The sequence below is a fragment of the Triticum dicoccoides genome, chromosome 3A, assembly GCF_002162155.2.
Source record: "Triticum dicoccoides isolate Atlit2015 ecotype Zavitan chromosome 3A, WEW_v2.0, whole genome shotgun sequence".
Taxonomy (NCBI): domain Eukaryota; kingdom Viridiplantae; phylum Streptophyta; class Magnoliopsida; order Poales; family Poaceae; genus Triticum; species Triticum dicoccoides.
Window position 1 is genome coordinate 713,688,472 of NC_041384.1, and position 72,089 is coordinate 713,760,560.

At 46.8% G+C, this 72,089-nt stretch overlaps 1 long non-coding RNA gene and 2 pseudogenes across 1 annotated transcript; all 3 read left to right on the forward strand.

The window, feature by feature from the left end:
* The first annotated feature begins 16,969 nt into the window (after positions 1-16,969).
* Positions 16,970-20,928, forward strand: LOC119270398 (annotated as a pseudogene).
* Positions 20,929-38,802: 17,874 nt separating this feature from the next.
* Positions 38,803-42,313, forward strand: LOC119273418 (annotated as a pseudogene).
* A 91-nt stretch (positions 42,314-42,404) lies between these two features.
* On the forward strand, positions 42,405-43,301 carry LOC119273419. Its single transcript, XR_005134852.1, has 2 exons — positions 42,405-42,463; positions 42,850-43,301. It is a non-coding gene; the product is annotated as an uncharacterized LOC119273419 (long non-coding RNA).
* The last annotated feature ends 28,788 nt before the right edge of the window (positions 43,302-72,089 follow it).

A 72,089-nucleotide genomic window follows, 5' to 3' on the forward strand; every position in this document is an offset into this window, starting at 1 on the left:
AGTAGGCTAGTGAGCTCGGGGAGGACTTGAGGCCGGTGAATCGAACGACGGCATCCGGCGGCCGTAGACCGGGAAGAAGGTCACCACGTCGTCTTGGGGTCATCCGAGCTTGTGTGGGTCAACGGAGAGGTCGAGGACGGCAGCACAGAGCTAATGGGCTTGTCGGAGAGGCGAGGGGGTGGCTCTGGTGTCGACTACGGCGAACGGCGGCGACAATGGCTCTCGGTGCGTGTGAGAGGAGAGCCAGAGGAGGGAGAGGAGCACGGGGAGAGTGAGGGAGGGACAGAGGGGGACGTGGGGGTCGGCGTGGCACCCCTAGACGCCTCCAGGGCATCGGCAGAAGCAGGAGGTGGCCGGCGTGTGGCCGCGGGTGCCGGCCACGCGCTCCTCGTCCTTCTAGCGGGAGGAGGACGACGACTGGCATAGGGAACATCTTTCATATTCTCTCTATCTTCTGCAGTGGTCGGGCATTGAGTCTTACTCAATTTCACACCTTGTAACACAGGCAAGAATCCTTTCTTTGCTTGATCCATTTTGAACTTCTTCAAAATTTTGTCAAGGTATGTTGTTTGTGAAAGTCCAATTAAGCGTCTTGATCTATCTCTATAGATCTTAATGCCTAATATGTAAGCAGCTTCACCGAGGTCTTTCATTGAAAAACTCTTATTCAAGTATCCCTTTATGCTATCCAGAAATTCTATATCATTTCCAATTAACAATATGTCATCCACATATAATATCAGAAATGCTACAGAGCTCCCACTCACTTTCTTGTAAATACAGGCTTCTCCAAAAGTCTGTATAAAACCAAATGCTTTGATCACACTATCAAAACGTTTATTCCAACTCCGAGAGGCTTGCACCAGTCCATAAATGGATCGCTGGAGCTTTCACACTTTGTTAGCTCCCTTTGGATCGAAAAAACCTTCTGGTTGCATCATATACAATTCTTCTTCCAGAAATCCATTCAGGAATGCAGTTTTAACATCCATCTGCCAGATTTCATAATCATAAAATGCGGCAATTGCTAACATGATTCGGACAGACTTAAGCATCGCTACGGGTGAGAAGGTCTCATCGTAGTCAATCCCTTGAACTTGCCGGAAACCTTTTGCGACAAGTCGAGCTTTGTAGACAGTAATATTACCGTCAGCGTCAGTCTTCTTCTTGAAGATCCATTTATTCTCAATTGCTTGCCGATCAACGGGCAAGTCAACCAAAGTCCACACTTTGTTCTCATACATGGATCCCATCTCAGATTTCATGGCTTCAAGCCACTTTGCAGAATCTGGGCTCACCATCGCTTCTTCATAGTTCGTAGGTTCACCATGATCTAGTAGCATGACTTCCAGAACGGGATTACCATACCACTCTGGTGCGGATCTTACTCTGGTTGATCTACGAGGTTCAGTAGTGTCTTGTTCTGAAGTTTCATGATCATCATCATTAGCTTCCTCACTGACTGGTGTAGGTGTCGCAGAAACAGTTTTCTGTGATGTACTACTTTCCAATAAGGGAGCAGGTATAGTTACCTCGTCAAGTTCTACTTTCCTCCCACTCACTTCTTTCGAGAGAAACTCCTTCTCCAGAAAGTTTCCGAATTTAGCAACAAAAGTCTTGCCTTCGGATCTGTGATAGAAGGTGTATCCAATAGTTTCCTTTGGATATCCTATGAAGACACATTTCTCCGATTTGGGTTCGAGCTTATCAGGTTGAAGCTTTTTCACATAAGCATCGTAGCCCCAAACTTTTAGAAACGACAACTTTGGTTTCTTGCCAAACCACAGTTCATAAGGCGTGGTCTCAACGGATTTTGATGGTGCCCTATTTAACGTGAATGCGGCCGTCTCTAGAGCGTATCCCCAAAACGATAGCGGTAAATCAATAAGAGACATCATAGATCGCACCATATCCAGTAAAGTACGATTACGACGTTCGGACACACCATTACGCTGAGGTGTTCCGGGTGGCGTGAGTTGTGAAACTATTCCACAATTTTTCAAATGCACACCAAACTCGTAACTCAAATATTCTCCTCCACGATCAGATCGTAGAAACTTTATTTTCTTGTTACGATGATTTTCAACTTCACTCTGAAATTCTTTGAACTTTTCAAATTTTTCAGACTTATGTTTCATTAAGTAGATATATCCATATCTGCTTAAATCATTTGTGAAGGTGAGAAAATAACGATATCCACCACGAGCCTCAATATTCATCGGACCACATACATCTGTATGTATGATTTCCAACAAATCTGTTGCTCTCTCCATAGTACCGGAGAACGGTGTTTTGGTCATCTTGCCTATGAGGCACGGTTCGCAAGTACCAAGTGATTCATAATCAAGTGGTTCCAAAAGTCCATCAGAATGGAGTTTCTTCATGCGCTTTACACCGATATGACCTAAATGGCAGTGCCACAAATAAGTTGCACTTTCATTATCAACTCTGCATCTTTTGGCTTCAACATTATGAATATGTGTGTTACTACTATCGAGATCCAACAAGAATAGACCACTCTTCAAGGGTGCATGACCATAAAAGATATTACTCATATAAATAGAACAACCATTATTCTCTTATTTAAATGAATAACCGTCTCACATCAAACAAGATCCAGATATAATGTTCATACTTAACGCTGGCACCAAATAACAATTATTTAGGTCTAATACTAATCCCGAAGGTAGATGTAGAGGTAGCGTGCCGACTGCGATCACATCGACTTTGGAACCGTTTCCCACGCGCATCGTCACCTCGTCCTTAACCAATCTTCGCTTGATCCGTAGTCCCTGTTTCGAGTTGCAAATATTAGCAACAGAACCAATATCAAATACCCAGGTGCTACTGCGAGCATTTGTAAGGTACACATCAATAACATGTATATCACATATACCTTTGTTCACCTTGCCATCCTTCTTATCCGCCAAATACTTGGGGCAGTTCCGCTTCCAGTGACCAGTCTGCTTGCAATAGAAGCACTCAGTTTCAGGCTTAGGTCCAGGTTTGGGTTTCTTCTCTTGAGTAGCAACTTGCTTGCCGCTCTTTTTGAAGTTCCCCTTATTCTTCCCTTTGCCCTTCTTCTTGAAACTAGTGGTCTTGTTGACCATCAACACTTGATGCTCCTTCTTGATTTCTACCTCCGCATCTTTCAGCATCGCGAAGAGCTCGGGAATAGTCTTGTTCATCCCTTGCATATTATAGTTCATCACGAAGCTCTTGTAGCTTGGTGGCAGTGATTGAAGAATTCTGTCAATGACGCTATCATCCGGAAGAATAACTCCCAGTTGAATCAAGTGATTATTATACCCAGACATTTTGAGTATATGCTCACTTACAGAACTGTTCTCCTCCATCTTGCAGTTGTAGAACTTATTGGAGACTTCATATCTCTCAATCTGGGCATTTGCTTGAAATATTAACTTCAACTCCTGAAACATCTCATATGCTCCATGACGTTCAAAATGTCGTTGAAGTCCCGATTCTAAGCCGTAAAGCATGGCACACTGAACTATCGAGTAGTCATCAGCTTTGCTCTGCCAGACGTTCATAACATCTGGCGTTGCTCCTGCAGCAGGCCTGGCACCCAGCGGTGCTTCCAGGACGTAATTCTTCTGTGCGGCAATGAGGATAATCCTCAAGTTACGGACCCAGTCCGTGTAATTGCTACCATCATCTTTCAACTTTGCTTTGTCAAGGAACGCATTAAAATTCAACAGAACAATAGCACGAGCCATCTATCTACAATCAAACATAAACAAGCAAGATACTAATCAGGTACTAAGTTTCATGATAAATTTAAGTTCAGTTAATCAAGTTAAAAAACTCCCACTTAGATGGACATCCCTCTAATCCTCAAAGTGATTACGTGATCCAAATCAACTAAACCATAACCGATCATCATATGAGATGGAGTAGTTTTCAATGGTGAACATTGTTATGTTGATCATATCTACTATATGATTCACGCTCGACCTTTCGGTCTCCGTGTTCTGAGGCCATATCTGTATATGCTTGGCTCGTCAAGTATAACCTGAGTATTCCGCGTGTGCAACTGTTTTGCACCCGTTGTATTTGAACGTAGAACCTATCACACCCGATCATCACGTGGTGTCTCAGCACGAAGAACTTTTGCAACGGTGCATACTCAGGGAGAACACTTCTTGATAATTTAGTGAGAGATCATCTTATAATGCTACCGTCAATGAAAGCAAGATAAGATGCATAAAAAGGATAAACATCACATGCAATCAATATAAGTGATATGATATGGCCATCATCATCTTGTGCTTGTGATCTCCATCTCCAAAGCACCGTCGTGATCACCATCGTCACCGGCGTGACACCTTGATCTCCATCGTAGCATCGTTGTCGTCTCGCCAAGCTTATGCTTCCACGACTATCACTACCGCTTAGTAATAAAGTAAAGCATTACATCGCGATTTCATTGCATACAATAAAGCGACAACCATATGGCTCCTGCCAGTTGCCGATAACTCGGTTACAAAAAATGATCATCTCATACAATAAAATTCAGCATCATGTCTTGACCATATCACATCACAACATGCCCTGCAAAAACAAGTTAGACGTCCTCTACTTTGTTGTTGCAAGTTTTACGTGGCTGCTACGGGCTTAAGCAAGAACCAATCTCACCTACGCATCAAAACCACAACGATAGTTTGTCAAATAGACTCCGTTTTAACCTTCGCAAGGACCGGGCGTAGCCACACTCGGTTCAACTAAAGTTGGAGAGACAGTCGCCCGCAAGCCACCTATGTGCAAAGCACGTCGGGGAAACCGGTCTCGCGTAAGCGTACGCGTAAGGTTGGTCCGGGTCGTCTCGTCCAACAATGCCGCCGAACCAAAGTATGACATGCTGGTAGGCAGTATGAGTTATCTCGCCCACACTCACTTGTGTTCTACTCGTGCATATAACATCAACATAAATAACCTAGGCTCGGATGCTACTGTTGGGTTTCGTAGTAATTTCAAAAAAATTCCTACGCACACGCAAGATCATGTGATGCATAGCAACGAGAGGGGAGAGTGTTGTCTACGTACCCAACGCAGACCGACTGCGGAAGCGATGCCACAACGTAGAGGAAGTAGTCGTACGTCTTCACGATCCAACCGATCAAGCACCGAAACTACGGCACCTCCGAGTTCGAGCACACGTTCAGCTCGATGATGATCCCCGGACTCCGATCCAGCAAAGTGTCGGGGAAGTTTTCCGTCAGCACGACGGCGTGGTGACGATCTTGATGTACTACAGCAACAGGGCTTCGCCTAAACTCCGCTACAGTATTATCGAGGACTATGGTGGCAGGGGGGCACCGCACACGGCTAAGGAATAGATCACGTGGATCAACTTGTGTGTTCTAGGGTGCCTCTGCCTCAGTATATAAAGGACTAGAGGGGGGGAGGCTGGCCGGCCATAGGAGGCGCGCCAGGAGAGTCCTACTCCCTCTGGGAGTAGGATTCCCCCCCCCCCCAATCCTAGTTGGAATAGGATTCGCGGAGGGGGAAAAGAGAGAGAGGGGGCCGGCCACCTCTCCTAGTCCTAACAGGACTAGGGGAAGGGGGTGGCGCATAGCCCATGTAGGCCTGCCTCTTCTCTTTTCCACTAAGGCCCATCATGGCCTATTTAGCTCCCGGGGGGTTCCGGTAACCTTCCCGGTACTCCGGTAAAATCCCGATTTCACCCGGAACACTTCCGATATCCAAACAGAGGCTTCCAATATATCAATCTTTATGTCTCGACCATTTTGAGACTCCTCGTCATGTCCGTGATCACATCCGGGACTCCGAACAACCTTCGGTACATCAAAATGCATAAACTCATAATATAACTGTCATCGTAACCTTAAGCGTGCGGACCCTACGGGTTCGAGAACAATGTAGACATGACCGAGACACGTCTCCGGTACATAACCAATAGCGGGACCTGGATGCCCATATTGGATCCTACATATTATACGAAGATCTTTATCGGTCAGACCGCATAACAACATGCGTTGTTCCCTTTGTCATCGGTATGTTACTTGCCCGAGATTCGATCGTCGGTATACCAATACCTGGTTCAATCTCGTTACCGGCATGTCTCTTTACTCGTTCTGTAATACATCATCCCGCAACTAACTCATTTATTTGTAATGCTTGCAAGGCTTTGATTGATGTGCATTACCGAGAGGGCCCAGAGATACCTCTCCGACAATCGGAGTGACAAAACCTAATCTCGAAATACGCCAACCCAACATCTACCTTTGGAGACACCTGTAATGCTCCTTTATAATCACCCAGTTACGTTGTGACGTTTGGTAGCACCCAAAGTGTTCCTCTGGCAAACGGGAGTTGCATAATCTCATAGTTATAGGAACATGTATAAGTCATGAAGAAAGAAATAGCAACATACTAAATGATCGGGTGCTAAGCTAATGGAATGGGTCATGTCAATCAGATCATTCAACTAATGATGTGACCTCGTTAATCAAATAACAACTCATTGTTCATGGTTAGGAAACATAACCATCTTTGATTTACGAGCTAGTCAAGTAGAGGCATACTAGTCATGAGCCAGGTCTATGCGTAGTTTCTATGCACGAGTAGAACACAAAGTAGTTGTGGGCGTTGATTTTGTCAATTTACTTGCCATTACTAGTCTTATCTTGATTTGGCGGCATCGTGGGATGAAGCGGCCCGGACCGACCTTACACGTACTCTTACGTGAGACTGGTTCCACCGACTGACATGCACTAGTTGCATAAGGTGGCTAGCGGGTGTCTGTCTCTCCCACTTTAGTCGGATCGGATTCGATGAAAAGGGTCCTTATGAAGGGTAAATAGCAATTGGCATATCACGTTGTGGTTTTTGCGTAGGTAAGAAACGTTCTTGCTAGAAACCCATAGCAGCCACGTAAAACATGCAAACAACAATTAGAGGACGTCTAACTTGTTTTTGCAGGGTATGCTATGTGATGTGATATGGCCAAAGGATGTGATGAATGATATATGTGATGTATGAGATGATCATGTTCTTGTAATAGGAATCACGACTTGCATGTCGATGAGTATGACAACCGGCAGGAGCCATAGGAGTTGTCTTAATTTATTTATGACCTACGTGTCAATATAAACGTCATGTAATTACTTTACTTTATTGCTAACCGTTAGCTGTAGTAGTAGAAGTAATAGTTGGCGAGACAACTTCATGAAGACACGATGATGGAGATCATGATGATGGAGATCATGGTGTCATGCCGGTGACGATGATGATCATGGAGCCCCGAAGATGGAGATCAAAAGGAGCAATATGATATTGGCCATATCATGTCACTATTTGATTGCATGTGATGTTTATCATGTTCATACATCTTATTTGCTTAGAACGACGGTAGTAAATAAGATGATCCCTCATTAAAATTTCAAGAAAGTGTTCCCCCTAACTGTGCACCGTTGCGGAAGTTCGTCGTTTCGAAGCACCACGTGATGATCGGGTGTGATAGATTCTTACGTTCGAATACAACGGGTGTTGACGAGCCTAGCATGTACAGACATGGCCTCGGAACACATGCAAACACTTAGGTTGACTTGACGAGCCTAGCATGTACAGACATGGCCTCGGAACACAGAAGATGAAAAGGTCGAGCATGAGTCGTATGGTAGATACGATCAACATGAAGATGTTCACCGATGTTGACTAGTCCGTCTCACGTGATGATCGGACACGGCCTAGTTGACTCGGATCATGTAATCACTTAGATGACTAGAGGGATGTCTATCTGAGTGGGAGTTCATAAGATGAACTTAATTATCCTGAACATAGTCAAAAGGTCTTCGCAAATTATGTCGTAGCTCGCACTTCAGTTCTACTGTTTAGATATGTTCCTAGAGAAAATTTAGTTGAAAGTTGATAGTAGCAATTATGCGGACTAGGTCCGTAAACTAAGGATTGTCCTCATTGCTTCATAGAAGGCTTATGTCCTTAATGCACCGCTCAGTGTGCTGAACCTCGAACGTCGTCTGTGGATGTTGCGAACACCTGACATACACATTTTGATAACTACGTGATAGTTCAGTTAAACGGTTTAGAGTTGAGGCACCGAAGACGTTTTGAAACGTCGCGAAACATATGAGATGTTTCGAGGGCTGAAATTGGGATTTCAGGCTCGTGCCAACGTCAAGAGGTATAAGACCTCCAACGATTTTCTTAGCCTGCAAACTAAGGGAGAAAAGCTCAATTGTTGAGCTTGTGCTCAGATTGTCTGAGTACAACAATCATTTGAATCAAGTGGGAGTTGATCTTCCAGATGAGATAGTGATATTTCTCCAAAGTCATTGTCACCAAGCTGCTAGCTTCGTGATGAACTATAACATATCAGGGATAGATATGATGATCCTTGAAATATTCGCGATGTTTGACACCGCGAAAGTAGAAATCGAGAAGGAGCATCAATTGTTGATGGTTGGTGAAACCACTAGTTTCAAGAAGGGCAAGGGCAAGAAGGGATACTTCATGAAACGGCAATTTAGCTGCTGCTCTAGTGAAGAAACCCAAGGTTGAACCCAAACCCGAGACTAAGTGCTTCTGTAATAAGGGGAACAGCCACTGGAGCGGAATTACCCTAGATACTTGGTAAATTAGAAGGCGGGCAAGGTCGATAGAAGTATATTGGATATACATTGTGTTGATGTGTACTTTACTAGTACTCCTAGTAGCACCAGGGTATTAGATACCGGTTCGGTTGCTAAGTGTTAGTAACTCAAAATAAAAGCTACGGAATAAACGGAAACTAGCTAAAGGTGAGCTGACGATATGTGTTGGAAGTGTTTCCAATGTTGATATGATCAAGCATCGCACGCTCCCTCTACCATCGAGATTGGTGTTAAAACTAAATAATTGTTATTTGGTGTTTGCGTTGAGCATAGACATGATTGGATTATGTCTATCGCAATACGGTTATTCATTTAAGGAGAATAATGGTTACTCTGTTTATTTGAATAATACCTTCAATGGTCTTGCATCTAAAATGAATGGTTTATTGAATCTTGATCGTAGTGATACACATGTTCATGCCAAAAGATATAAGATAGTAATGATAGTACCACGTACTTGTGGCACTGCCACGTAAGTCATATCGGTATAAAACGCATGAAGAAGCTCCATATTGATGGATCTTTGGGCTCACTCGTTTTTGAAAAGTTTGAGACATGTGAACCATGTCTATTGGTGTATATGCATGAAGAAACTCCATGCAAATGGACCATTTGGACTCACTTGATTTTGAATCACTTGAGACATGCAAATCATACCACATGGGCAAGATGACTAGAAGCCTCGTTTTCAGTAAAATGGAACTAGAAAGCAACTTGTTGGAAGTAATACATTTTGATGTCTGCAGTCCAATGAGTGCTGAGGTATGTAGTGGATATTGTTATGTTCTTGCTTCACAGATGATTTGAGTAGATGTTGAGTATATTTACTTGATGAATCATGAGTCTGAATTATTGAAAGGTTCAAGTAATTTCAGGGTGAAGTTGAAAGATCGTCGTGACAAGAGGATAAAATATCTATGATATGATCATAGAGATGAATATCTGAATTACGAGTTTGGCACAGAATTAAGACATTGTGGAAATTGTTTAACAACTAATACAGCCTGGAACACCATAGTGTGATGGTGTGTCCGAACATCATAACTGCACCCTATTGGATATGATGCATACCATGATGTCTCTTATCGAATTACCACGATAGTTTATGGGTTAGGCATTAGAGACAATCACGTTCACTTTAAATAGGGCACCACGTAATTTCGATGAGATGACACCGTATGAACTATGGTTTAGAGAAACCTAAGCTGTCATTTCTTAAAAGTTTGGGGCTGCGACGCTTATGTGAAAAAGTTTCAGGCTGATAAGCTCGAACCCAAAGCGGATAAATGCATCTTCATAGGACACCCAAAACAGTTGGGTATACCTCCTGTCTCAGATCCGAAAGCAATAAGGGATTGTTTCTAGAATCGGGTCCTTTCTCGAGGAAAAGTTTCTCTCGAAAGAATTGAGTGGGAGGATGGTGGAGACTTGATGAGGTTATTGAACCGTCTCTTCAACTAGTGTGTGGCAGGGCACAGGGAGTTGTTCCTGTGGCACCTACACCAATTGAAGTGGAAGCTTATGATAGTGATCATGAAACTTCAGATCAAGTCACTACCAAACCTCGTGGGATGACAAGGATGCGTACTACTTCAGAGTGGTACGTAATCCTGTCTTGGAAGTCATGTTGCTAGACAACAATGAACCTACGAGCTATGGAGAAGCGATGGTGGGCCCGGATTCCAAAATGGCTCGAGGCCATATAATCCGAGAGAGGATCCATATATGAAAACAAAGTGTAGACTTTGGAAGAACTACTTGATGGTCGTAAGGCTGTTAGGTACATATGGATTTTAAAAGGAAGACGGACAATGATGGTAAGTATCAACATTAAGAAAGCTCGACTTGTCGTTAAGATGTTTTCCGACAAGTTCAAGGAGTTGACTACGATGAGACTTTCTCACTCGTAGCGATGCTAAGAGTCTGTTGGAATTATATTAGCGATTACTGCATTATTTATGCAGATAGGATGTCAAAAACATTGTTTCCTCGACGATTTTCTTGAGGAAAGGTTGTATGTAATACAACCGGAAGGTTTTTTCAATCCTGAAAGATGCTAATAAGTATGCAAAGCTCCAGCGATCCTTCTAAGGACTGGAGTAAGCATCTCGGAGTTGGAATATATGCTTTGATGAGATGATCAAAGATTTTGGGTGTATACAAAGTTTATGAGAAACTTGTATTTCCAAAGAAGTGAGTGAGAGCACTATAGAATTTCTGATGAATATATGTTGTTGACATATTGTTGATCAGAAATGACGTAGAATTTCTAGAAAGCATATAGGGTTATTTGAAAAGTGTTTTTCAATAGAAAACCTGGATTAGGCTACTTGAACATTGAGCATCAAGATCTATGAGGATAGATCAAAAACGCTAAATGGTACTTTCAAATGAGCACATACCTTGACATGATCTTGAAGATGTTCAAGATGGATCAGTCAAAGAAGGAGTTCTTGCCTGAGTTGTAAGGTATGAAGTTAAGACTTAAAGCTTGACCACGGCAGAAGAAAGAGGAAGGACGAAGGTCGTCCCCTATGCTTTTGTCATAGGCTCTATACGGTATGCTATGCTGTGTACCGCACCTGAAGTGTGCCCCGCCATGAATCAGTCAAGGGGTACAAGAATGATCCAAGAATGGATCACAGGACAGCGGTCAAAGTTGTCCTTAGTAACTAGTGAACTAAGGAATTTTCTCGATCATGGAGGTCGTAAAAGAGTTCGTCGTAAAGGGTTACGCCGATGCAAACTTTGACACTAATCCAGATTATTCTGAGTAGTAAACTGGATTCGTATAGTAGAACAGTTATTTGGAATAGCTCCAAATGTAGCGTAGTAGTTGCATCTACAAGATGACATAGAAATTTGCGAAGTACATACGGATCTGAAAGATTCAGACCCGTTGACTATAACATCTCTCACAAGCATAACATGATCAAACCCAGAACTCATCGAGTGTTAATCACATGGTAATGTGAACTAGATTATTGACTCTAGTAAACTCTTTGGGTGTTAGTCACATGGGGATGTGACCTTGAGTGTTAGTCACATAGCGATGTGAACTGGATTATTGACTCTAGTGCACGTGGGAGACTGTTGGAAATATGCCCTAGAGGCAATAATAAATTGGTTATTATTATATTTCCTTGTTCATGATAATCGTTTATTATCCATGCTAGAATTGTATTGATAGGAAACTCAGATACATGTGTGGATACATAGACAACACCATGTCCCTAGTAAGCCTCTGGTTGACTAGCTCGTTGATCAATAGATGGTTACGGTTTCCTGACCATGGACATTGGATGTCGTTGATAACGGGATCACATCATCAGGAGAATGATGTGATGGACAAGACCCAATCCTAAGCCTAGCAAAAAGATCGTGTAGTTCGTATGCTAAAGCTTTTTCTAATGTCAAGTATCATTTCCTTAGACCATGAGATTGTGCAACTCCCGGATACCGTAGGAATACTTTCGGTGTGCCAAACGTCACAACGTAACTGGGTGGCTATAAAGGTACACTATAGGTATCTCCGAAAGTGTCTGTTGGGTTGGCACGAATCGAGACTGGGATTTGTCACTCCGTGTGACGGAGAGGTATCTCTGGGCCCACTCGGTAGGACATCATCATAATGTGCAAAATGTGATCAAGGAGTTGATCACGGGATGATGTGTTACGGAACGAGTAAAAGAGACTTGCCGGTAACGAGATTGAACAAGGTATCGGGATACCGACGATCGAATCTCGGGCAAGTACAATATCGCTAGACAAAGGGAATTGAATACGGGATTGATCGAATCCTCGACATCGTGGTTCATCTGATGAGATCATCGTGGAACATGTGGGAACCAACATGGGTATCCAGATCCCGCTGTTGGTTATTGACCGGAGAACGTCTCAGTCATGTCTGCATGGTTCCCGAACCCGTAGGGTCTACACACTTAAGGTTCGATGACGCTAGGGTTATAAAGGAAGTTTGTATGTGGTTACCGAATGTTGTTCGGAGTCCCGGATGAGATCCCGGATGTCATGAGGAGTTCCGTAATGGTCCGGAGGTAAAGATTTATATATGGGAAGTCCTGTTTTGGTCACCGGAAAAGTTTCGGGTTTTATCGGTAACGTACCGGGACCACCGGGAGGGTCCCGGGGTCCACCTAGTGGGGCCACCAGCTCCGGAGGGCTGCATGGGCCAGGTGTGGGAGGGGACCAGCCCCAGGTGGGCTAGTGCGCCCCCCACCAAGGCCCAAGGCTCAAGGGAGAGTGGAAGGGGGCAAACCCTAGGCTCACATGGGCCTAAGGCCCACCTAGTGGTGCGCCTCCCTCTCCCCCCCTTGGCCGCCCCCCTAGATGGGATCTAGGGCTGGCCGCCACCCCTAGGGATGGAAACCTATATGGGGGCGCAGCCCCTCCCCTCCCCCTATATATACTTGAGGTTTTGGGCTGCCAGATACAGGGATTCAATCTCCTTCTTGGCGCAGCCCTACCCCTCTCCCTCCTCGTCTCTTGCGGTGCTTGGCGAAGCCCTGCTGGAGTACCACGCTCCTCCACCACCACCACGCCGTTGTGCTGCTGCTGGATGGAGTCTTCCTCAACCTCTCCCTCTCTCCTTGCTGGATCAAGGCATGGGAGACGTCACCGGGCTGTACGTGTGTTGAACGCGGAGGTGCCGTCCGTTCGGCACTAGGATCTCCGGTGATTTGGATCACGACGAGTACGACTCCTTCAACCCCGTTCTCTTGAACGCTTCCGCATAGCGATCTACAAGGGTATGTAGATGCACTCTCCTTTCCCTCGTTGCTGGTTTCTCCATAGATAGATCTTGGTGACACATAGGAAAATTTTGAATTTCTGCTATGTTCCCCAACCAACGACGCCCATGAGGGGAGGGGCACACCCCGGAGCCGCGTGTCGGGTGCCTGCGCCTGCCACCACGCTTCCACAATCGTAGGAGGGCCCACCGCAACACCTGGCGGCATTGCTACCCCCCAGGTACCCCGTCCCGTCTCCCCTCTCCGTAACACGACGGAAGCGACGCCTGTGAGGGGGCAATCGATGGATTACATTGAGATGTGTGCATGTGTAATTAGTATTAGCACTGATGGGTCAACCATGTTAGGAAAGAATTATTGCAAATTATTGCTTCATATGGACACTTAATGCCTAGATTAAACAAGATAGAGAAAAAAACAACAATTAGTGGTCCATTAAGACCATGCATGTGTCATATGCATGCCATAATTCATGTAGTCGGGTATATATGTAGCCATATTTTATTGTGTTGACAGGAAACCTAGAACAGTTTTCTACACCTTTTCATATAGCCGGGTATATACGTGTGCAGACACATTGGGTATACTGTTTTATGTAAGTACGTTGGGTATATACTAGAAGATTTATGTGAGCATGTCGTATAAAGTATGTGGATACACTAGGAGTTTTTTTTGTTACGAAGGTATACTAGGAGTTCATTGGGTATATTTTACATAGCAGGGTATCTATGTAGCCATATTTTATGCAGCCTGGAATATACGTACCCGCGTATATACATCATCAGTAGGTACCGGATACAAGTATTAGATAGTTAGAAAATAAATTATTGGGTATATACATACCACGTATGTAAATAATTTCATTAGTAGGTATTCGATACCCATATTAGACAGTTAGGAAACAAAAATGAAATATAATAGTTCAAAAAAAATATTGAGTATATACGAGTTGGTATGTATTAGATATTTAGGAAACAAAAATACGCGTATTAGATAACCAAAGCAGTTCAAATAAAATCAAACATTAATACGATTTATTATATGGCAAGTCTTGCATGCCTAATAATTAGGAAACAAAAATAAATCGTAACTATGGAAAGTCTTGCATAAAGAATGGGTAGGAAACTAATTAAATATATCATGGTTTCCAAAACAATCAAGGTGCCCAGACACCTAGGTGCCCCATCTATTTTACCTATATATATATATATATATATATATATATATATATATATATATATATATATATATATATATGTATGTATGTATGTATGTATGTATGTATGTATATAATCGAGATATGTTTTCTGTACATAAGGCACATTTAAGTTAATCTAATTATTTTGGAAGAAAAATAAAAAGGAAAAAGAGAAAATAAATAAAAATATGAAAAAATATTAGAAATCTATGCCTACGGCTATGCCGTCGGCATAGCTACAGCCACGGAAGGGTAGAGCCATGGATCAATGACGTGGCGTATGGCGCGGATCGATGACGTGGCACCGTCCACGGGCCAAGCCTATGCCGACGGCGAGGCTGTCGGCATAGATATGCCACCCCCGGACCGGTGAGCATTTCGGATCGTTGACGTGGCGGATCACGCGGATCGATGACAGCGGCATAGCTATGCCGACGGCCACCGTTAGGCCCCGTCGGCGTAGGCTTCACGCCGTCAAAGGATGTCGCCGCCCGGGTAGTCGGGCCCACAGATATGCCGAAGACAACCTCTATGCCGACGGCCGCCGTAGGCATATTGATTGGGATGCCGACGGCCGATCTGTGCCGACGGCCCCCGTCGGCATAAGTGGATGTATGCCGACGTCTTTTCTACGCCGACGGCCTGACCTGGGCCGTCGGGATACATCCATCGATGCCGACGGGGCCATCGGCAATTGGGTAAATTCTGGTAGTGGCAGAGGAAGACCCGTTTATTAGCAACTCAATGACAAGGCACACGTCTTTGCTTCTCTTTTTACTGCATTCCACCGCAATAGCCTACTTCGGCCGAGATCAGATGAGGATGCGTTGCAAGTGCCAACCGCATAATTTTACAGTCACCATTTTGACAGAAATCTAAGTAAAGCTGATTGTTGTATTGGTGATGTTTGGTTTGCCTGCTCTCCAGCATTTTTCCTTGCATTCCTGTATTTGTAACAGCTTTATTTCAGACTCGGTGTTTATTCCAGACTCGTAGACTATAACTTCAGAGTTCAGTTTCCACTACGGTCTGAAGTTAATCTTCCATTTGTCATGTTAGACTTGGTTTGATCAAATAAATCGTGAGCTGGAACTTGAATTTACCACTGAATCACACCATGTGCCCTTGCTATCATTTTACTCTGTAGAAATATTGGCCCTGAACTGATGCATTGATTTCTGGAGGCTGGAGGCAAGAATGATTCGGTGTACTCCCTTCATCGACTGCCGTTCTATTCCTTCGGCCGAGATGCAAGAGAGATCAGATGAGGATGTTGCCAACCTTGTAATTTACAGTCACCGTTTAAGTAAAGCTGAAGCTGAAAGTCCTGAAGCCCAGCTCAACATCAAACTCAGGTAATCATTCTGTCGTTGTCGCACTCTGGGTTACTAATTCCTGGCGTTGTCTAGTTACTTTTGCCTACTCCTGAAATCAACATTTATGGTCAGGAATTCAGATTCATCACCTCACACATCAAGCTCGATGAGGTGCATGCTGGTTTACTTATAGTTTCTTCCTGTAAATCATGTGTGCGTACTACTTCTGTGCTGGCAGGCCGGTGTGTGCATCTCAGTTCTTAACTGCAAACTGTTGGTTATGCACGACAGATTTACAGTGCTAATTGGGTCCATGAGCCCATGACGCCAGATAACTAGTACACGCTTCACCTCTCTTTATGAATAAACATATATTAGATTCATCTTGATTTATTTGCCAATTAAACGGTGCAAAAACTTCATAGTACATAGGTCAGTCTAGGAAGAAATCACAGTTGTTTGTGGTTGTGGACTTCGTAGTACATAGTACGCGTTGCTGTACGTATCTACTTCTAGTTTTGAAATATATTTTCTGAAATTACCCTATTTCATGTACATCCCTCCAACCAAACAGAGAGATGAGCTAAGAAAAGAGATCAATCATCTCTCTTGAAATTGAAATTAATTTAGTTTGAAATATATTTTCTGAAATTGCATTTAGCAGCTTTGGCCGCATGCAGAAAACATGCATGCTCTTTTGAGGTGTACGTAATTATTTTGTTTGTAGGTTGGGTCCAGTACGGGCTGGACGCTCTGATCCGTTTAATCGAGCTGCAGTCTTGCCGACAGCAACGCATGATGCCACAGTTGCATTGAGCAGGGATCTCTACTTTACATATGATGACTTTACCACAGTGAAAGGCTTGGACACTGGACACTGGTGGCGTGCTCAACTTTCTTTAATCCCCATCGCATCAGTCCAGCAGCGGCCAGCCTGTGGTGAACTGCAGCCTGACCTGACGTGATTAGAAGCCCGGTCGGTTGGTGGCGAAATAAAAAGCCAGCTCTTCCTTACACAGACCAGCGATCATTAATCTGAACCCAGCTCGTCTTCTCCACAACAACGAGCAAACACACTGCGAGGAGAGGCCGTCGTAGTAGCAGCAGCAGCACGGAGACATCATCTTTCTTCCACCACCACACAACTGCAATCTCGCAAGTAGAGAGAGATCCAGCTATGGAGATCGCTATGGGGGCTATCGGCCCTCTCCTCCCCAAGCTCCGCGAGCTGCTTCATAGTGAGCTCACCATGGAGAAACAAGTAAGGAAAGGTATCGAGTCTCTCGTAACAGAGCTGAAATTAATGCATGCTGTCCTTAGCAAGGTGTCGAAAGTGCCGGCGGACCAGCTTGACGAGGGGGTCAAGATCTGGGCAGGAAATGTCAAGGAGTTGTCCTACCAAATGGAGGACATTGTTGATGCTTTCATGGTGCGTGTGGGGGATGGCGGCGAGTCCACCAACCCGAAGAACAGAGTCAAGAAGATACTCAAGAAGGTCAAAAGATTATTCAAGAACGGCAAGGATCTTCATCGGATCTCTGATGCTCTGGAAGAAGTGGTTCTTCAAGCGAAGCAGTTGGCCAAGCTGCGTCAGAGGTACGAGCAAGAGATGCGGGACACTAGTGCTAATACTAGTGTTGACCCTCGCATGATGGCCTTGTACACAGATGTTACAGAGCTCGTCGGTATTGAAGAAACACGAGACAAGTTGATCAATATGTTGACTGAAGGTGATGATTGGTCGAAGCATCCGTTGAAGACGATATCTATTGTTGGGTTTGGTGGGTTAGGCAAGACGACTCTTGCCAAAGCAGCATACGACAAGATCAAAGTGCAATTTGATTGTGGTGCTTTTGTCTCGGTTTCGCAAAACCCTGAAATGAAAAAGGTTTTGAAGGATATTCTCTATGGACTTGACAAGGTCAAGTACGAAAACATACATTGCAGCGAGGGACGAAAAGTATCTCATAGACGATATAATTGAATTCCTTAATGACAAGAGGTATGTATGTATGCTTTTTTCCTCTTATACACACCAATTTCCATTTCATCTAGTAAAATAGTGACATCGTTTAATACTAGTGCATATGCATCTTGATAGCATATTGTTAATTTATACTTTTGATGTAAATTTCTATAGTTATTGTATAAATCATATAATGTAATAATTAGTGAGTGCACATTTTTAAGGTAATTGAAAATATATATTCTAGGTCGACGATCTCAATTATGTGTGTGTGAGTGGGGGTGGGGGGGGGGGGTAATACAAGTCTCTAATTATGCAATTTGGTCGAGTTTGCTTAGAAGTAATTTATCCAAACTAATATAATAATATATTATTTTGTTATCTTCATTGTATTGATTTGTTAACTAATTATTAAATGCATTCATCAAGGTACCTCATCGTAATCGATGATATATGGAATGAAAAAGCATGGGAGTTAATTAAGTGTGCTTTCTCCAAGAAGAGCACCGGAAGCCGACTAATCACGACAACCCGAAATGTTAGTGTCTCTGAAGCATGTTGCTCTTCTGAGGATGATATTTACAGAATGGAACCCCTTTCCAATGATGTATCAAGAACACTCTTCTGTAAAAGAATATTTTCACAAGAAGAAGGCTGCCCTCAAGAATTATTGAAAGTATCCGAAGAAATTTTGAAGAAATGTGGCGGTGTACCGTTAGCTATTATTACTATAGCAAGTCTTCTAGCTAATAAGGGTCATATAAAAGCAAAGGATGAATGGTATGCTTTGCTTAGTTCCATTGGTCATGGACTCACAAAAGATCGCAGTTTGGAGCAGATGAAAAAGATATTATTATTCAGCTACTATGATCTACCTTCTTATTTGAAACCATGCTTATTATATCTAAGCATCTTCCCAGAAGATCGCGAGATTAGGAGAGCTAGACTGATATGGAGATGGATATCAGAAGGCTTTGTTTATAGTGAAAAGAAAGATATTAGCTTATATGAGCTCGGTGACAGCTACTTCAATGAGCTAGTAAATAGAAGTATGATCCAGCCCATAGGCATTGATGATGAAGGAAAGGTAAAGGCTTGCCGTGTACATGATATGGTGCTTGACCTCATATGCTCATTGTCAAGTGAAGAGAACTTTGTCACAATATTAGATGACCCCAGAAGAAAAATGCCTAACTCAGAGAGCAAGGTTCGCAGGTTGTCCATCCAAAATAGCAAGATAGATGTGGATACCACTAGGATGGATCATATGAGATCTGTTACTGTTTTCTCAGATAATGTTGTTGGGAAAGTGTTGGATATTTCAAGATTTGAAGTTCTGCGCGTGTTGGATTTAGAAGGTTGTCATGTCTCCGATGTTGGGTATGTGGGGAATCTGTTACATTTGAGGTACTTGGGGCTAAGAGATACCAATGTTGAGGACCTTCCCATGGAAATAGGGAAGCTGCAGTTTTTGCTTACCTTGGACATAAGAAGGACTAAGATAGAAGTATTGCCATCGAGTGTTTTTCAGCTAAGACGTCTAATGTGCCTGTATGTTGATTATGGTATGAAGCTGCCATCTGGGATAGGTAACCTGACATCCCTAGAAGTGCTATATAACCTGAGGTTATCTGACGTGGACCTTGATTTTGTGAAAGAATTGGGCCGTCTGACCAAGCTCAGGGTGCTCCGGCTTGACCGCGATGATTTTGATGAGAGCGTGGGTAAAGCTTTGGAGGAATCCATTAGTAATATGTACAAACTGGACAGTCTAGATGTATTTGTCAATCGTGGACTCATCAATTGCTTGAGCGAACATTGGGTGCCTCCTCCACGACTCTGTAGATTGGCTTTCCCGTCAACGGGAAGTTGGTTCGAAACATTGCCGTCATGGATAAATCATTCATCGCTTCCTCTCCTCTCCTATCTGGATATAAAGTTGTTTGAAGTGCGATCGGAGGTCATCCAACTTCTTGGGACTCTGCCTGCTCTTGTTTATCTTGAGATATGGAATTATTCTATTATGTCCGAAGAAGCGCATGAGGTGGAAGTGCCCGTTCTTTCCTCTGGAGCATTATTCCCATGTGCGACAGAGTGTCGCTTCATTGGTATTGGTGCCGTGCCGTCTATGTTTCCACAAGGAGCAGCGCCAAGGCTTAAACGCCTTGATTTCGTCTTACCAGCCAAGTGGATCTCCGGTGAAAACTTTGATTTGGGCATGCGGCATCTCCCTTCCCTCCAGCGAGTCAAGGTTCATTTTATCGAGGGGGGAGCTAGCGAGCGGGAGGTGGATGAAGCAGAGGCTGCGCTGAGGGCCGCAGCGGAGGACCACCCCAACCATCCCGCTCTTAACCTCTGGTGAAACATGGAGAAAAGGTTCGCTCTCATCTCGTGCACGGCCGGGCTTTGGTACTTCAGTCAGGTCCCGCTTTGGTTACTTATGCTGCAAAAATGCGTAGCACAAGTCTTGTTATTTATGCATGCTACAAAATTACATGTAACCTGATCAAAATTAGTACTAACTGATAACCCAACAGTAATACTGAATTACTGATACATGTGCCTTTTTCTCTGTACTTGGATGAACTCTGCTTTCTTCCTTTCTGAAACATTGAACTGAAGCATTTCAATGTGTGTTTCTTCCAAATGGCATTGCAGGTAGCATAGTAGGAGCTAGCAGATGTCGTCTCGTCGACATGGATTCGATCATGGGTGCCTCCAACAACTCCTCATGTACTCTGCTGTTTGACCTGTCTCCCCATTCGGTCTGCTTATGTTTCGAGTCTCTTCACGCTTCCCCCAACTCAAGAACCATTATGTTTGAGGGCGCCTGCCCCATGTGTTTTGCCCTCGATGAACCATTAATTATGATGTACTGCTTGGCTGGTTTGCTTGCTCTCATTCTGCATGCTACTGCTTTGTGTGGAGCAGCTCAATGTTTTGTTCCATAATCATAAACTACGATGTCCGGTTCAGTTTGATGTATTGGTTTCATGATGGAATAAACAGGCCTGTATTAAATATACATCTTTGTATTGTAGTAGCTAGAACTCGAATTTGAATATCTCTTGCATACTACGGTGTGCCTTCGCTGTCATCTAGTACTCTGTGAGATTATTGGCCCTGAACTGATGCAATGTTTTCTGGATGAAATCATGATTCAATATCCCTTCACTGACTACCTTAATTATACATGGAGCAAATCATAAGATCTCCATATCATACGATGTAATGCACATGAAGACCCGCTTATTACCAACTCAATAAGTTCATGTACTGATATCATGACAGTATCTTGTTATGTTGTCTCCATCAGACTTGCTTTTGTTTGTGTGTGTGTGGTTACTCTTGTCGCGGTCGAGCTACAAGTGTTTGTTTGTTTGTTTCTGCTAGCATTTACAGTTCATCTTCCTTCATTTTTTCCATTTCTGGTGGAGCGATTGAATCATCAAAATCCTGCATGAAGGTACTATTTTTGCAGCATCAATATGGCTGGCAAGTTTGGTGGGTCAGAAAGGGCTATGGTTTCCGCCAAGCAAATTGCAACGTGAATATAATTTCGCCCTGGTTATTTATGTATTAAGGTGCATAGTCACATATACAGCATGAATTGTTACTTTAGCCTGCCACAAGGTTACATATAACGTGCTCCAGATTAGCAAGCGGCCCGCTAGTTATATTGTTGCCCTCTTCTGCACTTGGATGTGTTGGAATAATTGGATATTCGCCCACGGATCGATCACATCAAATACGACGAACACACGCGCGCAAAAATTGATAGCCAAGGACCCTTGTCGTGCCCTTTTTTCTCTTTATTTTTTTTTGTATTTTCTCTCTCACGGTTGCTTGTGCACGGGGAAACATCTTTTCACCCGCCATATTTTTTCTTCTTCTCAATGTCGCCGATGCCACATCTTATCAAACGACACCTCATGTCCAGCAGCAACACAACTCGCCATATACGTGCAACTCATCTTCACCATATATGAACTCGCGGAACTCCATGATCATGAACGGAAACGCAAGGCACAAATTCCTTTTTCCGCCCGCTCTCGCTCGCAATTCTCCTCCGCCAGTGACGCATCTCAACTGCAGCAGAAGACTCACACATCTGAGCTCTTGGACGCACCTTGCAAGAACTCATCTGCACACTTTGATGACGGCTCGCAGCTTCGCCATCTCCATCTTGCACCATCCAACGATGATCTCGATGATTTCCTCGGTGTCGCAACTTCGGCACCTCCATAACCATCAATGATCACCAACGCCTTCCCGACGACAACCATGTCGCCCTCCTCCAGATAGTTCCGTCGAACAACGATCACCGTCACCACGTTTGTGATAGCGTCCTCGCCGCCTTCTCATTGTCGCTCCGCTGAACGACAGCCGCCTGACCCTCGACGTCGTTGCACCACCCAACGACTATATCACCCGCTCCTTGTCGCTACGCCAGTGACTGTATCACTCGCTCCTCCTCGTCGCTCCACCAACGACTTTATCGCCCGCCCCGAGGCGCTAGTCGGGTCGCCACCCCGGGGCAAGCGCAGCTTCGCTCGAACCTTGCTCTAGATACCAATTGTTGGATATTCGCCCACGGATCGATCACATCAAATACGACGAACACACACCAAAGCTAGCTTTAACCGGACTGACAAAGACCCATACTTTCCTAATTACCGATCACACTGGTCGCACTTAATACTTATCCTAACAGGACTCAAACATGACTATCTACTGGTAATCTCAAACTTACCTAATTAATACTAACTTATGTTTGGATTACCTAACAGGATGAACTCTGTTTACTTCCAACTGAGATATTCACATGTACTACTATGTCCTTCCACACAGCTGACAAATTTCGCCGACATGGACTGGATCGTGCGTGCCGTCCTGATTCCGGTCCAACCAAGACTGTCAAGACTCAACAACACTACGTCTGCGGCTCTGCTTTTGCATTGCGGTCTGATCCATCTTCCTTAAGCAACGAGATGAAGCTCTCATTCTGTCAGACTCATGTCTGAATCTTGGGCTTCTTGCTGCTGACGACTCGGACAAGAACCATTTAAGTTTATTTCTTCGATTGGACCAGGGGTTTATTCACGATGTACTGCTGGCTTGTTTGTGTACTATAACCACTCGCCGCGCTGCTTTCTTCCTAGCACCTACAGACCCCAATTTTTTTTTCGAGACTGACCAGTCTTCAATTTGTGAGATGTTTCCAATTTTCATCTTCTGATTGTATCACTTGTTTTCTCCATCTCCTTGCATTTGTTACTCATCATGCTGGTCCAGTTAAGTTTCATCGAACAAGCGAGGTAGTAGTAGTCAGTGGTGTTGTTGTGATGCACAAACAGGGAAGCCAGCCTACAATCTGTATCAGCATCTTTCTCTTTGTGTAGAACTGAACTGCGACTTGCCTTTTACATCTCTGATCTCTGTATCAGCATCTTGGTTCTGTTGAGGAGTAGCTATGACCGTTGGAGCTCGACGCTCCTGCGACGCGCTCGCACGGCGCGGCGGCGCCCCTCTGCTGCTCTCCCCCGGCGCCTCTCCCAGCACTGCTCCTATGCCACACCACCTCCCTCCTCCTACGCCCTTCCTCCCACCAGGTGTCTCTCCAACTTTTTTGGTCCCTCGTCTTCTCCGACCTCGAGTTACCCCGGTCCAAGATCTGCTGCGGCTGCTCCTTCGGTTGGCCTCCGACCGCCGGCGGGCGGGGCACCTCATCGGCTCCGGAGTGTGATCGTCGGGCACACCCCTCTCGACGAGCCGTCGCGCTGGGAGCGCGATGCCATCTGCACTTCTATGTTCGCCTGGCGCCGCGCGGTCTCGTCGCCCACCCCGGCGTCATCTACCGCTCCGGTGGGGATCCTCCGTGCCCCTTCTGCTCCAGGGGCTCCGGCGCGGCAAGGCCCGCGCAAAGCAGTGCAGTTCAACCTGCCTCCATCGACGTCCGTCAGCTCCCAGGAGGCCCACCTCCTCTCACGCCGCCAAGACGCTTCGTTTCCTCCACGCTTTTCGGCGTGCACGGACCCGGCCGCCGCTGCCTCGGAAGATGGATGGACTACAGTTATGTCCCGCCGCGCGCGACGTGAGGCCCGAAGGGTCGCGGCTCCACTCAGAGGGAGCCGCGTCGTCTCTTCTCCTCTGCCCGAGGCGTCGGACCTCCATCTCCTTCGTCTACAAAGGCTGGGGCCAAGGTTTGCTTCCGCTGCAGCTCTCCTAGCCACCTGGTCGCCTCTTGCTCCCACCCACGAAGCCGCCGCTCCCAGCGGCAACCTCCTCCAGCTAGCAGGACGCGGCTGCCGTGCGCGTCCTCTCCACCTTCGGCGACCATGTCCTTCCTCGGCCACCCTTCCACGCGCGAGGAGGAGGACACTTGCTACATCGCGACTTCATACGATCTCGACCGCGAGCGCCTGGACTGGGAGAGCACCGCCATTGTGGCGTGGGTTATCGCTGCACCGTAGGGGACGGACCGCACCGATGTCGACGACGTCTTCCGTCGCAAGTTCCGCCTGCGGGCGTCGGAGCTGATGGTGAGCTCTCACTTCCCGGAGCAGTACCTCGTGAAGTTCTCCTCCGCCGAGCTGCGCGACGAGGTCATGCGTACGGAGCGTTGCAATTTCAAGCTCGACGGCCTCGACATCCACTTCCGGCCGTGGCGCGCCGTCTCTCACGCCTACAACGCCGACCTCCACTTCCGCGTCCACATGGTCGTTGACGGCCTTCCTCCTTTCGCTTGGAGGCCGGAAGTGGTGGACCAGATCGTGGGCCGCAAGTGCGCGGTCCAAAGCCTCGACGACGGCTTCACTACCATGGAGGATACCTCCTCCTTCGGCTTTTGGGCATGGACGCCTTCTCCTCATCGCATCCCCAAGGTGTTGTGGTGCACGCTGGTGAACAAGGGTGCGGGTGGCCTCTCCTCCAAGGTCCGCATCGAGGAGGATCGCCCTGATCAATGGAAGAGAGGCGTCTCGTACCGCGTCCTGCTCCATGTCGACCGCGTCGAGGATTTCACTGAAGCTCCGGTCTTGGACGGCGGTGAGCCGCTCACCAACTTCAGGCCCGTTTCGCACTCCCTGCCGCAATGCAACCTAGGCACCATTGACGGCCGGCCCGTTGGTGAGGGCTCGGGTTCCATCCTTCCGGCCCCCATCCCAGCTTTGGGCGAACTCGGCCCAGCCTACCATCGACGCCACGACGACGAAGATCGTTTTGGGCGGGCCCCCTCTGTCGCTCGTGACGAGCACGTCAAACAGCCTCAAGCATGGCCGCGGGAGGAAGAACGACGCGCGTCTCATCGCTCCCTCTCCAGGGCCACGGAACGACGCCGTTCACGCTCTGTGGAGACGAAGGATCGTCGTCGCAGCCGCTCACGGCACGGCTCTCGCTGCGATGACAGGGTGACTCGCAAACGCCACCACCGGGAAGACGACGATGACGAGGAACGCCGGGGACCTCGCCGCGAGTCCTCACGTCGCAACTCCTCTCGCTCCTCCCGCGCCAAGTCCGTGGGCCATCACCGGGACGAAGGGAGGGGTCGCTCCTATGGCCGCAGTTCGGGTCGTTCCTCTGGCCACCATGTGGGTCACCGTCGCCACATCACCGAGCAGCGCAATCCTGCTCCTAGCAGCCTGGCCGGAGACTCCCTGGCGCGGATGAAACTCTCCTCCGTCATTGCATATGAAGCGGCTTGCACGGACTGGACGTCCGCTATCAAGGTGCTGCCGCCGGCCTTCACCATGGGCTTCTCGCGGCTCGCCTCTTCCCCACCACAAGCGCACATCGAGCCTCCCCTCCCTAGCGCTTGGCTGGAAGACGTGATGGACGACTCGGCAACGCTCCCCGCCTCGCCAATCCTACACGCGGCTTGGTCTCCGCTGCTCCCACCGGCTGTGGTGCCGGAGTCTTGGGAAGACGCCACCGGGGACGTCGCTGAGGACGAGGCCAGGCAGGTCCTTGGCGACCCCGTGGCCGAAGAGCGCGCTCCATCCCCCGACAACAACCTTTTTGTGCGCCCTCAGGCACCTCTCCTGCCGTGCCCTGCGCCTGCTCTGCTGACGCCTAAGCTGCCCAAGGTGCAGCCCACTTCTATTACCAGGCGTGGTGCCCGTTTGATCAACAAGCCAAAGATGCACGCCATGGATAAGGCCGTCCATGTCCTGAGCACCAAGATGGGTGTTGCTACTGAAGGAGTCCCTCTGCTGGATGCGAGGAAGGCTTACATCGACAAGTCCAGCACCCCGCTTCCGGACAAGGCGATTGAAGCTCTAGCCAAGCTCTTCAAATCAACATCCGCAGCATGTCCGAAAGCGGACGAGTCGCTCATTGCCATGGGCGGTCCAGGAGGGTGTGAGCTAGATGCCCAGGATGTGACTGTTTAGTTCCTTGCTTTCCTGCTGCGTTTCTCGTCTTTATCACTTTGTGGACAAGTCTCTGTGTTCGTCTGTTAAGCTATCACCTCACCTCGGTTGTTGTCACTATGTTTGGACCTGATCTCTCCATCGTTGACTGGAATACCCGCGGGCTAAACGACCAAGGTCGCAAAGACACCGTCCATGCCTTCCTCGCAGATACTCGCTGTCATATCGCTTGCATCCAAGAGACCAAGCTCGACCACATCGATCAACAAACGGCTTCTTATATCGGCGGTCTTAGTCTTCACTCCTTCGCTCACCGTCCGGCCATCGGCACCCGGGGCGGCATCCTCTTACTCTGGAATGAGGATCATGTGGAGGTCTCCAATGTTCACCTCGGCACTTACTTGATCTCGGCTAGCGTCTCCATTCGCACATGTGGTACCTCCTTCAAGCTCACTACAGCCTATGGCCCTACAGATCATGCCGAGAAAGAAGCCTTTCTCTTAGAAGTTATCGCTGCCAAGCCTTCTGACGACTCAAAATGGCTCATCATTGGGGATTTCAACCTTATCTACCAAGAGGAGGATAAGAACAACAACAACCTAGACTTCCGCCTAATGGGTCTCTTCAGAAGAGCCCTCACCAACTGTCAGCTTAAGGAGCTGAAGCTGCAGAACCGGAGGTTTACTTGGAGCAACGAAAGGGAGACCCCTACTCTTGTGCGTCTGGATCGGGCTTTCTGCAATGCTGCTTGGGACCTCATGTTCGAGAATCATGTGCTACATGCCCTATCCTCATCCCTCTCGAACCACTGCCCCCTCCTCCTTTCCAACCAGAGTGGCCCACGGAAACCGCCTGTCTTTCGCTTCGAGTCCTTCTAGACCAAAATGCCGGGGTTCAGGGAGGTGGTCCAACAAGCTTGGTCTGCGCCCTCCTCGCACTCTCAACCGGTCCATGTCATCAATCAAAAGCTCAAGGCCACGGCACAAGGGCTCAAATCTTGGAGCAAAGGCCTCTTTTCTGATGGCAATCTACAACTCCTCATGGCCCTGGATGTCATTCTGCAGCTGGATATTGCTCAAGAGTCCCGCGCGCTCTCCCAGGAAGAAAGATGGCTCCGTGCTAACCTGAAACGTCGGGTTAAAGGTCTCGCTGTTCTGGAAAGATCCCGCAAACGTCAAGCCTCCGGGATTCGCTACCTCCGCGAGGGCGATGCTAACACCAAATTTTTCCATCTACGAGTTAATGCGAGGAAGCGCAAAAATCACATCTTGAGACTCAAGCATAACACTGGCTGGGCTGTGACTCACGATGATAAAGCCGGGCTGATCTTTGACCACTTCTCCCGCGCTCTAGGTCGGCCTCCTCCTCGTACGCTGGACTTCAACTGGGACGCCCTGAACCTCACCACCCACCCTTTGGAGGATCTGGGCCTGCCTTTCTCTGAGGATGAGATAAAGGAGGCTATTGATGACATGCCCGCGGACAAGGCTCCGGGCCCTGACGGTTTTACTATCGCCTTTCGCTCTTGCTGGGATATAATCAAGGATGACCTTATGTCCGTCATCAATGCCTTTTCCGAGCTTTCTGCGTCCAATTTCCACATCATCAACACAGCCAATGTCGTGCTTCTGCCTAAAAAGGACGGTGCGGAGTCCATATCGGATTTCAGGCCCATCAGTCTCATCCATGTGGTCCCGAAGATCATCGCCAAAGCTATGGCACGACGTCTTAGCCCGAAGATGAACGACATTGTTTCCCGCAGTCAGAGCGCTTTCATCAAGTCTAGAACTATCCACGACAATTTCTTGTACGTCAGGAACACCGCCCGCCGGTTACACCGCTGCAAAACTCCGTCACTTCTGATCAAATTGGACATCGCCAAGGCCTTCGACACTGTTCGCTGGGATTACATGCTGGATCTTTTGCAACGCCTCGGCTTTCCTCAAAGATGGCGGGCCCTCCTGACGACTCTCTTCACCACGGCATCCTCTAGGGTTTTGCTCAACGGAATCCCTGGGAGGGACATCATGCATGGACGGGGTTTTCGTCAGGGCGATCCCCTCTCGCCCCTCCTGTTCGACATCGCCATCGACCCACTTCAGAGATTTCTGGAAAAGGCTACGGAATCCGGCTTGCTGTCTGCTATGCCTGGTGGTATTCAGGGCCCCAGGGTCTCCCTATATGCGGACGACGCTGCCATTTTTCTATCCCCCACGACACATGATGTGGAAGGCCTTGCTTCCATTCTACAGAGTTTTGGGGTAGTCTCTGGCCTCATGACAAATGTGACCAAGAGCTCCATCGCCCCCATCCAATGCGCCAACATTAACTTGGAGGAGATTCTGGCGAACTTCCCAGCGACTACAACCCCCTTCCCCATTAAGTATCTGGGGTTGTCCCTCTCCCTCGGAAGACTTAGGCGTGTGGACCTTCAACCCTACATCGACAAAGCGGTGGCTCGTCTTAGCCCGTGGAAAGGAAAGTTCCTGAACCGTGCCGGGTGCACTGCTCTGGTTAAGTCCGTGCTCTCCTCCATGCCAATCTTCCTGCTGACGGCTTTAAAGGCTGACAAAGGCATCCTCAGGGCCTTTGCGAAGATCAGTCGTGGCATGCTCTGGGCCTGTAAGGAGGCGGTTAGTGGAGGGAAATGCAAAGTCAACTGGCAAAAGGTCTGCCGCCCCAAGGAGCTCGGTGGTTTGGGGGTTCTGGACCTGGAGAGGTTCTCCCGGGCCCTGAGGCTTCGCTGGTTATGGTATGAGTGGAAGGCTCCTGAGAAGCCATGGGTGGGCTCTGAAACACCCAACGACGCCTCCGACCTTGACCTCTTCAATGCGGCTACTCGTGTCACCATCGGAAACGGCGCCAAGGCCTCCTTCTGGTCGTCTTCATGGCTCAATGGTGCCCCGCCAAAAGACCTGGCTCCCCTAATTTTCAAGGCTTCCAAGAGGAAGAATCGGACGGTCCAGGACGCTCTCGCTGATAACAACTGGATATCGGACATTGCGGTGGATGCGTTCACTGCCGATCACATGGAACAATACGTCCGCCTCTGGGAGCTCTTGTCGGATATCCAGCTTCATCCTGACACTGAGGACTCCATTACCTGGTCCTTGACCCCTAATGGGTGCTACTCGGCCACCTCCGCCTACAAGGTCCAGTTCCTTGCCTCTTTGCCCTGCCAGTTCGGGAACATCGTGTGGAAGACCTGGGCCCCTCCAAAGTGTCGTTTCTTCGCCTGGCTCGCTGTCCAGAACCGTTTATGGACCGCCGATCGCTTGGCGAAACGCGGATGGCCGCACCAACCTACTTGCCAGCTCTGCCGTACCTCCCCTGAGACGGCACGGCACATTCTTTTCGAGTGCCGCTTCTCCAGACGTATCTGGACGGCCGCGGCCTCTTGGTTGTCTTGTCCAGACCTCATCAGCAGCATCGGGGAGGGTAGGCCTAAAGTCGTGGACTATTGGCTGGCCGTTTCAAAGTCCACCACCTCCTCCCCAAATGGCTTGGGAGATCTGGAAAGAGAGGAACGAACGAGTTTTCAACAACAAGTCCTCCCTGCCATCGGTTGTCATGCATAAGATTAGGGAAGAGGGGAAGGACTGGATCCTCGCCAGTGCTAAAAATCTGGCGGAACTTGTAGGCTGATCCTCTTCCCCCTGTGTCGGGGGCGGTGGTCGCCCCCTTCCTGTTTTTTTGTTGTTTTTGGCTCTTGCCATACCCCCATTTGCTTCTCCTATATCAATATAAGGCAAAAGCTTTTTTGCCCGTTTCAAAAAAAAAAATCTTGGTTCTGTTTTTCTTCGACAAACAGCAGGAGCTCTGTTTTTTTGTTGCTTGTGTGCAGACACTCAAAAGCTCTGTTTTTCACTATACCAGTAGAAGTGTAGACACATAGTAGAGTGGAAATGGTGGACATGGTTGGAAGTTGGAACTGCACTGTTCCATTACAAATCTCGTACCGCGACGTTGTCAGAACTTATTCTCTGAAACGAGCCGCTGCGCTGCCTATTCTGTTTTGTTCTTCAGTTTTTTTAGGAAAGGATTTTGTTCTTCAGTTCAGAGATGCAAAGGCTTCTTCAGACATCCTGATTGACATCGCCGACCTGGGAAGCAGGAGGAGCAAGGGGTGGGGGCGGCGACCATCGCGCTCGGCGGACCGCGGCAAGTAAGCAATACCATCTCCACCATATTGGAATTCTCGAGTAAAGTAGCCAATTAGAATATATGGTACTTAGTATATTATGAAAAACAAGGAGCAAAGTCTGTTCGTTGTTGATAACAGATACTAGTATACTTGCTGTTCTCGGTATCATAAATACTAATGCGGAGTGGAAACATATTGAAGAGCGATTGGAGAAACGGTTGAGCAGTTGGAAAGGCAAGTTGCTCTTTGTTGGAGGGCGACTAGTTTTGATCAATTCTGTTCTCACAAACATGGTTTTCTATATTCTCTCATTTTTCCAAATTCCCAAAGGGGTTCTGCAAAGACTGGATTACTTCAGATCCAGATTCTTTTGGCAAGGAGATATTGAAAATAAAAAGTATAGGCTAACCAAATGGAGTGTGGTTTGTCGATCAAAAGACCAGGGAGGTTTAGATGTTCAGGACCTCCGGGTTAAGAATGATGCCTTGCTCAGTAAATGGCTGTTCAAGCTACTTAACGAGGATGGTGTTTGGCAAGCCCTGTTGCGCAAAAAGTATTTAGGCCAAAAAGCGTTGTCCCAGGCGTATTGGAAACCTGGTGACTCACATTTTTGGTCTGGTCTGATGGCGGTAAAGAAACATCTATTCCGCTTTGGATCATTCGCGATAAAGGACGGCTCTGAGATACGTTTTTGGAAGGACAGGTGGCTAGGAAACACCACTCTTCAGGAACAGTATCCGGACTTGTACCGAATTGTACGCGATAAGAATGATACTCTTGCGCACGTGCTCAGCTCCTCCCCGCCGAATGTATCATTTAGGAGGGATTTGATTGGCCTCCGCCTTGCATCATGGCAACCTTTTCTATCCCATTTGGATTCGGTTAACTTGACACAAGGGAGGGATGTGTTTCGCTAGAATCTCACTATATCTAGGTCCTACACAGTTGACCCTATGTACCGTGCACTCTCGCACTCAGAGGCTCCATTGAATAATAATAAACTAATATGAAAATCAAAGATGCCACTAAAAAATAAGATTTTCATGTGGTATCTTCGGAGAAGAGTTGTGCTAACAAAAGACAACCTCGCTCAACGCAACTGGCAAGGAAGTAAGAAGTGTAGCTTTTGTACTCATGACGAGACAATTAAACACCTCTTCTTTCAGTGCAAGTTCGCGCGTTCTATATGGTCAGTCATCCAAATAGCGTCCAATTTGTATTCACCAATAAGTGTTGCCAATATATATGGTCACTGGCTCGATGGAATACCAAATACTTTTAGTACGCTAATACGGGTGGGAGCGTCTGCCTTATTATGGTCGCTTTGGCTATGTAGAAACGATTGTGTTTTTAATGGCAAAACCTCTTCTTCTATGCAGGTTATTTACCGTTGTACGCACTGGCTTCATATGTGGTCTACGCTACAGCGAATGGAGTATCAATCGCTGTTCAAGGCGGTGTGTATGCGGTTGGAGCGGGTGACCAGGGAGGTTTTTACCCAACATGGGTGGCAACATAATCTCCGGATCGGTCCACCTCCTCCGTCGACATTGGCATAGTTTTGGACTCATATGGCTTTACTGTTGCCAACCTGTCGTTTTTTTATACATACTTTGCTAGACTCTTCGTTAAGGTTGTGTGCATCTTAGCTATGCAGAGGCCGGGCGTCGCTCATTATGCTTTGTATCCACTTGATACTACATTATGAGTTAATAAAAGCGCCCTTTATCGAGAAAATGGTGTAGAATGCCGAGGAAACAACAGAAGTGATGATGTAGTTTTTAGACAGGCCCACCATCATCATCCCACATATAGTAGTTTCGAGTCGCGTCTTGTACCCTGTTTTATTTCTGTTCGTCTAGTTATGGAAGACTTTAACGCTGTGGTACCTTGGCCGATGTTGGCTTTATTAATTTAAAGCCGGGAGCTTCTTGTGCCTGTTTTCTAAAAAAAACTACCTCTATTCCACTCACATCATATCCGTATTTGAAAGGAAGTTTCAATGATATTTTGCGGCATATAATTATATTTTGTTAGTCAAATTTATGGTCTAAATTAGACTCATAATTCGAGGGCCTTGTCTATTTGGAAGGTGGGAGTATACAATGTTCACTTTCCTTAATTTCACAATTTCAGGTGGAGGGCTTGATTCATCAAAGGCTGTAATCAGGTACTCCTTCAGTTAGTACTAACACAATAGCACTAAACTTTACACTATTTCAGCATTGTCTTGTACCTACTTAGTTTTATAGATCCTTCGTTAATTGTCTAAAGATATTTATTTTGGCTTCTGCCAGCCACAAGATTACACATGACCTTACATACATTACCAAAAAATTCACTGATATGTACTCACCTCCTCGGTAGTTGGATAAAATCAGTTTGTTTTCTTTATACAGCTCGCCGCATCTATGGCGATGGACTTTTTTTTTGCCCTACCTTTCTACTCCCTCCGTTTCTAAATATAAGTCTTTGTAGAGATTTTACTATGGACCACATACGGATGTATATAGATGCATTTTAGAGTGTAGATTCACTCATTTTGCTCCGTATGTAGTCCACTAGTGGAATCTCCACAAAGACTTATACTCTCTCCGTCCGGAAATAATTGTCGGAGGAATGGATGTATCTAGACGTATTATAGTTCTAGATACATCCATTTTTATGTATTTCTCTCACAAGTATTTCAGGACGGAGGGAGTATTTAGGAACGGAGGGAGTATTTAAAGTACCAAGAAATTGCAACAGGATTTCTCTTTGGGTCTGAACTTTTGATTTCTTGTGGTGCACCAAAAAATATTGTGCATACTATGCACCAAAAAAGAAACACATAGTCGAGGCTTGATAATATTTTGTCAAAGTCAGGGTTGTCAAATATTCAGAGATTCTTGAGCAAAAGTAGTTCGTCTGGCAAACTTGGTTAGTGCTGCAAATAAAAGTTCTCCCTTATTTCCAAGGTTCACTGTTCCTATATCCATATAATTACTTAGGGTTCCTACATCTTAATTAAGCAACACATAGTTGACATTTGATGAAATATTGTGTAACAGTGTGGTGAAGTGTCCACAGACCTTCTTGAGCAAATAGCTGTCCGGCAAACTCAGAAGATTCAACTAGTAGCAAAACTCAACTTCTGTCAGAATTTCTAGGCATTGTCGGCTGTACAACTGAATCTCGGCATCATGTCCTCAGATCTATCTGATATTACTAATCTTCGCATGTACTGTATACAACTACAATGAACTCTGATCAAACTTCGGTGTGTCTTCCCTTTGGTTAGTTGGTTACTTATCGCTTCTGCCAGATGAATAGCGTGATCGAAAGCCTGAAAAGGAAATCAAGGAGAATTGCAAACGATGCAACTGATATGTAGCTACTTAGTTTGAACAGTCCTTTGTTAATTGTCTAAATGTATTTATTTTGGCTTCCGCCAGCCACAAGATTACACATGACGTTACGTACATTACCAAACAATTCACTGATATGTATTCCCTCCTTGGTAGTTGGATGAAATCAGTTTGTTTTACTTTATACAGCTAAGCATATCTATTTAAAGTACCAAGAAATTGCAACAGGATTTCCCTTTGGCTCTGAACTTCTGATTTCTTGTGGTGCACCGAAAAACATAGTAGTACGCTTTGTTTCTGCCCAGCACAAAGTACAGGTAATATGAATGCCCTTTTCGTACTTGGAATTGGGATGAACTCTGTTTTCGTGTGCAACTTTTAACTGAACCAATAGTATGAATGTGCTTCTACATGGCATTGTTTTCTTTTCTTTTTTTCTTGAGGAAACAGCAGGAGCACTGCCTTTTCGGTTAGAAGATAAGAGGTTATATGTACAACAGCGGCAAGTTTTTAAAGGGAACTTGCCAAAACCCTAGTGAATTTTTTTTTGAGGAACTGGCAGGAGCACTGCCTTTTCTGTTAGAAGATAAGAGGTTATATGTACAAGAGTGGCAAGTTTTTTAAGGGAACTTGCCAAAACCCTAGTGAAATATTAGAGTAAATAGCATAAAACTACTACTTTACAGGTTAGGGTTCTAAAAAACTACCAATTTTTAATTTTTCTCAAATAACTACCAAATGGGTGGTCCGCTGTTTCAAAAAGCTCAAATTGTCAAGTGCTTTACGATTAATCATGATTATGACAGGTCGGACCCACATGTAAGAGCTCTGATTGTTGACCGTTTGTTTGACCGTTAGGAATGGGCATGCACACAAATTTAAAAAAGCAATCAGGTCCCTGCAAGTTTGTACAAAAGCAATCGGGTCCCTGCCACATCACGCAGCCATTGGCGCAGGTCTACCCGGACCTCGCGATGGCGCCTCCTCTCCGACCGGCGAGCCGCCTGCCGTCCACCACCGGTGATCACCGCAGCTCAACCTCGGCCGCTCCTCCGCCTTACCTGCTTCTCTACGCCCGCAGCTCACCCGTGTTGGACGACGCCGTCGAGCCATGGCCGCCTCTGCGCTTGGCGAGGACGTCAGCTCCCCATGGCGGGTGGCGAGCCCTGGCGGCCCCATGGCGGCCGGCGACCCCCAGGTGGCTCCCCATGGCGGGCGGCGGCGCGGTGACCCCCAGGCGGCTCCCCATGGCGGGCGGCGGCGCGGTGACCCGAGCGAAGACCCTGCCACGGCGCCCCAAGCGGCTCCCCATGGCGCGCGGCGGTGCGGCGACCCGGCCGGATCTCGACGATGGCGCGCGCGGCGCCGCGGCGGCGACCCCTGCCGCGGACGAGGTCGTTGAGGCCGGTGAGCTCCTCGTCTCCAGGAGCTTCGGCGAGCTCCTACCAGTAGGAACAGCAGAGGAGGGAGGGGCGGGAGGGGGGGGGTGGCATAGGGCGGCGACCAGACGTGGAATAGGACGGCGGCGTGGGCCAGCAGTGTGGCCGGCGGCCATGGCTGTTCTCGAGCGTTCTTCGCGAGCAGGGGGAGTGAAGGAGAAGAAGGGAGGCAGATAGGAGGAGAAGAAGATAACTAGATGAGAAGAGACACTAACATGTGGGCCCCACATGTCAGTTAACGGTCAAACAAAAGGTCAAACTAACGCTTCGTTTAGGTGTGGGTCCGGCATGTCATAATCGCGGTCAATAGATAAGCACCCGACAATTTGGGTTTTTTGAAACAGCCGACCGCTCATTTGGTAGTTATATGAGAAAAATTAAAAATCGGTAGTTTTTTAGAACCATAGCCTGTAAAGTAGTAGTTTTATGCTATTTACTCGAAATATTACCACAAGAAAGACCTCAGCACTGCACTCTCTTGTGTCTGACCAAAAGCCATTGCCCTCTGGTTGATGTCCTCGAAGGGGAGCGCTGCCACAATATGTGAGTCATACGCGTACCCATGAAGATGCGATGATTTCATTCTTTCCAGGTATTCCATAGCATGTAGAGGAGCCAACCACTGCAGCACCATTTTTCCTCCTTGGGACACCGGCAATCTGAACCCCCACGAATGCCGGGTGGGGGTTGGGACGGTGTGATGTTGCAGCCCGTCCAAGTCTGAATGTGGCCCCAAACCGCAACAGAAAACAATCCATGCATATGTGTTTCACAGTCTCCGGTTCGCGCAAGCAAAGCTGGCATCGCCAGTCGTGGGGCCACCCATGGATGGCCAGCATGTCAGCAGTGAGAATTCGGTCATGAAGCACCAGCCAGAAGAAGAACTTGCATTTAGGCTCGATGTGGGCCGACCACACCTTGGCCAAGGCGGTTGGGAAACACGGTTGTCCGCGAAATGGCCTGCCACAAGTCAACAAACTCGAGACAGTCGTGCCACAGACCGAATCCACCTGGCATTGTAGGTAGCAGGAGCTAACAATGCAGCTTCCAACTCCCTCTGCTGCTTCCATTCCAACCAATGCGATCAAGAATACTCTATTTTCGTTGCCGTTTGATCCGTGTTACTTATGCAGCAACGTAAAGCTCTCATGCAGACTGTTCACTTATATCTGAATTCTCTTCTTGTTTGCAGCAACTCAAGAACAACTAATTTTTGTAGAACGTCCCCTAGGCACTTTACCCATGCTGAACCATTGATTACGATGCACTGCTTGTTGGTTTGCCTGCTTTAATTCTTTGTTCAACTTCTTTGTTTGTAACAGAGTTCCGAGTCATGTTTATTCCAGAGTTCCGAGTCATGTTTATCCCTCAATTCTTGGCGGAGTCTAGATTTGGTCCCTCAACTTTAAAACCGGACAACTTGCACCCTTAACTTCTCAAACCGGACAAGATTCATCCCTGGTCACGGTTTTGACCGGTTTTGGTGGTGTCCCACCCTAGTTTTAACCGTTCCTTGTTTCAAAAAAAAATAGTTTTAACCGTTCCGACTCAAATTTGCCTACCTTTTCCATGTCCATGTACTGTTTTTAAATTCGGTTACTTTTTCAAATACGTGAACCTTTTTAAATTTTGTGTATTTTTTTAAATCGGCGTACTTTTTTTCCAAGTTCATGTATTTTTTTCAAAAATGCATATGTTTTTTAAAGTTCACTTAGTTTTTTTAAGTTTTAATTTTTTAAAATTGATGCACCTTTCATATTCGAGTACATTTTTCTGAAAGAGTTCATGAATTTGAAAATTTTATGCGAACTTGAAAAAAGTATGCGGATATGGACTTCTTTTGCGCAAAATATGTGGATTTCAAAAATTATTTCAACTTGAAACAAGTACGTGAATTTCATACAAAGTTCATGGATTATAAAAGCAACACGGGTTTGAAAAAAATGGACTTTGAAAAGCATGTGGATTTGAAATAAGTATGCGAATTTCAGAAACAATTCATGGCTTTGAAAAACACTTGGATCTGATAAATTTACACAAATTTGGGGAAAATACCGGGATTTGGAAAAAATACGTAAATGTTAAAAATCACGGATTTGAAAAAAGTACGCGAATTTCAGAATAGTTCACTGATTTGAAAAATTATGTTTATTTTTAAAAAAATACGCGACCTTGAAAAACTATGCAGAGTTGAAAAGTGTATGTGAATTTCAAAAAGTTCACGGATATAAAAAAATTACAGGAATATGAGTGAGCACCGGTCAAAACCGGGGTGAGTCAACACCAAAAACCAGTCAAAACCGAGTCCAGGGACAAACCTTGTCCAGTTTCGGTAGTTGGGGATGCAAGTTGTCCGGTTTTAAAGTTGAGGGACCAAATCTAGACTTCACCAAGAGTTGAGGGACGAAAAGTATACTTTTTCTCTAAATTGAAATGTCCGCCTCCAACTCCCCCTGGTGCTTCCAATCCAAGCAAGAAGCCAAGAACGTTGCATTTGCATTGCCGTTTCATTCTCTTTTCTTCTGCAATAACATGCAGACAACTTGTGCCTGAATTCTGCTATCGCTTCTGCCGATTTAGAAAACTTAAGTTTCTGCGGCGTCTCCAGGATTTTGCTCATGATGAACTTTGGTTGGTAAGTCATGAAGCTAGACAAGTTACACTTTCATGGCAATATAAGCTCTCCCCCCGTTGAGCGTCTCCAGCAGTGCACCAAACCATGACGGTGGCCGATAATAATGCCAGTTTTGAGATTGGATGCACCAAGCGCACCACAAGCCCCGACTCAGCAGATATGTTCTTATCCACCCTTGTCCTAACATCCAACCAACGATGGTTGCGAAAATAGTTGTAGAAGTTAGAGATGACATTGCCGTTGTGGGGTCTAGATCAACCACCATTTTCAAACTGGTTAGTTGTGACCTTGTCCTTACGTGTACGCATGGTGATCAAACCACCGACCGAGGCGGCTATGGGTCTAAAGTCTAAACCAACGACCAAGGCGGCTATGGGTCTCTCTCTGAGATAATGCAAACTGAGTTGTTTAACTAAACTAAACTACATAGGTACGCTTAGACCTGGTCACAACACATGCACATCCACACGGATATTCATTAGTTTTTTTTAGTAACACATATATGGTCTCACTCACGGAGCAGGTGGGCTTACGTACTCTAATTTATTTTCTTTGGTACAACAATGCGTTTGCAGGGTTTACGCTTGTAGATTGGTTGCGTCGTGTAATTTAACTTTGGCTATGCAGTCCAAGGGCATCCTGGCCCGTCTAAGATTGGACTGAGCCTTGCGTGAGCAGCCAGAGTAACACTGTTAGGTGCTAGTACAGCTAGCTGATACCTGGGACCCAGCTGTGCAGAGGACCACAAGGTAGTGAGTCTGCACACATGACCAGCTGTGCATAGTAACATTGTTTGCTTTTGGTTAACAGAATAAAATCATGCCCTATACATAGCTTCTCATTTTGGAACAGCAATATGAACATTACCACGGTGCCTTCGTTGTAACCTTAGAGCCCTACCACCTAGCTCCCTTCCACTTAAAACACATCTACAACACTCTGTAGCTAGAGAGATCCAGCTTGCCATGGAGATCGCCCTGGGGGCTATCGGCCCTCTCCTCCCCAAGCTCGGTGCTCTCCTTGTCGGCGATTTCACCCTGGAGAAACGCATGAGAAAAGGCATCGAGTCTCTTGTGACAGAGCTCACGTTGATGCACGCTGCCCTCCGCAAGGTGGAGAAAGTGCCACCAGAACAACTCTACGAGGGAGTCAAGATTTGGGCAGGAAAGGTGAAGGAGTTGTCCTACCACATGGAGGACATAGTTGACGCCTTCAGGGTGCGTGTGGAGGATGGTAGCAGTCCTGCCAACCCAGAGAATAGAGTGAAGAAGATACTCAAGAAGGTCAAAGGATTATTCAAGATTAGAAACGATCTCCACTGGATCTCTGATGCTCTCAAAGAAGCTGTTCATCAAGCTAAGCAGTTAGCCGAGCTACATCAAAGGTACGAGCAAGATATGCAAGATACAAGCGCTGGTGCTAGTGTTGACCCTCGCATGATGGCCCTGTACACAGATGTGATAGAGTTTGTCGGCATTGAAGAAACACGAGATGAGTTGATCAACATGTTGACAAAAGGTGATGATTGGTCAAATCATCCATTGAAGATTGTCTCTATTGTTGGATTTGGTGGATCAGGCAAGACAACTCTTGCCAAAGCAGCATATGACAAGATCAAAGGGCAATTCAATTGTTGTGCTTTTATTTCGGTTTCTCAGAATCCGGACGTGAAGAAAATTTTCAAAAATATTCTTTATGAACTTGACAAGAAGAAGTATGCACACATTCGTAATGAAGAATGGGAAGAAAAGCATCTGATCGACGAACTCATTGAATTCCTTAATGGCAAGAGGTATGCTTGTTTTTTCGTGTTCTTATGGATCGATACATTTTCGTCTAAAATTACAACACCAGTTCTTATATATAATATCATATGGTTGAGTAATTACAAGTTTATAGTAAATCTTCCTGGTGTTAAACCTCTAGTAAGAATTAGGGAGTATATTTTTAGGGCGACCAAGAAAGTCTTTCTTATAAGTCGATGTTCTCAATTGAATTCCATTATGGCAAGAGGTACGCTTGTTTTTTCGTGTACTTATGGATCGATACATTTTCGTCTTGTAAAATTATAACACCAATTCTTATATATAATATCATATGGTTGATTAATTGCAAGTTTATAGTAAATCTTCCTGGTGTTAAACCTCTAGTAAGAATTAGGGAGTATATTTTTATAGTAAATCTTCCTGGTATTCTTGCTTATAAGTCGATGTTCTCAATCATTGAATCAACACCCTATGGAAATTATAGGATTACACATTTCAAAAACATGTGCAGCTTAAGTTTTAGAAATGTGCAATAGGCGCAATCGCACATTTCTACAACTACAACTACTGCACGCGATTTTTTTATGAAGCTATTTATCTCACGGCATGTAGTTTGATTGCCATAGAAATATCATACCCGTAGGATTGCCAACTTAAATAAAACGTTTTTACAAAAAAAATTGATTTGTCAACTAATTCAAATTTTTAATCACATAGGTACCTCATCATAATTGATGACATATGGGACAAAGAAGTGTGGAAATTAATCAAGTGTACTGCTTTCTCCAAGAAGAGTCCCGGAAGCCAACTAATCACGACAACCCGCATCGTTAGTGTCTCTGAAGCGTGCTGCTCTTCTAGGGATGACATTTACAAAATGAAACCTCTTTCTGACAATGTATCAAGAACTCTCTTCTATAGAAGAGTATTTTCTCATGAGAAAGGGTGTCCTCAAGAATTGGTGCAAGTATCCAAAGACATTTTGAAGAAATGTGGTGGCATACCATTGGTTATTATTTCTATAGCAAGTCTTTTGGCTAATAATCATCAGGGAAAAACAAAGGATCAATGGTATGCATTGCTTAATTCCATTGGTCGCGGACTCACAGAAGATCGAAGTTTAGAGGAGATGAAAAAGATATTATTATTCAGCTATTATGATCTACCTTCATACCTGAAACCTTGTTTATTATATCTTAGCGTATTTCCAGAAGATCACAAGATTATGAGAGGCAAGATAATATGGAGATGGATATCAGAAGGTTTTGTTTATAGTGCAAAACCAGAAACTAGCTTATATGAGCTTGGTAATAGCTACTTCAGTGAGCTAGTTAATAGAAGTATGATCCAGCTAATAGGCACTAATGGTGAAGAGGAAGAAAACTTAGAAGCTTGTCGTGTACATGACATGGTACTTGATCTCATATGCACATTGTCAGTTGAAGAAAACTTCATCACAATATTGGATGACACTGGTAGAAAAATGCCTAACTTGAAAAGCAAGGTCCGTAGATTGTCCATCCACGATAGCAAGATCGACGTGGACACCACTAGGATGGCACACATGAGATCTTTTACCATTTTTACAAATAATGTTGTTGGGGAAGTGTTGGATATTTCAAGTTTTCAAGTTCTTCGCGTGTTGGATTTAGAAGGTTGCAATGTTTCAGATGTTGGGTATGTGGCGACTCTATTGCATTTGAGGTACTTAGGGCTAAAAGATACTCATGTTGAGGACCTTCCCATGGAAATGTGGAAGCTGCAGTTTTTGCTTACCTTGGACTTAAGAGGTACTAAGATAAAAGTACAATCGTCGAGTGTTTTTCAGCTAAGACGTCTGATGTGCCTTCATGTTGACTATAATATGAAGCTATCGTCTGGTATGGGTAACCTGACTTGTCTGGAAGTGCTAGGTCAACTAGGGGTGTCTAGCCTGGACCTCGATGTTGTGAAAGAATTGGGTCATCTAACCAAACTCAGGGTGCTCCGGGTTTTAAGTAATTGTTTGGATGAGGCCTCGGACAAAGCTTTGGAGGAATCACTTGGTAATTTACACAAATTGGAAAGTCTAGAGATAGAGATATTTACCGAAGATGAATTAATAAATTTGATGAGCAAAGATTGGGTGCCCCCTTTACAACTCCGTAAGTTGGATTTCCGGTCAGTCTATAGTCGGTTCCGTACTCTGCCATCATGGATCAATCCTTTATCGCTTCCTCTCCTCACCCATCTTCGTATCAAATTGGATGAAGTGCAGTGGGAAGTCATCCAGCTTCTTGGAACGATGCCTGCTCTTTGTGTTCTCGAGATATATATGGGATTATTCTAAGGTCTGTGGATGTGAAGAGTATACGGTGGAAATGCCTGCACTTTCCTCTAGTGCATTATTCCCATGTGTGACAGTGTGCCGCTTCATTGGTATTGGTGCCGTGCCCTCTATGTTTCCACGAGGATCTGCGCCGAGGCTAAAACACCTTATGTTTGCCTTCTCAGCCAAGTGGATCTCCCGCGAAAACTTCGACTTGGGCATGCGGCACCTCCCTTCCCTCCAGCGAGTCTAGGTTAATATTATCGATGCAGAGCCGAATGAAGCGGAGGCTGCGTTGAGGGCCGCGGTGGAGCACCACCCCAATCATCCCATCCTTGCCTTTGACATATACTAGTCGCAGAAAGCATGTATTGCCATCATCGGTAAATCCTCCCAGCGTTCAGGTTCGTAGATACTCCACGGGCTTACCTCCGTTGTAATTGTAGTCCCTCTTGTTCTTGGTTGCTCACCGAGTGTTTATTCCTCTCCACTTCTGTTTTTCAGTTTCACGCGGATGGAGTGCTAGGCCGATTCATCAAATCTCTCAATCAGGTATACTATACTCTAACTAATATGCATTTTTGTACCTGGATGAGCCCTGTGTTTCTTATTTTCTGGTCGGAACATTTGACTGAACCATTTGCATGCCTCTGCTTCCACAATCCAGAACTCTTATGTATTTGCTAGCAGTATATGTGTGTGCCTATGTGAAGTTCCAACAAAGCTGCATTGTGGTGGATTGTGCCTTGGTCACTTCGCTTATGGCGCACAAATATGTCGCAGCCATTGTTACTTCTGTTTGCCATAAGATCTCATATAACGTGGTTCAGATTAGCAAGCAATCCACTAGTTGCGTTTAGCTGGATGAAGTACGTTTTCCTCTTCTGTAACATTTAGCTGGGACACTCACATGTATTTCCTTCAACATGGCATTGCAGGTTGCATGAGCTAACAAATGTCTTCGACACGGACTTCATTGTGCATGCCTCCGCATCTTCTCCAGCCATACTGTCAAGCACACTGCGTTTGCCATGCGTTCAATCCGTCTTCGTTCTGTAACAAGATGAAGCTCTCATTTTGTCCAATCATGTCTGAATATTCTGAACTCAACATGCTTTAGTCAATCCAAGAACCATTAAGTTTCTAGCCCCCATCCCCCGCATTTTCCCCATGATGTACTGATGTCTTGTTTGCCTGCTCTCCAGCATTCTTCATCACACTCCTTTGTTTGTAACAGCTTTATTCAGACTGGCAAACTAAGAAACCGCGTTCAGTTTGCACTTTTTTTTTTTGAGGCAGCGTTCAGTTTGTACTATGTTCTGAAGTTTCATCTTGTATTTGTCATTTTGGTTTGATCAAATAAATAGGGAGATCAGCAGTGTCATTTTTATTCACAGGCTTTGCACCTGTATCAAGTAGTACATATTTCTATTTGAGTAGAACTAGAACTTGAATTGCTAGCTGTTACATCTCACATGTGCTTCGCTGCTGTTTCCTCTGTAGTAGAAGTATTGGCCTGAACTTACTCTTCTATCTCTATACAGGGGAGCAAATCACATGATGCTTTTTTTTGTTATCTTGCAACCAAATTGTATTAAGTGACGCATATGAAGACCATCTCATTGATTGATTATCATAGTAGTACCTTCTTATGTTGCCCCTCTGAGTTATTCCATGGTTATCTTTTGAATGGTGCGTGATGCAGATGTCGATGATGGCAACCGAGTCGGTTTCGGTTGATGTTTCGACAGAAATCTAACTGAAGGTGTAAGGCTGAAGCCACACCAAATTCAGTTACAGATTTGTAGAGATTAGTCAGTTTGTGCAGCGTTTGTTATACGTAGACACATTCGGGTGTAACTCTTGGCTCTTCTTCCTTTGGGAAATTAACTGTTCCTGGCGTTTTTGTGAGGTATTCTGATTTGTTACCACACGTTCCAGAAATCTGGTCAGGTCCTCTGCTGTCTGCTTACTGTCTTCTTAGGCATGAAGCGCCGGTAGGTCAAAGCCTCCTGATCAAGGTAAAGGCCGAATTGCATCAGGTGCTCTGCTGTTCTGTAGCATGTAGACCGACACTCGACAGAGCTGCCTGTGATGCTTTCTTTTTATTACTTTTGTTTATAATTAGAGATATTCTAAATATATATACTACAAAAAACCTTTACATAAAAAATGTTACAAGTATTTTTTTTAAATGTTGATGAAGCATTCGAAAAATATTAAATGTGTATAGAATTTGTTTTTTGTCATATATATAAAAAATACAATGAGTATGAAAAAAAAAGTTAAACATGCATAAACTGTTCGTAGTATATACAAAAAAAGTTAAACATGGAAAGTAGACATCAAAACATATATATATATATATATATATATATATATATATATATATATATATATAGGAAAAATAGATTCTACCACCTAGTGGTAGTTACCACCTAAGAATCCACCGTTGATTTGACGTGCCTAGATGAGGTTCCACCCGACCCGTTTAGAATTGATATTAATTATTTTCATTAGTTTATTTGGTGGTTAACAGGTCCGTTTGGTCGTGAGCCTATCCAAAAGTTTGAATGCACTCATATTTATCCGTCTGGCATCCTTATCCACCTACTAACTAACCTAGCATTTTTCTCTACGTAAAAATAGAATTGTTTGTATATTCTTGTTACCAAGAGCAAACATATTTTTTCTCTATCTAGCGTTCTGCCTAGGCGACACTTCCATCACCGGCTGGAGACGGCGGTTCGGCGTCGTCGAGAGTATTCTTCTGCCACCGGCGACGCAGTGAAATAACGGCGACTGCCAGCAATTGCAGCCGATTGGGATTAGGATCATGGATGCATGTTGCATATTCATCCGGCAAACAAAATCTTTTATACTCTTCCTGATTTGTTTTCTTATCTAATATGAATTCATTGTTGACCAACAGCATAGCAAAGATGCACCTATGACCGACTGCCTTCGCAGGCGTCAACCCCTGCTGCAGTTCTTGCATGAATGCAACAGCATGATTATGAAGATCCAGATGATGTGACGACGAGGAGCGACGAGAAGGCAGCCGCAAGCCGCCAGGTGCACAACCAGAGGAAGATCCCTCGCGTCATGGCGTCACCAGCATGTAGCCGTCACCGACGACGACACAGCTGCCCGCTCCTGTTTGCTCAACGGCTTCGTCCGATGGTGTGTGGTACAATAAGACTAAACGTACGCCACGCTCAACCAGCTGCCATTGACTTGCACGCTTCCCCGCCGCCGCCCTTGAAGATCTCATCACTGGATGCTACATCAATCCAATATGATCTGGAACGTGCCCAACCCAGCTATTATTACGTTCCAACAGTATAGTGAATTCCAATTCGGTTCTCAAATTATAGATCAGTATACGTATATGTGCATGCATCACCACCAGTCCAAGAAACTATCTGTTAGAGTTATGTTCCCGTATTCTCTCATCTAGCTCAGTCATGTTCTACCCAGTACATACAGTTGTTTGAAGATGTAGTATGGCAACAGATTTTTTATTTTACAATCTCATACCTTTAGGTGAAAAAGGAATAGAACAAACACATGCATACTATAGTATATTCGATCAGTATGAAGATGTATGATTTCTTTTTCTGGAAATACTCCTCTTATCTTGGAGTATAACTAATTTTTTTGTGGGAAGATACTTATTATTCGGACATACTCCATTCTTCATACACCTTTTTGGAGATACTCCATACTACATACTCAACTCCTTATTTTGGACAATATACTCCTTATTTCGACATACTCCATTCTTCATACACCTTTTTTGGGATACTCCATACTCCATACTAGTACTACAATTAAGAAGTATACAGCATGCACCTTAACCAAGCGAGAGATATATGCATACTCCATACTCGTGAATATACTATTTTCAAATAACATACATATACTACTTGTATATATGCAAAATGTTAATCATGTATTTCAAAAATCTCAACCATGTATATGAAAACTGATCCTGTTGTACATTTTTTTTACAATGTGTATGAAAGAAGTAGACATAAAAAATATAAGTTTAAAAAATGCTAATCATGTATTTGGAAAATGTTAAACATGTATTAAAAAATTCCTAATTAATACAAATAGTACAATATTTATGAAAAATGTAGACATAGAAAAATATAATTTTTGAAAAATGTTAAACATGTATTTGTAAAATGTCAAACATGTATAAAAAGATTTCCTGCTATATACAAAAAAATGTTCAAATGTCGATGAAAAAGTAGACATAAAAAATATATGTATGAAAAAATGTTAATCATGTATATAAAACATGCTCGTGCAGCTTAAAAAATGTATATTGCCATAGAAAAATTATTCAATGTGTATCTGAAAGAGTGTTAATGATGTATTCAAATAAGTGTTCATGACATATTTTTAGGAAATTATGTACATCATGTATTTGAGAAATGTGCAACGCATAGGAATATTTCATGTGTACAGTGAAAATGTAGACTCATTGAGGGTTGGACTGAAAGATGGCTCTCGCGTGCGTTGGCTCTGGCGATGCCCTGGTCGCCTCGGCGGCGGCGCCGCTGCCGCCCTCGCCCCTGGCCTGGCCCGCGGCCGGCCCGCCGACGCCCCCCTCGCCCGATTCCCCGCCGTCTCCTCCGGCTGTTCCTCCGCGCGAGTCCTGGGCGGACCTCGCCGAAGCTGCCGATGTGGCTGCAGGCCGCCCCATCGCCTGTCGCGACCGCATCCCGCCCCGCGCTCCGGTCCGGCCGCCTCCATCCGTCCCGGCCGGCGGCCCGACTCCCAGGTGTGGGAGTTCGGCCTCCCGCGGGACCGATCGGCGCCACCGGCGGCCGTCGGGCGCGCTGCCGTCTCCTGGGTCGAAAGGGGACGCCTTGGGGTCTCGGGCCCCTCCCCGGCGGTGTCGTGCTGGCGGCTGGGGCGTCGCCGGCCGCGCCGACCGCGGTGCTGCGCTCGACTCCTGGTGGTCCCTCGCGTTGGCGGCATCCGCCTCTGCTCCGGCCGGCCAGTCGCCGGCGGCGGCGCTCGCGCTCTCGGGCATCCTTGTCCGGAGAGCCCCCTTTCGCCCGTTCATTTCCTCCTTCGGGGCTGCTCCCTCCCTGTCTCCGGCCGGCCGACGTGCCGTGCCCTGGCCGCGCCACCCCCGTCCTCCTCCGGCGGCGACCTCCGCAGCGGCACCTGGGCAAACCCTCGTGCCCCGGTTGGTTGCCCCGTGCCGGTCGTTTCGGGCTGCGCTGCTGCTGGGCCTCCCTGGGGCCCAACCAGTCGGGCCTTCCCCCGGGCTGTCGGCTGCTGGACCCCCAAGTGGGATGCGGGCCGCCGACCGCTGCGTGGGCCGGCCGTCCAGCCCGGTCGCGCGTGGTGTGGCCCAGCAGCGCCCCCGGCGCGGTCTGGCCCATCCCGGCGCTCGATTTGGCCCCCTGTAGGGTTTCCCCGTGCCCCCCCGTGCCCCGCCCCTCGCTCCCCATCCCGCCGCCATGCAGGCCGCCTCCCTTGTCCCTTCCGGCCGTCGCGCCCCCTCGCCCCACCTCCCCCGCCGGCCATGCCCCGGGACTGGGGCGATGCCGAGCCCCGCCCGAAGCGGCGTGTGGATGACCGCCGGGATCCTCCGCGCTCCTCCCCCGACGGCCTCCGACGGGAGGCTGACATCCGGAGCCAGCTCACCTCCCGCCCGACTCGCCGTTCCCCTGCTCGTGACCCCCGCCGCTCCCCTCCCGGCCAATCATGCCGCTCCCCGGCGCGGGATGACCGCCGTTCACACTCGCCAGCCCGCCGGGATCCGCCTCGGGAGGACTCTCGGGACCGAGCCAACTCGCCTGCCTGGCGCTCCCCTGCCCGAGGCCGGTCACCGACCCGGCCCTCGCCGGCCCGTGACAGTCGTGGCTCCCGCCGGCCTTCCCCTCCGCGTCAGTCTCCTACCGCCTCCGGGTCCACCGCCCCTGAGAACCGGCATTACCAGCCCCTGCGCTCCCAAGCCGCTTTTCCGCCATCTAACGGTGGCAACGGGAACCGTGGGCGCCCGGGCGCTAAGAAGAAGAAGAAGAAGGGGCCGCCTCGCCCTCCACCTGCCGCCTCCTCCGCCACTGTGGTGACCCCGGCCTCGGGTGCCGTCACCGCCCCCGAGGGTCCGCCGTGCTTCAACTGCGGCTTGCCCGGCCACTTCCAGGTGGCTTGCCCCAACCCACCGACCTGCTACCTCTACAAGGAAGCCGGGCACCCTGCGGTTCTTTGTCCGGAGCGCCCGGTCACGGAGGAGATCATGATGTACGGCCATGGCATCGAGGACATGGGCTTCTTCCACATTGAGGTGCCGGAGCTCCCGCCTCCCTCCCCCTCGCTCCTGGCCCTTGTGACGGTCGTGGGGGAGGGCGTCGCCACTCCGGAGCTGATCAAGGCCGAGCTCTACCACCTCTGCCGATGCAAGTGGGATTGGCAGGTGACCTCCACCGCGCCCAACGCCTTCTCGGAGATCTTCCCCGACGCCCTGAGCATGGGCCTCTGCACCCGTAGCGACAGCATCACCTTGGCCCTCAACGGGATTGTAGTGAACACCTCCGAGCCGAGGTGGGACCCCAAGGCCGTGGCGGTCCTCGATACTGCTTGGCTCCTCATCGCCGGCCTCCCAGACGTGGCCCGGTCTGAGCGGGTCATTCACAGTATGTCCAAGATCCTGGGCAAGGTGGTGGTGGTCGACGAGCTCTCTCTGCGCAAGGAGGAGGAGGTCCGGGTCAAGGTGAAATGCCTGGACGCCTCCAAGCTCCACACCACGCTTCGGGTCTTCTTCAACGACGACGGATACGACCTCACCATCTGCCCCGAGCCGCCGAACCACATCGGCCGCCCCCGCCTCTTCGCCGACAGCCTCCAGGGGGGCGGGCCCGCGGATGCTGATGGCTCCCACCACCGGTGCCCCTGCCACTCCCACTGAAGGAAATATGCCCTAGAGGCAATAATAAAGTTATTATTTATTTCCTTATATCATGATAAATGTTTATTATTCATGCTAGAATTGTATTAACCGGAAACATAATACATGTGTGAATACATAGACAAACAGAGTGTCACTATTATGCCTCTACTTGACTAGCTCGTTAATTAAAGATGGTTATGTTTCCTAACCATGGACAAAGAGTTGTTATTTGATTAACGGGATCACATCATTAGTTGAATGATCTGATTGACATGACCCATTCCATTAGCTTAGCACCCGATCGTTTAGTATGTTGCTATTGCTTTCTTCATGACTTATACATGTTCCTATGACTATGAGATTATGCAACTCCCGTTTGCCGGAGGAACACTTTGTGTGCTACCAAATGTCACAACGTAACTGGGTGATTATAAAGGAGCTCTACAGGTGTCTCCAAAGGCAGATGTTGGGTTGACGTATTTCGAGATTAGGATTTATCACTCCGATTGTCGGAGAGGTATCTCTGGGCCCTCTCGGTAATGCACATCACATAAGCCTTGCAAGCATTGCAACTAATAAGTTAGTTGCGGGATGATGTATTACAGAACGAGTAAAGAGACTTGCCGGTAACGAGATTGAACTAGGTATTGGATACCGACGATCGAATCTCGGGCAAGTAACATACCGATGACAAAGGGAACAACGTATGTTGTTATGCGGTCTGACCGATAAAGATCTTCGTAGAATATGTAGGAACCAATATGGGCATCCAGGTCCCGCTATTGGTTATTTACATGAGACATGTCTCGGTCATGTCTACATTGTTCTCGAACCGCAGGGTCCGCACGCTTAAGGTTTCGATGACAATTATATTATGAGTTTATGAGTTTTGATGTACCGAAGGAGTTCGGAGTCCCGGATGAGATCGGGAACATGACGAGGAGTCTCTAAATGGTCGAGACGTAAAGATCGATATATTGGACGACTATATTCGGACTTCGGAAAGGTTCCGAGTGATTCGGGTATTTTTCGGAGTACCGGAGAGTTACGGGAATTCGCCGGGAGAAGTATTGGGCCTTGATGGGCTTTAGTGGGAAGAGGAGAAAGGGCCTGCTGCACCCCCCCCCCTCTAGTCCGAATTGAACTAGGGAAAAGGGGGCCGGCCACCTTTCCTTCTCCTCCACTTCCTTCTCCCTTCCTCCCCTCTTGGTGGACTCCTACTAGGACTTGGAGTCCTAGTAGGACTCCACATCCTGGCCGCGCCTAGCCTTGGCTGGCCTCCTCCTCCTCCATCCTTTATATACAGGGGCAGGGGGCACCCCATAGACACACAAGTTGATCCACGTGATCGTTCCTTAGCCGTGTGCGGTGCCCCCTGCCACCATATTCCACCTCGATCATATCGTTGTAGTGCTTAGGCGAAGCCCTGCGTCGGTAGAACCACATCATCATCACCACGCCGTTGTGCTGACGAAACTCATCCCCGAAGCTTTGCTGGATCGGAGCCCAGGGAGCGTCATCGAGCTGTACGTGTGCTAAGAACTCGGAGGTGCCGGAGTAACGGTGCTTGGATCGGTCGGATCGGGAAGATGTACGACTACTTCCTCTACGGTGCGTCAACGCTTCCGTAGTCGGTCTGCGTGGGTACGTAGACAACACTCTCCCCTCTCGTTGCTATGCATCACCATGATCTTGCGTGTGCGTAGGAAATTTTTTGAAATTACTACGTTCCCCAACAGTGGCATCCGAGCCTAGGTTTTATGGTTTGATGTTATATGCACGAGTAGAACATAAGTGAGTTGTGGGCGATATAAGTCATACTGCCTACCAGCATGTCATACTTTGGTTCGGCGGTATTGTTGGATGAAGCGGCCCGGACCGACATTACGCGTACGCTTACGCGAGACCGGTTTCCCCGACGTGCTTTGCACATAGGTGACTTGCGGGTGACTGTTTCTCCAATTTTAGTTGAACCGAGTGTGGCTACGCCCGGTCCTTGCGAAGGTTAAAACGGAGTCAAATTGACAAACTATCGTTGTGGTTTTGATGCGTAGGTGAGATTGGTTCTTGCTTAAGCCCGTAGCAGCCACGTAAAACTTGCAACAACAAAGTAGAGGACGTCTAACTTGTTTTTGCAGGGCATGTTGTGATGTGATATGGTCAAGACGTGATGAGATATAAGTTGTTGTATGAGATGATCATATTTTGTTGAAGTTATCGGCAACTGGCAAAAGCCTTATGGTTGTTTGTCTATTGCATAAGATGCAAGCGCCAAATAATTGCTTTACTTTATCGCTATGCGATAGCAATAGTTGCAAGAGCAATTGTTGACGAGACGACCATGTGATGACACATTGATATAGATCAAGATGATGGAGACCATGGTGTCATGCCGGTGACGATGGAAATCATGACGATGCTTTGGAGATGGAGATCAAAGGCACAAGATGATGATGGCCATATCATGTCACATATTTTGATTGCATGTGATGTTTATCTTTTATGCATCTTATCTTGCTTTGATTGACGGTAGCATTATAAGATGATTCCTCACTAAATTTCAAGATAAAAGTGTTCTCCCTGAGTATGCACCGTTGCCAAAGTTCGTCGTGCCCAGACACCACGTGATGATCGGGTGTGATAAGCTCTACGTCCATCTACAACGGGTGCAAGCCAGTTTTGCACACGCAGAATACTCAGGTTAAACTTGACGAGCCTAGCATATGCAGATATGGCCTCGGAACACTGAGACCGAAAGGTCGAGCGTGAATCATATAGTAGATATGATCAACATAGTGATGTTCACCATTGAAAGCTACTCCATTTCACGTGATGATCGGTTATGGTTTAGTTGATTTGGATCACGTGATCACTTAGAGGATTAGAGGGATGTCTATCTAAGTGGGAGTTCTTAAGTAATATGATTAATTGAACTTTAATTTATCATGAACTTAGTCCTGGTAGTATTAGCATATCTATGTTGTAGATCAATAGCTCGCGTTGTTGCTTTCATATGTTTATTTTGATATGTTCCTAGAGAAAAACTGTGTTGAAAGATGTTAGTAGCAATGATGCGGATTGGATCTGTGATCTGAGGTTTATCCTCATTGCTGCACAGAAGAATTATGTCCTTGATGCACCGCTAGGTGACAGACCTATTGCAGGAGCAGATGCAGACGTTATGAACGTTTGGCTAGCTCAATATGATGACTACTTGATAGTTTAGTGCACCATGCTTAACGGCTTAGAATCGGGACTTCAAAGACGTTTTGAACGTCATGGACCATATGAGATGTTCCAGGAGTTGAAGTTAATATTTCAAGCAAATACCCGAGTTGAGAGATATGAAGTCTCCAACAAGTTCTATAGCTAAAAGATGGAGGAGAATCGCTCAACTAGTGAGCATATGCTCAGATTGTCTGGGTACTACAATCGCTTGAATCAAATGGGAGTTAATCTTCCAGATAAAATAGTGATTGACAGAATTCTCTAGTCACCATCACCAAGTTAGTAGAACTTCGTGATGAACTATAATATGCAAGGGATGACGGAAACAATTCCCAAGCTCTTCGTGATGCTGAAATCGACGAAGGTAGAAGTCAAGAAAAACATCAAGTGTTGATGGTTAACAAGACCACTAGTTTCAAGAAAAGGGCAAAGGGAAGAAGGGGAACTTCAAGAAGAACATCAAGCAAGTTGTTGCTCAAGTGAAGAAGCCCAAGTCTGGTCCTAAGCCTGAGACTAAGTGCTTCTACTGCAAAGGGACTGGTCACTGGAAGCAGAACTGCCCCAAGTATTTGGCGGATAAGAAGGATGGCAAAGTAAACAGAAGTATATTTGATATACATGTTATTGATGTGTACTTTACTAGTGTTTATAGCAACCCCTCAGTATTTGATACTGGATCAGTTGCTAAGAATAGTAACTCGAAACAGGAGTTGCAGAATAAACAGAGACTAGTTAAGGGTGAAGTGACGATGTGTGTTGGAAGTAGTTCCAAGATTGATATGATCATCATCGCACACTCCCCTATACTTTCGGGATTAGTGTTGAACCTAAATAAGTGTTATTTGGTTTTTGCGTTGAGCATGAATATGATTTGATCATGTTTATTGCAATACTGTTATTCATTAAAGTCAGAGAATAATTGTTGTTCTGTTTACATGAATAAAACCTTCGATGGTCATACACCCAATGAAACAAGTTCGTTGGATCTCGATCGTAGTGATACACATATTCATAATATTGAAACCAAAAGATGCAAAGTTAATAATGATAGTGCAATTTATTTGTGGCACTGCCGTTTAAGTCATATTGGTGTAAAGCGCATGAAGAAACTCCATGCTGATGGGCTTTTGGAATCACTTGATTATGAATCACTTGATGCTTGCGAACCATGCCTTATGGGCAAGATGACTAAAACGCCGTTCTCCGAAACAATGAAGCAAGCAACAGATTTGTTGGAAATCATACATACTGATGTATGTGGTCCGATAAATATTAAGGCTTGCAGCAGGTATCATTATTTTCTGACCTTCACAGATGATTTGAGCAGATATGGGGATATCTACTTGATGAAACATAAGTCTGAAACATTTGAACAGTTCAAAGAATTTCAGAGTGAAGTGGAAAATCATCGTGACAAGAAAATAAAAGTTTCTACGAGATGATCGCAGAGGTAAAATATTTGAGTTACGAGTTTGGCCTTCAATTAAAACAATGTGAAATAGTTGCACTACTCACGCCACCTGGAACACCATAGTGTAATGGTGTGTCCGAACGTCATAACCGTACTTTATTAGATATAGTGTGATCTATGATGTCTCTTGCCGATCTACCACTATCGTTTTGGGGTTATGCATTAGAGACAGCTGCATCCACGTTAAATAGGGCACCATCTAAATCCGTTGAGACGACACCGTGTGAACTATGGTTTGGCAAGAAACCTAAGCTGTCGTTTCTTAAAGTTTGGAGTTGTGATGCTTATGTGAAAAAGTTTCATCTCGATAAGCTCAAACTCAAATCGGAGAAATATGTCTTCATAGGATACCCAAAGGAGACAGTTGGGTACACCTTCTATCACAGATCCGAAGGCAAGACATTCGTTGCTAAGAATGGATCCTTTCTAGAGAAGGAGTTTCTCTCGAAAGAAGTGAGTGGGAGGAAAGTAGAAAACTTGATAAGGTAATTGTACCAAAATAGTTCATCATAGAATTCTGTTCCTGTGACTACTACACCAATTAGCGAGGAAGCTAATGATGGTGATCATGTAACTTCAGATCAAGTTACTACCGAATCTCATAGGTAAACCAGAGTGAGATCCGCACCAGAGTGGTACGGTAATCCTATTCTGGAGGTCATGTTACTTGACCATGACGAATCTACGAACTATGAGGAAGCGATGATGAGCCCAGATTCCGATAAATGGCTTGAGGCCATGAAATCTGAGATAGGATCCATGTATGAGAACAAAGTGTGGACTTTGGTGGACTTGCCCGAGGATCGGCAAGCCATTGATAATAAATGGATCTTCAAGAGGAAGACGGACGCTGATAGTAGTGTTACTATCTACAAAGCTAGAATTGTCGCAGAAGGTTTTCGACAAGTTCAAGGTGTTGACTACGATGAGAGCTTCTCACTCGTATCTATGCTTGATTCTGTCCGAATCATGTTAGTAATTGCCGCATTTTATGAAATCTGGCAAATGGATAAACAAAACTGCATTCCTTAATGGATTTATTAAAAAAGAGTTGTATATGATGCAACTAGAAGGTTTTGTCAATCCGAAAGGTGCTAACAAAATGTGCAAGCTCCAGCGATCCATCTGTGGACTGGTGCAAGCATCTCGGAGTTGGAATATACGCTTTGATGAGTTGATCAAAGCATATAGTTTTATACAGACTTGCGGTGAAGCCTGTATTTACAAGAAAGTGAGTGGGAGCACTACAACATTTCTGATAAGTATATGTGAATGACATATTATTGATCGGAAATAATGTAGAATTATTCTGCAAAGCATAAAGGAGTGTTTGAAAGGAGTTTTTCAAAGAAAGACTTTGGTGAAGCTGCTTACATATTGAGTATCAAGATCTATAGAGATAGATCAAGACGCTTGATAAGTTTTTTCAATGAGTACATACCTTGACAAGATTTTGAAGTAGTTCAAAATGGAACAGTCAAAGAAAAAGTTTCTTGCCTATGTTACAAGGTGTGAAGTTGAGTAAGACTCAAAGCCCGACCACGGCAGAAGATAGAAAGAGAATGAAAGTCATTCCCTATGCCTCAGTCATAGGTTCTAAAAAGTATGCCATGCTGTGTACCAGATCTATTGTATACCATACACTGTGTTAAGAGAGGGAGTACAATAGTGATCTAGGAGTAGATCAAAGGACAGCGGTCAAAATTATCCTTACTGGAATAAGGATATGTTTCTTGATTACGGAGGTGACAAAAGGTTCGTCGTAAAGGGTTACGTCGATGCAAGTTTTGACATTGATCCAGATGACTCTAAGTCTCAATCTGGATACATATTGAAAGTGGGAGCAATTATCTAGAGTAGCTCCATGCAGAGCATTGTTGACATAGAAATTTGCAAAATACATGTGGATCTGAATATGGCAGACCCGTTGACTAAACTTCTCTCACAAGCAAAACATGATCACTTTTTGGGTCTTAATCACATAGCGATGTGAACTAGATTATTGAATCTAGTAAACCCTTTGGGTGTTAGTCACATGGAGATGTGAACCAATCACATAAAGATGTGAACTATTGATGTTAAATCACATGGCGATGTGATCTAGATTATTGACTCTAGTGCAAGTGGGAGACTGAAGGAAATATGCCCTAGAGGAAATAATAAAGTTATTATTTATTTCCTTATATCATGATAAATGTTTATTATTCATGCTAGAATTGTATTAACCGGAAACATAATACATGTGTGAATACATAGACAAACAGAGTGTCACTAGTATGCCTCTACTTGACTAGCTCGTTAATCAAAGATGGTTATGTTTCCTAACCATGGACAAAGAGTTGTTATTTGATTAACGGGATCACATCATTAGTTGAATGATATGATTGACATGACCCATTCCATTAGCTTAGCACCCGATTGTTTAGTGTGTTGCTATTGCTTTCTTCATGACTTATACATGTTCCTATGACTATGAGATTATGCAACTCCCGTTTGCCGGAGGAACACTTTGTGTGATACCAAACGTCACAACGTAACTGGGTGATTATAAAGGAGCTCTACAGGTGTCTCCAAAGGTAGATGTTGGGTTGGCGTATTTCGAGATTAGGATTTGTCACTCCGATTGTCGGAGAGGTATCTCTGGGCCCTCTCGGTAATGCACATCACATAAGCCTTGCAAGCATTGCAACTAATGAGTTAGTTGCGGGATGATGTATTACAGAACGAGTAAAGAGACTTGCCGGTAACGAGATTGAACTACGTATTGGATACCGACGATCAAATCTCGGGCAAGTAACATACTGATGACAAAGGGAACAACGTATGTTGTTATGCGGTCTGACCGATAAAGATCTTCGTAGAATATGTAGGAACTAATATGGGCATCCAGGTCCCGCTATTGGTTATTTACCGGAGACGTGTCTCGGTCATGTCTACATTGTTCTCGAACCGTAGGGTCCGCACGCTTAAGGTTTCGATGACAATTATATTATGAGTTTATGAGTTTTGATGTACCGAAGGAGTTAGGAGTCCCGGATGAGATTGGGGACATGACGAGGAGTCTCGAAATGGTCGAGACGTAAAGATCGATATATTGGACGACTATATTCGGACTTCGGAAAGGTTCCGAGTGATTCGGGTATTTTTCGGAGTACCGGAGAGTTACGGGAATTCGCCGGGAGAAGTATTGGGCCTTGATGGGCTTTAGTGGGAAGAGGAGAAAGGGCCTGCTGCGCCCCCCCTCCCCTCTAGTCCGAATTGGACTAGGGAAAAGGGGCCGGCCACCTTTCCTTCTCCTCCACTTCCTTCTCCCTTCCTCCCCTCTTGGTGGACTCCTACTAGGACTCGGAGTCCTAGTAGGACTCCACCTCCTGGCCGCGCCTAGCCTTGGCCGGCCTCCTCCTCCTCCATCCTTTATATACAGGGGCAGGGGGCACCCCATAGACACACAAGTTGATCCACGTGATCGTTCCTTAGCCGTGTGCGGTGCCCCCTGCCATCATATTCCACCTCGATCATATCGTTGTAGTGCTTAGGCGAAGCCCTGCGTCGGTAGAATATCATCATTGTCACCACGCCATTGTACTGACGAAACTCATCCCCGAAGCTTTGCTGGATCGGAGCCCGGGGAGCGTCATCGAGCTGTATGTGTGCTAAGAACTCGGAGGTGCCGGAGTAACGGTGCTTGGATCGGTCGGATCGGGAAGATGTACGACTACTTCCTCTACGTTGCGTCAACGCTTCCGCAGTCGGTCTGCGTGGGTACGTAGACAACACTCTCCCCTCTCGTTGCTATGCATCACCATGATCTTGCGTATGCGTAGGAATTTTTTTGAAATTACTACGTTTCCCAACACCCGCTTCAACGACCACGAGGAGGACGACGACATCTCTGAGCGTTCCCGCTCCCCGTCTCGTGAGCCCGCCAACCCCTCCTCGGGTCGCGGCGGCTCCGGGCAGGGCCGCACCCGATTGTCTGCCGCTGACCTCGCGGTGGCTCTTCAGCTGGCCGCACCCCCAGTGGCGCCCTCTCCCCCTGCCTCGGCGTCGGCCAGTGACATCTCAAGTGTTGGTCTGCTCGTCGTGCCCCCCTCGTCGCCCCGTTCTCCGTCCGCCGACTCCGCTCGCCGCTCCTCTCCATCGGATCCGGAACCACCGTCCCCCCCCCCCGGCCTCGACCCCTCCGGTCCTCACGGGTGGTGACGGTGGGACCCTTCCCCTAGAGAGCCCTCTCCGATGCTCCCGCCTGTGGGGGATGCGTCTGGTGACACCCTGGTGCTCGTCGCCCCGCTTCCCCCGCTGGTGGCCCCCGACACCCACCCCACTTCCCCTGCCTCCCCGGCTTCGGCGGTGGCCGTGGTCATCACCACTCCGGTCTCCGCGATCCCTCCCCAGACGGTGGCGTACACCAGGCGGCCCCGTTCCTCCTCGACGCCGGTGACGGCGTCTCGCCGCAGCGCCCGCCACGATGTGGCCCGCCCGGCCGATGCCTCGGTTCCGTCCATCGCCGAGCGTGCTGAGATCCGGGCGGCTGCCCGGAACCTCGAGTCAGGTGTGAATTCCGCCCTCCCCAGTTCTTCCTGTTGTTCCTTTTCCGCGCTTGAGGACGTTCCTCTTGGACACCTTGCCAAGGTGGCCACTGACTCGGCCATCGTTTTCAGGGGGGAAGTGGGTCCCCCCTTAGAGCAGATCGCGGCCATTAGGGCTCGAGAGATCCTGGATGGTAAGCTGGCTGAGACTTGGGCTCGCCTGCGTAGGACCCCTGAGGACCGGACTGCCCGTACCGCTGTTCAGGCCCCTCCGGTGGTCGATGGGGCTATTCGTGGGCGCACTCGGTCCCGCATTGCTGCTCTCCGTGCCCAAAGCGCATCTCGTGTCCTGGGGTCAAGCAGCCCCCCGATGGGGGCTTAGATGCGGGCCCTTTTTTGGAACATCCGCGGCTTCGGTCATGATGGCCGACGCCGCCAACTAGTCGAATACATGCGTGACGAACACATTGACATCATTGCGATCCAGGAAACCTTGCGTACTGAGTTCTCCCTCCATGAGCTTGACTGCCTCAGCTCTCACCTCTTCGCCTGGCATTGGCTCCCTTCTAGTGGGACCACGGGCCACTCCGGTGGCATCCTTTTAGGGGTTAAGGATGCCACCTTTGAGGTGGACGGCATGGACCGGGGCGAATTCTTCGTTAGCATGGAGATTCTTGAGCGAGCTCTGAACTTCAAATGGGAGGTCGTGATTGTCTATGGTCCGGCGGATCACCGCCGTTCCCCGACCTTCCTTGCGGAGCTCCACCTAAAGATCTCCGCCTCCCTCCTCCCAGTAGTTGTGGGTGGAGATTTTAACCTCATCCGTTCTCCGGACGAGAAGAATAATGATAGGATTAACCTCCCCCGGATGCAGTTGTTCAATGACTGGATCGCGGAGCTCGGCCTCCGGGAGATCGAGCGGACGGGGGCACGATTCACCTGGACTAACCGTCAGGCCGCCCCCGGAGTGGGAATTGAGGTGCCCCCTGACCTCGCTCTGGGCGATTACCCGGATTGGGTCTGACCATGTACCTCTCCTCCTATCCTCTGCGGACGAGCGCCCCCCCTCCCGCCGCGGTTCAGGTTTGAGTCCTTTTGGCTCAACCAGGCCGGCTTCAGGATGTGGTCTCTGCTCGTTGGACTCTTGCTCGCGCCTCTCCCCATCGCTCCATGTCCGCCGTTGACTCGTGGCACTTCTGCGCCAAGCTTGCCCGCCAATTCATGAAGGGCTGGGGCGCTAATCTTGGCCGTGACCTCCGCGAGCGTAAAAGATCTCTCCTGTTGGCTATTCTGGCTCTGGACGCCCGGGCCGACTCCTCCGGGCTCTCCCCAGATGAGTGGATTCTGAGATATGATCTTGAGGATCAACTCTCCTCCATCTACACAGATGAGGAGGCATACTGGAGGTTGAGTGGTACCCAAAGATGGGTGCTCCGCAGCGATGCGAACACTGCATATTTCCAGGCGGTTGCGAATGGCCGACACCAGAGAAATTCCATCCACTACTTGTGGGAGGATGACGCCCCCCTTGTCTGCCCCGCGGCCATTCGGGCTCATGTAGACGGCTTCTACAAAGCCCTCTTTACCCCCACCCCTTGGGGTGGGGCTAGTCTCGCCCCCGACACTTGGACGGGGGTGGAGTTGGTTTCCGACGTGGCCAACGCGGCCCTTGTTACCCCCTTCGCCGAAGAAGAGGTACTCGCGGCCATTAAAGGAATGAACCCCTCCTCGGCCCCGTGTCCGGATGGCTTGCCCATTACGTTCTTTAAAATGATCTGGCAGACAGTCAAACCTGAGGTCATGGCCCTCTTCGAGGAGTTCTATTCGGGCTCTATGGACCTTGGACGCCTCAATTATGGGATCATTACCCTCATCCCAAAGGTTCCGGGCCCCTCTGATATTCGCCAGTTCCGTCCCATCACCGTGATTAACGTGATATTCCGGATCCTGGCCAAAGGGTACGCCAATAGGGTGACCCTACTCGCTAACTCGATCACTCACCCGAACCAGTCGGCCTCCATCCAAGGCCGGTTTATTTTAGATGGCGTGTTGGTCTTCAATAAAGTCCTTCACGAAGTTCGGGTGAAATAACATCGCGCTGTCTTCCTGAAGCTGGACTTTCATAAAGCTTATGATACTGTGCACTGGCCTTTCCTTCGGGAAGTGCTGCTGCATAAGGGCTTTGACGGCCGCTGGGTGACTCGCGTGATGCAATTAGTCTCCTGTGGGCGGACCGCGGTGAACATCAACGGCGAGATTGGGCCATACTTCCCCACTCTCTGTGGGGTGCGTCAGGGGGACCCGTTCTCGCCATTCCTGTTCAACATGGTGGTCGATGCTCTGGCCGCCATCCTGGACAAAGCCAAGGGTGCTGGCCATATTCACGGCATTGTCCCCCACCTAGTCGGAGGGGGAGGGGTCTCCCTCCTTCAATACGCGGATGACACCATAATAATGGTTGAAGGTTCTACTCAGGACGTGGCTAACCTGAAGTTCCTCCTCCTGTGCTTCCAGCAGATGTCGGGCCTAACGATCAACTTCGATAAGAGCAAAGTGATGGCTCTTGGTTACCCTCCGGTGGAAGCTCAGGCTATCGCTGACCGACTTAACTGTCGGCTGGGTTCTTTCCCCTTGACCTACCTGGGGATCCCCATTAGTGATTCGCGCCTCACCGTGGCGGACCTCCGCCCCACGGTGACCCGTATGCAACATCGCGTCGAGCCTTGGAAAGGGCGCTGGCTATCGAAGGCTGCGCGTGTGATTCTCATCAACTCCTCTCTCGCCAGCCTTCTTTGGTACCTCATGAGCTTTTATAGCCTCCATGAAACGCTGCACACGGAAATTGCCAAGTACCAATCCATGTTCTACTGGGCTGGCGAGGATGACAGAGAGAAGTACCATATGGTCAGTTGGCCGGACATATGTAAACCCAAGGACCAGGGGGGTCTGGGGATTTTGTCCTCCCGATGCATGAACATCGCCCTCCTGACCCGGTGGCTATGGCGTATTGCAAATGGTGACGGAGGGCTTTGGCTCACCATCATCCGGAACAAGTACCTCCATGGACAGCCTCTGACTTTCTGTCAGCGTTCGGGCGGATCCAAGTTTTGGCAGGCCGTCATCCAGCTGCTCCCTGTGCTTTGCATTGGCACGTCCATCTCGGTTGGGTCTGGGTCCGCGACCCTGTTCTGGTTTGATCGGTGGATCCGCGACACCCCTCTGGCCGCCCGCTTTCCCGAGCTCTTCGCCATTGCTGTTGACCCACGGGTCTCTGTTGAGACGGCCCTTATTGACTTAGGGCGCCTCGCGTTTCGCCGCCCTTTTGGCCCGCCCGAAGTGGCCGCCTGGGATGCCCTCCTCGAGGACATCGCCCTTCTCCCGATGAACGTCACCGACACCCCGGGCGCCATCTCTTGGCTCCTAGAATCTTCCGGACGCGTCTCTACTAAGTCCCTATACGTGGCCATCGCGCCTTCGCCTGCCCCAGAGCCCTTCAGTTTGATCTGGGATATTCGCCTGCCACTGAAGATTAGGATCTTCCTTTGGCAATGGATCTGTGGACGCCTCCCCTCCGGAGTTGAAGTCCTCAAGTGTAACGGACCTGGAGATGGGCTTCGCCCCCTGTGCGGCACGGTGGAGGACGCTAACCACATCTTCTTCGCGTGCTCCACGGCCCAGTTTCTTTGGTCCAGTTTCCGCGAGACGGTTGGTGGACAGTGGTGCAATTCCAATTTCCCTGACCTTCTTGCTGAGATCCATGCCTCCCCCCTCGCTACCGACATATCCGTTGGCTCTGCATAGGGGTCCTCGCCTGGACGCTGTGGATTGTCCGCAATAAGCTTGTCATCGAAAAGGTCACTCTCAGACGTGCTACTGACGCCACTTTTAAAATGTGTGGGTACCTGCAGCTTTGGCGGCCGCTTAGCCGCCCTCAGGATCGGGACGTCATCAACACCCTCCTCGCCGACCTTCGATCGCTCGCCTTCCGCCTGGCGCCACCGCTTCCGCCCCCCCCCCCTCCGGAGCCCGACTAGATGCAGTCATTTATTTCTGTTCTAGGGCTTGTTGAGCTGTGCCCTCAGCATTAACCCTTATGGATCTTGTGTTCTGTATGAACGTGGTGTGTGTGTGTGTGTTTGAACCTCTGTGGGTTGTTGGCTTGGGCATGTGCTTTATAATATAAAGCGGGGCGAAAGCCTTTTTTGGTAAAATGTAGACTCTGCACTGAAAATCAGATATATTTTGATGGAAAACTAAAAATGATGAAAACCAACAAATAAGCATAAAGAACACAAACAAGATCGACTAAGAAGTATAACAAAGAAAAAGAAAAACTAGGGAAGAAACAAAAGAAAACTGAAGAAAGAATACAGAAGAATAACTGGTGTGAAAATAAAAGGAAACAAAAAATTAGTAGAAAACCGAGAAAAGAAACAAAAAATTGAAAAAAAAAGAAACGAAACACCATGAAAACTGAGATATAAATAAAAAAAGTTGAAAATACCGAAATTTCTTTGAATCTACTACCACTATAAAAGGAAGAGAGGGGCAGATCCAAACAATCAGACCCGTCCATCTACAAAATTTGATGGCCCTTAATCCTTCCGTGTTTAACGCTGCAAGCCATGCATTATAAGCCACTAATAATCCATCGATCGCTGACCCTGTTGTCGTTCGAAAAAGAAAAAAAGAACTGCCAACAACGCACGCACACACGCCCTATCATAAGACATCACTAAAAGCTCCACTTTTATATATCCATATCATTGTTGTGTATAACATTTGTTCATGCTTACTTTATGTGGAATTAAAATTACAATACAATCCTTATCAAGTCTCTGTGGTGATGTGAATCAGGCTGTCACGGCTAAATCTCATTCCGGTAGTGAAATGCCCTCGATGCAGCTATATCTCCCATGTGTCGAAGCACGACTTAGAGACATAACCGCATTGAAAGCAATGTCGCAAGTGAGGTAATCTTCACACAACCCATGTAATACAATAGGGGAAAAAGATACATAGTTGGCTTAAAACGCCACGTCACACAATTACATGAATAAAGCATTACATCAAACAAATACAATCAAGGTCCGACTACGGAACCAAAAATGAAAGAAGACCCCCAAATGCGACAAAGGTCCCCGATCGACCCCAACTCGGCTCCACTACTGATCAACTAGAATGAAACAACATAAAGAACACAATCTTCATCGAGCTCCTCCTGATCTTGGTTGCGTCATCTGCACGGACTCATCGACACCTACAAGCTGGTTTTGGAAGTATCTGTGAGCCACGGGGACTCAGCAATCTCGCACCCTCGCGATCAAGACTATTTAAGCTTATGGCTAAGGTAAAAGGTATGAGGTGGAGCTGCAGCAAGCGACTAGCATATATGGTGGCTAACATACGCAAATGAGAGCGAGAAGAGAAGGCAAAGCACGGTCGATAAAAGTATGATCAAGAAGTGATCCTAAACTACCTACGTCAACCATAACCCCAACAACCGTGTTCACTTCCCGGACTCCGCCGGAAAGAGACCATCACGGTAACACACGCGATTGATTCATTTTAATTAAGGTAAACTTCAGGTTTTCTATAACCGGACATTAACAAATTCCCATCTGCCCATAACCACGGGCACAGCTTTCGAAAGTTCAAATCCCTGCAGGGGTGTCCCAACTTAGCCAATCACAAGCTCTCACGGTCAACGAAGGAATAGACCTCCACCCGAGACGTTCCTATCAGACTCAGTATCCCGGTACAACAAGACATTTCGACAGGGTAAAACTAAACCAGCAACACCACCCAGATGTGCTGACAAATCCCGATAGGAGCTGCACATATCTCGTTCTCAGGGCACACCGGATGAGCAAGACGTCGGGTAAGCCAGCCCAGAGTTGCCCCTGGTAGCCTCGGACATCGCTCAGTTGGACCAACACTCAGAGGAGCACTGGCCCGGGGGGTAAAATAATGATAACCCTTAGGAGCGCGACTCCCAAGGGAAAAGAAAAGGCTAGGTGGCGAATGGTAAAACCAAAGTTGGGCATTGCTGGAAGAGCTTTACTTAAGGCGAACTGTCAAGGGGTTCCCATTATTACCCAACCGCGTAAGGAACACAAAATCCGGGAACATAACACCGATATGACGGAAACTAGGGCGGCAAGAGTGGAACAAAACACCAGGCATAAGGCCGAGCCTTCCACCCTTTACCAAGTATATAGATGCATTAATTAAAATAAGATATATTGTGATATCCCAACAAGTAAACATGTTCCAACAAGGAACAACATCTCCATGTTCCACCAAGGAACAAACTTCAATCTTCACCTGCAACTAACAACGCTATAAGATGGGCTGAGCAAAGCGGTAACATAGCCAAACAACGGTTTGCTAGGACATGGTGGGTTAGAGGTTTGACATGGCAATTTGGGAAGCTGGCAAGCAAATGGTAGGCATCGTATCATTGGCATAGCAAAAGAGCGAGCAAACTAGCATAGCAAATATAGTAGTGATTTCGAGGGTATGATCATCTTGCCTGAAATCCCGCAAGGAAGAAGATATAGTCCATGAAGAAGACAAACGGACGTAGACGATTGGGTCCTCACAAACGCGACGTTACCGGAACCAACCCGAAGAAGCAAACACCGGAAAGAAGCAAACAACATAGTAAACAACCACCACATAAACATGGCATGATGCACAATCAAGTATGATGCATGTCCGGTTTAATGAAGCATGGCATGGCAAAGTGCACAAGCAACCCTACAAATTAAGTGGAGCACAATATGCAACGGGTTGCATATTGCCAAAACACCACATAACGGATTTAGTTCGATCTTGTTTATGTACCCAACAATACTAAATGTTGTCAAACATGGCAAGAGGGTGAAGCAAAGTAACCTACCTATCTAGTCAAGTTTAAATGACGCCGGAAGCAACGAACAACAATTCCGGAAACTCCTCATGAGCATATTATAGATTTGGTACTGTTCTGCCCTAAACACAATTTTAGAGTTGTTTAACAAGCAAATAAAGGTCACCAAGTTAAACTAGGCATTTTTCTACCCCATTTACATATAAAGTTTAATAAAAACGGAGCTACGGTTACTTAGTTATGAATTAAATCATTTTAGCATGGCATATGAGCAAATTTAATCAAACAACATTTTAAATATTTCAAACATACATGAAAGTTGGATATTATTAATCTACACAAAATTCCGAGCAAGGTTCATATATAAATCATTTTAATCCGATGCACCATTTGTGAGTTATTAAATGCATGAACTAGGAGGACTAAACTGCAAAACTGCTGTCTCGGGATAAATAGGAAAAATCCCATGCGCTGAAAAAAACATCACGGGCCGAAACTGGAGCAGATTGGGCCAGCAGAAGAAAAAAATACTAAGGAACCGCGGGGGGCAGCTCACCATGGGCTCTTGGCCCAGCTGGAGGGGAAGCAGGCCGGTGGAGGAGAGAGGCAGGCCGAGGCGGGAGCTGGAGCCTGGCACGGCTGGGCTTGGAGGCGCGGCCCATGGCGCGTAGGAGGCAGGCCAGGGGCGGGAGCTGCGTGCTGGGCCGGACTCGGGCGCTGGGCCTGGGAGTCCAAGGCGGCCCACGCGAGCGAGGGAGGCAGCCCAGGCGAGCGAGGGCGTCGTCCTCCTCGCGCCTGGCGCACGAACAGGAACAGGGGCAACAGCGCCCTAGGTCAACGGCGGCGCAAACGTCGACCTCGGCAGGCGGACACCATGGGGAGCTACGGGAATGGGCGGATCAAGAGGAGAGGGTGCCGGATCTGAGCTCGGAGGGACTCCAGACGCCGGCAGGAGAGGATCGAGGCGGCGGCGCGATCCCTGACAAAGTGCAGAGAGAGAAAGAGGTTAGGGAGCAGAGAGAGCTCGGAGAAAGAGGGGAGGGTAGGCGGCAGGACGACCTGGAGGTCGCCGGCGGCGACTGCAGCAGCGGCGAGGTCGGTCGCAGGCGGGAGGAGCGGGGAACGGCGGCCCGGCTCGGGCCCGGGGAGGGCCGGATCTGGGCTCCTCCGGGCCCCGACGAAGTGGGGCGGCGCGGGCCTGACATGGCGCACTGTTGTTGGCTCGGGCGACAGTGGAGCCGACGTGGTGCTCCCTGATTGGTCCGGGTGACGAGGCAGCGGCGGCGGACACGTCCAGCGGCGGTACGGACAAGTCTGGCGATGCGGGGAGGAGCGCATCTAGGGTTCATCCGCGAAATGATCCGAAATTTCGGGGAGGGGTGCTTTTTTATAGGTAGAGGGAGCTAGGAGAGTCCAAATGAGGTGCGGTTTTCGGCCACACGATCGTGATCGAACGACCGAGATGATGGAGAGGGTTTAGGTGGGTTTTGGGCCAAATTGGAGGGGTGTTGGGCTGCAACACACACGAGGACTTTTCGGTCCCTCGGTTAACTGTTGGAGTATCAAACAAAGTCCAAATGGTACGAAACTTGACAGGCGGTCTACCGGTAGTAAACCAAGGCCGCTTGGCAAGTCTCGGTCCAATCCGGAAATGTTTAATCCCCACACAAGAAAGAAAGGTAGAATTGACCACCGGAGGAGAACGGAACGCCGGATTGCAAAACGGACAACGGGGAAAATGCTCGGATACATGAGACGAACACGTATGCAAATGAAATGCGCATGATGACATGATATGCAATGCATGACACGCAAGCAATGACAAGGCAACAACAGCGAATAACTGAACGACACCTGGCACATCGGTCTTGGGGCGTTACAACACTCCACCACTACGAGAGGATCTCGTCCCGAGATCTAGAATGGCGCCAGAGGGAAAACGAAAGAGAAAGAGAAGCGGTAAAACTAAGTTGCTCCTTTGACAAACGAGTGAAACCAAAGAACCTTGCGAGGTTGAACAGATTCGAGAAAAGAATACAACGAAGGTGAACTAGGTCAAAAACACTACGTTAGAAAAGAGGGACAAAGAGCATTGCGAAAAAACCTTGAGGTTGAAGGGCAAGATATATATAGAAAACACTGCGGTTAAGGAATGGGGTCAAGGAAGACCAAATTCGGACAGCACTCCGGTTGAAAATAAGGTAATTGAATAAGAACTTGATAAGGTGATAGAACTTGAAAAGAGGGCACGACACTCCGGTTAAATGGACAATCATGAAAAGAACATGATCTTTGATGAAACGAGATGATGGTTGAAGAAAGCAACATCACAATGCCTCCAGAACAAAAGTAAGAATGAAATGGAATGAACGAAGGGAAACACGATTTTGAGGGAGCACACTAACAACAAATGCTAGAACGGAGTTGTTGGAAAACCAACAACGAAAAGAATAAGCTTGATATGGTCTTATGGAATACATCTCCAATTATGAGGTGCCCACCTGCCACTCACGGGAAGAAGAATTGGATTGGCATGAATAAGGAGACGAGAAGCTTATCACCGGAAGGATATATGAAGAACTTGGATCATTTATAAGCATCATAATAACAACCATCCTTAGGGAAGGCTTAAGGTGAAATATAACCCAAGATAACTCCAATGACGAGATTTGTGGATTTAAAATACCTCATCTTGATAACTTGTGAAACACGAAGCACGAAGGAAAATTATCAAGAATGACATAACACCACCTCCAATGATACGGTAGAAAGAAAAAGCACTTCGGGATGCGAGATGAAGAATGCTTGAGCTCCTTAGAAAAGAATCTCAATGAACTCTTGGAGAAGGGATATAAATCCTTGATGAACCATCAAGTATAGCCTCCATGAAGAAACTCCGGTAACAAAAGAATAAAAGAAAGAGAAATTGAAAACACAAGGTGAATCCTTGCAATGATTTAGATGGATCTCGCGATGAAATAGTTGAAAAAGGTTGGAACTCTGGGAAAAGAGAAGATGAACAATTGGAAACAAGAATTTTGATGAACCTCCGGAATAAGGAATTAAATTCACTCGATGAAACAAGAATGAGAATTACATTATGCTTATCCTTCACCAATTTAAATTGATGACAAGCAACGGATTTGGCATACCACTTATTCTAGTTGCAACGGATTGAAGAGAGATATAGCAAGAACTTGGGAAGGTCGTCAGCGATCCACCGGTAGAATTGGAACAACAAATGAAATGATATGATAAGAAAGAAGAAAAATCTTGAACGAACCACCGTAAGAATTGAGAACGAATAAATAGATATGATAGCAAGGAAGAAAAATCCAGAATAGCCACCGTGAGAATTGGAACTAAACAAAGTAAAGGTAAAGAAACACCGGGAAGAATTAGCAAATGGACGAAGACGGTTTAGAAAATTTAGATACAAGTGAATATAATAGATCATGGACCGATTAGAGATCACTTGAACGCTGCCCCGTTAAGATCGGAGAATGATAACTGAAAGCTGAGAATGAATAAACATGAATTGATGGACTCCGGATAATCATACTGAGAACACTCTTGAATATATCCGGATGGGTGAAAGATTCTCACAATCGAAAGCAATTATGAGAGGAAGGCAACAAGCTAGAATCATGAATCTTGAAAAGAATGGAGCAAGATTAAAGAGAAACTCTTCTTCATTCTTCAAAATCTCCGAGAATGACGACGAGAAACATCACCAAGAATTATTTAGACACTCCAGAATGAAGAATGGAAAGGTTGAGCCAACGATGAAAAGATTTTTACAGATCTTGGAGAAGACATTTGACTGATGAAAAATTCATTCTTACGTCAAACTTGGAAAAAGAATTTGAGGATATCTCCGGGAAAATAGAAGAGTCAGGTAAGATCCTGGGAAAAAACATGTGGGTTAGGGCCCACTCAACAGAAAACACCGTTGAAATGATTTAAAAGAGAGGTTGCACCAGTTGAATTAAACGACTTGAATGAGATAACAACCTTGAGATATCTTCAGCACTCCGAAACAAATGAATAGCGAGGAGTGGATGATTAAGAATTGCACCGGTATGAGAAAGCATTGACATGAGAAAAGGGTATGATCAACAAAGCTTGACTTGAAACCACCGGAGAAGAAAAGGAATGAGGAATGACGAACTAGTAGAACATCTTCTTGAGAACCACCGGGTAAGAATATTGACGGAAAAGAATGGAGAGACTTCTCATGAATAAAATGGATACTTGATTCAGAAATCTGAGTTCTTGAAGGAAAAGGGTGGGTGGGCGGGAAAAACAAAGGCAACTTGGAGATGGGTGAAACAAACACCGTTGAGAAGAAGTGATAATTGATCTTGCGGAAGTTGAAATGGTCGGATCCACTAGAAGAGAAACACACCGGTTGAAAGGATTGACAACACAATCTTGATGATCAAGAAGGATTGGTATCCACATCGGAGTATGAGAACACCATTTGGGGAAAGGTATGGAATCAACATTTGACATTGAAGCAACTCGAATACCACAACTCAAAACAAAAACAAAGGGTTGGCTTGCAGAATAAGCCGGAACGAACATATGATTGAGATTTCGTTCGAAGTTTTCGTGGTGGGGCCTACACGGGCTCGATCGTACAACACCATCATGTACAAGGTAGTGCACATGACATACGAAGCGTCCCCGAGTCGGCATAGCCAAGGACTCTTTAAGACACAACGAGACCACTGTAAAATCGACCGTGAATAGGCGGACCACTAGACGTCGAACCCCAATTTCATATCATACATCTGTCGGAAAGATATCCTAAGAGCTACTTGAATTCCCACCTATGAAACTCCCGAAATTTTCTGGTTATGCAATCAGGTGTTGGGGATACAGGGGAAGCATAATATCTCACCCAAAACTAGCAAATCCTTCATCCAGCTGTATCCATCCTTCAACACATAACCAAGAAACCTTCGGAAACCATCTACCTCAACCTTCGAAAAGCATCTGTTATACAAGTTATGGCAATACTCCCGAACTCCCGCCCCAGTACTGGGTGGCGTCAAGGTTATCTCACTAACGAACTGCATAAAAGAGATTTTCGATGTCGGCGTACTAAACTCAGGTATTCCAGAACTGCAACGATAAAATTATGACGACAACACCTCAGAGCTCAACTCCCCGGGACACTTCCACAAAAACCCTGACAGGAGGCACCAAGACAATGTTCTCATCATAAAACCATCGGAACGATTCCAAGATACCCGCGTGATCCTAAAAAAAATTTAGTGAAATTTGAGAAGAGAAGAGTCAAAACTCTACGTCAGGATGCCTTACCAGAGCGATGAAGGGACTGGGGAGTAAAAAGAATTCCTAAACTCTCCGATATATAATTCCTAAATGACTCAAAAAAAATTTCTAGACACAACTCGGCCGCTAAAAATGATCAAGCAATGGGGCTCCTAAGGTCGGGGAAGGCTCTGATTACCAACTTGAAACGCCCTCGATGCGGCTATATCTCCCACGTGTTGAAGCACGACTTAGAGGCATAACCGCATTGAAAGCAATGTCGCAAGTGAGGTAATCTTCACACAACCCATGTAATACAATTGGGGGAAAAGATACATAGTTGGCTTACAATCGCCACGTCACACAATTACATGAATAAAGCATTACATCAAACAAATACAATCAAGGTCCGACTACAGAACCAAACTGAAAGAAGAACCCCAAATGTGACAAAGGTCCCCGATCAACCCCAACTGGGCTCCACTACTGATCAACTAGAACGAAACAACATAAAGAACACAATCTTCATCGAGCTCCTCCTGAGCTTGGTTGCGTCATCTGCACGGACTCATCGGCACCTGCAAGCTGGTTTTGGAAGTATCTGTGAGCCACGGGGACTCAGCAATCTCGCACCCTCGCGATCAAGACTATTTAAGATTATGGGTAAGGTAAAAGGTATGAGGTGGAGCTGCAGCAAGCGACTAGCATATATGGTGGCTAACATACGCAAATGAGAGCGAGAAGAGAAGGCAAAGCACGGTCGACAAAAGTATGATCAAGAAGTGATCCTGAACTACCTACGTCAAGCATAACCCCAACAACCGTGTTCACTTCCCGGACTCCGCCGGAAAGAGACCATCACGGTAACACACGGGGTTGATTCATTTTAATTAAGGTAAACTTCAGGTTTTCTACAACCGGACATTAACAAATTCCCATCTGCCCATAACCGCGGGCACGGCTTTTGAAAGTTCAAATCCCTGCAGGGGTGTCCCAACTTAGCCCATCACAAGCTCTCACGGTCAACGAAGGAATAGACCTCCACCCGAGACGTTCCGATCAGACTCGGTATCCCGGTACAACAAGACATTTCGACAGGGTAAAACTAAACCAGCAAAACCACCCAGATGTGCCGACAAATCCCGATAGGAGCTGCACATATCTCATTCTCAGGGCACACCGGATGAGCAAGACGTCGGGTAAGCCAGCCCAGAGTTGCCCTTGGTAGCCTCGGACATCGCTCAGTTGGACCAACACTCAGAGGAGCACTGGCCCGGGGGGGTAAAATAATGATGACCCTCAGGAGCGCGACTCCCAAGGGAAAAGAAAAGGCTACGTGGCGAATGGTAAAACCAAAGTTGGGCATTGCTGGAAGAGCTTTACTTAAGGCGAACTGTCAAGGGGTTCCCATTATTACCCAACCGCGTAAGGAACGCAAAATCCGGGAACATAACACCGATATGATGGAAACTAGGGCGGCAAGAGTGGAACAAAACACCAGGCATAAGGCCGAGCCTTCCACCCTTTACCAAGTATATAGATGCATTAATTAAAATAAGATATATTGTGATATCCCAACAAGTAAACATGTTCCAGCAAGGAACAACATCTCCATGTTCCACCAAGGAACAAACTTGAATCTTCACCTACAACTAACAACGCTATAAGAGGGGCTGAGAAAAGCGGTAACATAGCCAAACAACGGTTTGCTATGACATGGTGGGTTAGAGGTTTGACATGGCAATTTGGGAAGCTGACAAGCAAATGGTGGGCATTGTAGCATTGGCATAGCAAAAGAGCGAGCAAACTAGCATAGCAAAGATAGTAGTGATTTCGAGATTATGATCATCTTGCCTAAAATCCCGCAAGGAAGA